Raw genomic sequence first — 72,089 nt, 5'->3', positions numbered from 1 at the left:
ACTTTTACTACTTGCTGATGTATTGCTACTTTTGCCTGATATTCAGTTACTTTAAATTGGAGATTGTTTCTCTTTTACTGATTCATACCTATGCTGCACACTTACTCACCACTGCCATCTACTGCTGCTAACTTACAGGAATCTTATTGCTTGCTATTCCATTTAACAAATTGTGTTATACATATATGTACCAGCTTACTCAATGCTACATTTTGCTCAATATTAGGAATTCCATTCTGGGCCTTTGAATTACTTATTTCCCCTTTTGTATTCCATAGCTATAGTTTAGATTTAGTTAGTGTAGGTATGTCCCCTGTGTATAGGTACTAATAAGTACTGTTCCACTACCTTTGACCTATGTTGGTCACCCTCATGTCTATGAGCAAACCAGGGTTTATTCTTGTAATAAAACCCAAAGTGGGGTGTGAGACTGAGCGGTTATTCATATATATATGTATGCATATAAGGGTGTTGTACTGATTCCTCACATATTACCTAGCCATTAAATTGTTCACCCTCTCTACATATATATATTCTCTTTCACAGAAAATGGATGTAGCAGAATTGACTAACCGTGTTGGAACTCTCGCACAAAATATGGATCTCATGATCCAGGGGTTGAGAGAAATGCAAGCAGAAAATCTGGAGCTGCGTAAATTTATACGCGATCAAGCACAGCAAAAACCTGTTACTGCTGAAGCCCCACCTCCTGAGCCTATACCTTGTCCTCCTGACAAATTCTCTGGTGAAAGATCACAATTTTGTGATTTTAAAAACTCTTGCACACTTTACTTCTCCTTAAAACCACGTAGTTACCCGACTGATCGAATAAAAGTTCTCACAGTCATCTCATATTTGAGGGGTGAACCAAAGAGTTGGGCGAATACTTATTATGAGACTGACGATCCAATACTAGATTCTCTAGAGTCCTTTTTCTCAGCTATGTCTCTTCTATATGAGGATCATGATAAGCAGACAACTGCAGAAACAGCTATTAGGTCCTTGAAACAAGGCCGGCGTCCCGTTGAAGAATATATAGCTGAGTTTAAAAGGTGGGCTCCGGATACTTTGTGGAACACCCCAGCCTTAAAAAAACAATTTCGCATCGGTTTATCCGACTTATTAAAAGATGAACTTGCCTGTATAGACATGCCTGATAACCTTGAGAATTTAATGACTCTCACGATTAATATAGACCGTCGCCTCAGAGAAAGGAAGCATGAAAGGGGCACATCAGACCTATTCCAAAGGAAACCATACAGCTCTAGTTCTATTAGTACTCCTAAAAACCAGGATGAACCTATGGATATAGCTTTTGTTCGTGGGCCTCTTAAGCCAGAGGAAAAGACTAGACGCCGGTTAAACAACTTGTGCCTTTATTGTGCCTCCAAGGACCACACCGTAAAGGAATGCCCAACCCTGCAAAAGTCAAGAAAGGGTAAGCATGAAAGGTTTAATCCTGAGCTTAAGCATAAAAATGTTTCAAATAACACTTCACATTTTAATCATTCTGTTTCTCTGCAGTGGGATCATCAGGTGGTATCCGCGGTAGCGGTGATTGATTCAGGAGCCACAAACAGCTTTATAGATTCCACTTTTGTGCACTTGTATAATATTCCACTAATAAAGAAAACTGTTTCACTCGCAATACGTGTTGTGGATGGGTCTTTAATTAATTCAGGTCCTATATCGCATCACACTCGACCTATGCAGTTAACTTTTCCAAATGGTCATACTGAAGTGCGCACCTTTGATGTTATACACTCACCTCTTTTTCCTCTAATCTTGGGTTTTAATTGGCTGAAACAACACCAGCCCACGATAAACTGGCTTCAAGGCACTCTTACCTTTGATTCTCATTTCTGTAGAACTAACTGCATGCCTGAACCTATTCTGTTACAGTCCTCTACACAAATGATCCCAGATGAGTACTCAGATATTAAAGATGTGTTTGACAAAAAACAAGCTCAAGCTTTGCCACCCCATAGGCCATTTGATTGTCCTATTGATCTCATACCCGGTTCAAAGATTCCTGTAGGTCATGTGTACCCTCTCTCACAACCAGAACTCACTCATTTGAAACAATATCTCAATGAAAATTTAGAAAAAGGTTTCATAAGGCCATCTTCCTCACCGGCAGGGGCCGGCATGTTCTTCGTCCGTAATAAGGATGACACCCTTAGACCAATCATTGACTACAGGGAACTCAATAAGTGCACAATAAAAAATCGATATCCTCTCCCTCTCATCCCGGAGTTGATTGAACGTCTCCAGGGTGCCAAAATATACACTAAGCTTGACTTACGCGGTGCATATAACTTGGTCAGGATGAGAAAGGGAGACGAGTGGCTCACAGCGTTCCGCACCCGATATGGCCTTTATGAATATCTAGTAATGCCATTCGGGTTGTGCAATGCACCTGCCACATTTCAGTATTTCATTAATCATCTCTTTAAAGATCTACTTGACACTTGTGTAGTCATTTATTTGGATGATATCCTCATATATTCAGACACCATCGATAACCACATTAATCATGTTAGGACTGTTCTACTCAGACTTAGAAAGAACCAGCTGTTTGCTAAATTGGAGAAATGTATCTTCCATTCCGAGACTATTTCATTCCTAGGCTACCACATTTCCCCTAGAGGTATTAGGATGGAGTCAAACAAAGTAGAGGCCATTACCAACTGGCCCCCACCAGCTTCCAAAAAGGATGTACAGAGATTCCTAGGCTTCTCGAATTTTTACAGAAAGTTGATCAAGGATTTCTCAGCAATAGTGAAGCCTTTAACAGCACTCACAAGAAAATCAACCAAATTCCTCTGGACTCCAGAAGCTGAATGTTCTTTCCACATGCTCAAGAAAAGGTTTGTCACTGCTCCTGTTCTTCAGTTTCCGGATCCCAAGAAGCAGTTTTTTCTCGAAGTGGATGCTTCGGATTATGCACTAGGCGCAATTCTATCCCAAAGACCAACGGAAGAAGAACCTCTGCATCCAGTAGCGTATTATTCTAGGACTATGAATAATGCCGAACTAAACTATTCTATTGGTGAAAAGGAGCTCTTAGCAATCAAGGCAGCTCTTGAATATTGGAGGCATCTTTTGGAAGGCGCAAGCCATCCCACTATTATCTACACAGACCACAGAAACTTGCAGTATTTAAAGACTAATAAAACGTTATCGGCTCGCCAAGTGCGTTGGAGCCTTTTCTTCACACGTTTTAACTTTATTATCACATATCGTCCAGCCTCTAGAAATCAAAAGGCTGATGCTCTCTCCAGATTCTCACCTAGACCGTTCAAGCAGTATGCACAGGAAACTATAATTCCACCCCATAAATTCATTGGGATCACCATGCATCAGGTTGCTTATTTCCGTAAGCACCAGAAGACTGATCCAAGCATACAAAACTTACAGCTACAAAAAGATTCCCATGGACTTTTCCATTCAAAGGGGAAGATATATGTCCCTCAGACTCTCAGAGATACAGTTATGCGTAATGCACATGAAACTCCTCTGTCTGGACACCCAGGTATTCGGAAAATGCTACACCTTATTCAAAGGGATTTCTGGTGGCCTGGCATTGCAAACAGTGTGAAGCATTATGTTCAAACTTGTCCTGTATGTGCTACCTGTAAACCTTCTCATATCAGACCTTATGGCCATCTTCTATCTCTACCTATAGCAGACAGGCCATGGCGGCATATTGCCATGGATTTTATTGTTGATCTTCCTACTTCCTCCAACCATAACACAATTTTAGTTGTGGTCGACCAGTTCTCTAAAATGGCCCACTTTATTCCTATGCTGGGTCTTCCAACTGCATCGGAAACAGCTGAAACTTTCCTAAAAAATGTGGTACGTCTCCATGGACTCCCTGATTCCATAACAACTGACAGGGGGTCCCAATTCACTTCTAAGTTTTGGATTCATCTCTGTAAATGTTTACATATTGACAGACATCTTACTTCGGCATACCATCCCCAGTCAAATGGTCAGACTGAGAGGACTAACCAGACTCTTGAACAATACCTTAGATGTTTTTGCAACTTCCAACAAGATGACTGGTATGCTCTTATTCCGACTGCTGAATTCTCTTTTAACAACACTGTCAATACTTCAACAAGGCTTACCCCTTTTTATGTAAATTATGGCTATCACCCTACTTACCATCTCCTCCACAGGAATGACAACATTTCTCCTATGGTAACGGATTCTATCAATAGCCTTAAACAAACTTTTAAGTTACTACAGGAAACCCTGACATTAGCCCAAGCTAAGCAGAAGCATTACTATGATCTACGGAGATCTCAGCCACCACCGTATAAACCTGGAGATCTAGTTTGGTTATCCACAAAGAACCTCAAACTACAAATTCCTAGCAAGAAATTGGGCAGTCTTTTCATCGGACCTTACAAAATCCTCAGGGTTCTCAACATTAATGCCGTTACTTTGGAACTACCACCTTCTTTTAAAATACATCCCACCTTCCATGTATCCTTGCTTAAACCTCACAATCCTACGAGGCCTCCTGCCACACTGACTACTCTTCCCATGCCTGATCCGGATATTAAAAGCTATGAAGTTGCCAATATTCTTGATTCCCGTATCTACAGACGTGCTCTACAGTATCTTGTTCGTTGGAAGGACTACGGACCTGAGGAAGATTCCTGGGAACCTGTTTCCAACATCTCAGCTCCGAGGTTGGTCTCCCTCTTCCACCGACGTCATCCTGACTGGCCCCGTCCTTGATTTGGAAGGGGACTCTTGAGGGGGGTATACTGTCAGGAACCACCTAATTGACATACTGTCACTTTAACTTTCTACATCATGTGATCAGCACATCCTATTTAAGCTTACCTGTGTCCATCAATCATTGCTAGGTAATTTGATACTACTGAGAATCTTCACTCTAGCCTCACTTTGGATCAGCACAGACTGAACTCTGAATCCTCATTAATTGTTCCTGGGATCTCAGCTCTCTAATCCCCTCAGCGGTTCACCATTCTGCCAGCACTATTTGGTAACGTGTTATTTTTGATTTTCTCTCACCACCAACTGCAAGTTCTTTTCTCACACAGTACTGCATCTGTACACGTTGGAGTGTGTTACGTCACTCTGCAGAGCGACACAGTGATCTCAAACTCAGACTCAGGACTTCCTGTAGCCACGCAGCCTGTCAGCACTAGCAGCACCAGAGGACAGAATCTATGTACGGTACAGAGTTCATTCAAATAACACATCCTTACATTTCACTGGCATATATAAGACTTTTACTACTTGCTGATGTATTGCTACTTTTGCCTGATATTCAGTTACTTTAAATTGGAGATTGTTTCTCTTTTACTGATTCATACCTATGCTGCACACTTACACACCACTGCCATCTACTGCTGCTAACTTTCAGGAATCTTATTGCTTGCTATTCCATTTAACAAATTGTGTTATACATATATGTACCAGCTTACTCAATGCTACATTTTGCTCAATATTAGGAATTCCATTCTGGGCCTTTGAATTACTTATTTCCCCTTTTGTATTCCATAGCTATAGTTTAGATTTAGTTAGTGTAGGTATGTCCCCTGTGTATAGGTACTAATAAGTACTGTTCCACTACCTTTGACCTATGTTGGTCACCCTCATGTCTATGAGCAAACCAGGGTTTATTCTTGTAATAAAACCCGAAGTGGGGTGTGAGACTGAGCGGTTATTCATATATATATGTATGCATATAAGGGTGTTGTACTGATTCCTCACAACCTTGTACTAGAAGGTCCTGTCTCAAAGGTAGCTTCCATGGTGGAGCCGATGACATATTCACCAGCTCTGCATACCAAGTCCTGCGTGGCCACGCAGGAGCTATCAGAATCACCGAGGCCTTCTCCTGTTTGATCCTGGCTATGAGCCTGGGGAGGAGAGGAAACGGTGGAAACACATATGCTAGGTTGAACGACCAAGGCGCCACTAATGCATCCACTAGAGTCGCCTTGGGATCCCTGTATCTGGACCCGTAGCAAGGAATCTTGAAGTTCTGACGGGACGCCATTAGATCCATGTCTGGAATGCCCCATAATTGGGTTAACTGAGCAAAGACCTCCGGATGGAGTTCCCACTCCCCCGGATGGAAAGTCTGACGACTCAAATAGTCCGCCTCCCAGTTGTCTACTCCTGGGATGTGAATAGCAGATAGATGGCAGGAGTGATTCTCTGCCCATTGGATTATCTTGGTTACTTCCTTCATCGCTAGGGAACTCTTTGTTCCCCCTGATCGTTATGTTGTCCGACTGAAATCTTATGAACCTGGCTTCCGCTAGCTGAGGCCAAGCCAGGAGCGCATTGAATATAGCTCTTAGTTCCAAAATGTTTATCGGGAGAAGCGACTCTTCCCGCGACCATGGGCCCTGAGCTTTCAGAGAGTCCCAGACCACGCCCCACCCAAAAGAGGCTGGCGTCGGTCGTGACGATGACCCACTCTGGTCTGCGGAAACTGATCCTGGGTCAACCACCAGAGAAGTGAGTCCCTGGTTACCTGGTCTACTTGAATTTGGGGAGACAAGTCTGTATAGTCCCCATTCCACTGATTGAGCATGCACAGCTGTAATGGTCTTAGATGAATTCGAGCAAAAGGAACCACATCCATTGCTGCGACCATTAGTCCTATTACTTCCATGCATTGAGCTATGGAGGGTTGAGGAATAGAGTGAAGAACTTGACAAGCTTTTAGAAGCTTTGTCTTTCTGACGTCTGTGAGAAAGATCTTCATTTCAACAGAATCTATTATTGTTCCCAGAAAAGGAACCCTTGTGGACGGTGACAGTGAACTTTTTTCTATGTTCACTTTCCACCCGTGAGATCTGAGAAAAGCCAACACAATGTCTGTATGAGCCCTCGCTTTGGAAAGAGACGACGCTTGGATTAGGATGTCGTCTAGATAAGGTGCTACAGCGATGCCCCTCGGTCTTAGGACCGCTAGAAGGGACCCTAGCACCTTTGTGAAAATTCTGGGAGCGGTGGCTAAACCGAATGGAAGAGCCACAAACTGGTAATGTTTGTCCAGAAAGGCGAACCTCAGGAACTGATGATGAGATTTGTGGATTGGGATATGCAGATACGCATCATTCAGATCCACGGTAGTCAAAAATTGACCCTGCTGGATTGTTGGTAAGATTGTCCGAATGGTTTCCATCTTGAAGGATGGAACTCTGAGGAACTTGTTTAATATCTTTAAATCCAGAATTGGCCTGAAAGTTCCCTCTTTTTTGGGAACCACAAACAGGTTTGAGTAAAACCCTAGACCTTTTTCCCTGGAGGGGACTGGGTTTATCACTCCCATCTTTGATAGGTCTCTTACACAATGTAAGAATGCCTGTTTCTTTATCTGGTCTGAAGATAAGCGAGACAGGTGGAACCTTCCCTTTGGAGGAAGTCCCTTGAATTCTAACAGGTATCCCTTGGAAACTATCTCTAGTGCCCAGGGATCCAGAACATCTCTTGCCCAAGCCTGAGCGAAGAGAGATAGTCTGGCCCCTACCAGATCCGGTCCCGGATCGGGGGCTACCCCTTCATGCTGTCTTGGTAGCAGCAGCAGGTTTCTTGGTTTGTTTACCCTTGTTCCAGCCTTGCATGGGCTTCCAAGCGGGTTTGGGCTGGGCCGCGTTACCTTCTTGTCTAGCGGCAGTGGAGTTATTAGCCGGTCCGTTCCTGAAATTGCGAAAGGAATGAAAATTAGACTTGTTCTTAGCCTTAAAAGGCCTATCCTGTGGGAGGGCATGGCCCTTACCCTCAGTGATGTCTGAAATAATTTCTTTCAATTCCGGCCCAAAAAGGGTCTTACCCTTGAAAGGAATATTCAGTAACTTAGTCTTGGACGACACGTCTGCCGACCAGGATTTTAGCCAAAGCGCCCTCCGCGCCAAAGCGCCCTCACCGCCAATTTCGTTATTTGAAAGGCGGCATCCAATATAAAGGAATTAGCTAACTTTAATGCGTGAATTCTGTCCATGACTTCTTCATAGGAAGTCTCTTTCTGGAGCGACCTTTCTAGTTCTTCGAACCAAAAGGACGCCGCTGAAGTGACAGTAATAACACACGTAGCTGGTTGAAGGATGAACCCTTGCTGAACAAAAACCTTTTTAAGCAATCCTTCCAATTTTTTATCCATAGGATCTTTGAAAGTGCAGCTGTCCTCTATAGGAATAGTTGTGCGCTTCGCTAGTGTTGAAACAGCTCCCTCAACCTTCGGGACCGTTTGCCATGCGTCCCTTCTAGGGTCTACTATGGGAAACATTTTCTTAAATATAGGAGGTGGGGCAAACGGTACACCTGGCTTCTCCCACTCCTTTTCCACTATGTTCGCTACCCTCTTAGGTATTGGAAAAGCGTCGTCGTGCACTGGGACCTCTAAAAATTTGTCCAATTTGCACAACTTCTCTGGTACTACCATGGAATCACAGTCATCCAGAGTAGCTAATACCTCCTTAAGCAAAGCGCGGAGATGTTCTAGCTTAAACTTAAATGCCACTAGATCAGGTTCTGCCTGTTGAGAAATTTTTCCTGAATCTGAAATTTCACCCTCAGACAGCCCTTCCCTCACAGCCAATTCCGATTGATGTGAGGGTAAAATAGATAAGGCATCGTCAGCGTCTGATTGTTCATCCTTTTTATCTGTATTTAAAACTGAACAATCACGCTTTCTCTGAAAAACTGGCAGTTTGGATAAAAGATTTGCTATAGAATTATCCACTACTGCTGATAATTGTTGCATAGAAATAAGCACTGGCGCGCTAGGTGTCGCCTGCGCGGGCAAAGCTGGTGTAGACACAGAAGGAGAGGATGTAGAGCTATCCCCACTACCTTCATTAGATAAATCATCTTGGGCAACATTATGAAAAATAACAGAGCTGTCCTGATTTTGTTTGGACGCTATGGCGCAATTATCACAAACACTCGAAGGGGGAACCACATTTGTCTCTATACACACAGAACATAGGTTATCTGATGGAACAGACATGTTAAACATATTTAGGCAGGCAAACAATGCAATAAAAACGATTTTAAACAAAAACGTTACTGTCTCTTTAAATAATAAAATGACACATTTATTTCTGAATGTTCAAAAAACTATGAAGGCAATATCCGATTTTTCTGAAATTTGGACCCCAGTGTCTTAATGCTTAGAAAGTATTGCACAGCAAATATGGAGACTCTAGCTCTTAAAACAAGCAAACCGGAGCTAATTGTTGGATTTAACCGTTTTTACACACCACAATCCCAGCTACAGCCTTTCTGCAGCTTTTTACCTTCCTTAGGGGTCACCATTCACAGAAAAAAGCCTTTTGGAGTCACTTTCTGAACCACAGGACCCTCTCACATGAATCTGCATGCACTGCCTTGAAATTCAACTGCACAGCTGAAGTGCCAAAATGAGGCTTCCTCCCTCAGCACACTAGAGTGAATGGGCCTTCCTGACTAGATTTAGGTGTCTAAAACAAGCCAGATCAATAAAAAACGTTCCCAAGTGTATGTGAGCTTATAAAATATTTCAAATGGTATAATATTGTAATAAAAACTAATCGATTTAGCCCCTAACAGTGTCTACCAGCATAAAAAACAAAAATGGGAAGCCTGTTATCTTTTTTGCTGAGGTGAAAGAAAAATGGCTTACCGTTTCCCCTGAGGGGAAAAATGACTGTCATCTAGCATTAGCCTGTGTTGTTAGAAGGAGACTAGTCATACCTGAAGCAGATGAGTCTGCAAACTGTTACCCCCAACTGAAGTTCTCTTGTTTCAACAGTCCTGCGTGGTAACAGTAATGGGTTTTAGTTACTTGTGCTAAAATCATAGCCCTCTTAAACAGAAATCTTCATCACTTTTCTGTTATAGAGTAAATAGTACAAGCCAGCACTATTTTAAAATAACAAACTCTTGATAGAAGAATAAAAAACTACAACTAACACCACAAACTCCTCGCCATCCCCGTGGTAGATGCTACTTGTTCAGAGCGGCAAGGAGAATGACAGGGGGGCGGAGCCAGAGGGGGAGCTATATGGACAGCTCTTGCTGTGTGCTCTCCTTGCCTTTCCTTGTGGGGGAGAACATTTCCCACAAGTAATGGATGACGCCGTGGACCGGACACACCAATGTTGGAGAAAGTTAAATTTTAACATTATCTCCTAATTCTCATCCCATGAGAACTTGATGCTCTAAAAATTATTTGGGGAGAGGGAAGTGCTATTTAAATGAATTCTATCTGTGGTCAAAACCCTTTTTGACCCAAATGTTCTACTCATTTACAAATATACGGCTAGATTACGAGTTGTGCGTTAGGGTAAAAAAGCTGGTATTACGAGTCTTGAAGGCAGGTATAGGCACAGACAAAGGCTGTGACGGACATTTTCCAAAGTACAGACCTTAGTGAAGGACACCAAGGTACATTTGAAATTAAAAACATTATTTTATAGTGCTGGGTGTTATTATACTGATGCAGATACCACTGATCCTATAACCAGCCCTCCTCTGGCTATACCCATGTGCCAGTGTCACTACTGTGTCATTATATAGTGCTGAGTGTTATTATACTGATGCAGATACCACTGATTCTATAACCAGCCCTCCTCTGGCTATACCCATGTGCCAGTGTCACTACTGTGTCATTATATAGTGCTGGGTGTTATCATACTGATGCATATACCACTGATCCTATAACCAGCCCTCCTCTGGTTATACACATGAACCAGTGTCACTACTGTGTCATTATATAGTACTGGGTCTTATTATACTGATACAGATACCAATGACCCTATAACCAGCCCTCCTCTGGCTATACCCATGTGCTAGTGTCACTACTGTCACTACTGGCTCCCCATTCACAGCAGAATTAAATTCAAAATTCTCACTTTGACCTACAAAGCCCTTACCAATGCAGCCCCCCCATACCTGTCCTCACTCATCAACAAATATACTCCAGCCCGTCCCCTAAGATCCAACAACGATCTACTCCTTGCCTCTTCTACCATCACCTCCTCTCATGCTAGACTACAGGACTTCTCTCGTGCGGCACCAACCCTCTGGAACACACTTCCTTGTGCTGTCAGACTTTCCCCCAACCTCTCCTCCTTTAAACGCTCCCTAAAGACCTTCTTGTTCAGGGAAGCCTATAACCAAATCAGTAACTAATGAATTCCACTTGCCTAATAGTTGCCCTCATCTAACTTCACACTAACATCACTCCCACCTTTGCAGTCCCCACCTCCTGTTTCTCACCCTCCTACCCATTTAGATTGTAAGTTCCCACGGGAACAGGGCTCCCAATTCCTCCTGTATTTGTTTGTTAAATTTTGTTTGTTGTCTCATATTGTACTGTCCTTTTATCTTTGTTACCTATGAACAGCGCTGCGGAATCTGTTGGCGCTTTATAAATAAAGAATAATAATAATAATACTGTGTCATTATATAGTGCTGGGTGTTAATACACTGATGCAGATACCACTGATCCTATAACAAGCCCTCCTCTGGCTATACCCATGAGCCAGTGTCACTAATGTGTCATTATATAGTGCTGGGTGTTATTATACTGTTGCAGAAACCACTGACCTTATAACCAGCCCTCCTCTGGCTATACCCATGTGCCAGTGTCACTACTGTGTCATTATATAGTGCTGGGTGTTATTATACTGATGCAGATACCACTGACCTTATAACCAGCCCTTGTCTGGCTATAGGCATGTGCCAGTGTCACTACTGTGTCTTTGTATAGAGCTGGGTGTTATTATACAGATGCAGATATACATCCAGTATTTCACTCAAGCTTTATTTATTCCATAACTTATCACCCAATATCGCTAGCAGTCTCTTGACAAGCCACTAACTTGTTTCACACTACATTTTTTTTATAATTCCTATTATTTAATCAGAAAGAAAAGATATACTAAGGTTGTGGCGGACACTGCAAGGGCTAGTCACGGACACCAGTGTCCGTGTACGGACACCTTGCCTATCCCTGCTTAAAGGTTTAGGGTCACCGCACACTTCTTTGGCCTTACTGCAAAACCACTTACGTAAACTTCGTAAATCCTTTTTTCTATAGGACTTCCATAGCGCTGGTATTATGAGTCTGTCCTGGGAGGCCAAAAAGTGAGCGGTACACCCTCTACCTCCAAGATTCCTAACGCATTTAATAGTCAGTAGTTATGAGTTTTACACTACAATGCCGAAGCATAAAACTCATAACTAAAGTGCTAAAAAGCACACTAACACCCATAAACTACCTATTAACCCCTAAACCAAGGCCCTCCCGCATCGCAAACACTATAATAAAATCTTTAACCCCTAATCTGCCGTCCCTAACATCGCCGCCACCTACCTACATTTATTAACCCCTAATCTGCCGCCCCCAACGTCGCCGCCACTATACTAAATGTATTAACCCCTAAATCTAAGTCTAACCCTAACACCCCCCAACTTAAATATAATTACAATTAATCTAAATAAAATTACTATCATTAACTACATTATTCCTATTTAAAACTAAATACTTACCTATAAAATAAACCCTAAGCTAGCTACAATATAACTAATAGTTACATTGTAGCTAGCTTAGGGCTTATTTTTATTTTACAGGCAAGTTTATATTTATTTTAACTAGGTAGAATAGTTATTAAATAGTTATTAACTATTTAATAACTACCTAGCTAAAATAAATACAAAAGTACCTGTAAAATAAAACCGAACCTAAGTTACACTAACACCTAACACTACACTATAATTAAATAAATTAACTACATTAAATACAATTACCTAAATTAAAGGGCCATAATACCCAAATGTTTAAACACTTGAAAGTGATGCAGCATAGCTGTAAAAAGCTGATTAGAAAATATCACCTGAACATCTCTATGTAAAAAAGAAAGATATTTTACCTCAAAAGTTCCTCAGTAGCCACCTCCCATTGTAAAGGATTTCTAAGCAGCATTTTAGTGTGTTTGTCCTGGGACATCTGAAGGGACTAGCATCGTGCACTCTCATATTATTTCACCAATCAGGTAAAGGAAGCTTACTATGAAATCTCATGAGAATTAAGTCAAATCTCATGAGATCACAGTAAGAGTTCATGACCTCAGCACTGCTGATGCTGATTGGCTGCTGTTCATTTCTTCATTTTTTTTAATTTTTTTACCTGCAGCTGGGAGCAGCTGAGTATAACTTTTTACACAGAACTTACTCTGCTGAGCTGAAGAGATTGTGAGGTAAAATATCTTCCTTTTTTACATAGAGATGCTCAGGTGATATTTTCCTGTCAGCTTTTTACACTTATACTGCATCAGTTTCAAGTGATTTAGCATATGAGTATTATGTCCCTTTAAATTAAATTAGCTAAAGTACAAAAAAACAAACACTAAATTACAGAAAATAAAAAATAAATTACAAGATATTTAAACTAATTACACCTAATCTAATGGCCCTATAAAAATAAAAAAAGCCCCCCCAAAATAAAAAAAAAACCCTAGCCTAAACTAAACTACCAATAGCCCTTAAAAGGGCCTTTTGCGGGGCATTGCCCCAAAGTAATCAGTTCTTTTACCTGAAAAAAAATACAAACAACCCCCCCCAACAGTAAAACCCACCACCCACATAACCAACCCCCCAAATAAAATACTATCTAAAAAAACCTAAGCTCCCCATTGCCCTGAAAAGGGCATTTGGATGGGCCCTGCCCTTAAAAGGGCAGTTAGCTCTTTTGCAAGCCCAAACCCTAACCTAAAGATAAAACCCACCCAATACACCCTTAAAAAAACCTAACAATAACCCCCTGAAGATCGACTTACCGGGAGAAGTCTTCATCCAAGCCGGGCCAAAGTCCTCAACGAAGCCGGGAGAAGTCTTCATCCAAGACGGGCGAAGTGGTCCTCCAGACGGGCAGAAGTCTTCATCCAGACGGCATCTTCTATCTTCATCCATCCAGCGCGGAGCGGGTCCATCTTCAAGACATCCGACGCGGAGCATCCTCTTCATCCGACGGCTAAAGATGAATAAAGGTACCTTTAGGTGACGTCATCCAAGATGGCGTCCCTTAGATTCCGATTGGCTGATAGAATTATTATCAGAATTATCAGCCAATCAGAATTAAGGTAGAGAAAATCCTATTGGCTGATGCAATCAGCCAATAGGATTGAAGTTCAATCCTATTGGCTGATCCAATCAGCCAATAGGATTGAGCTTATTCTATTGGCTGATTGGAACCTTAATTCCGCGTCGGATGTCTTGAAGATGGACCCGCTCCGCGCCAGATGGATGAAAATAGAAGATGCCATCTGGATGAAGACTTCTGCCCATCTGGAGGACCACTTCGCCCAGCTTGGATGAAGACTTCTCCCAGCTTCGTTGAGGACTTTGGCCCGGCTTGGATGAAGACTTCTCCCGGTAAGTCGATCTTCAGGGGGTTAGTGTTAGGTTTTTTAAGGGTGTATTGGGTGGGTTTTATTTTTAGGTTAGGGTTTGGGCTTGCAAAAGAGCTAACTGCCCTTTTAAGGGCAATGCCCATCCAAATGCCCTTTTCAGGGCAATGGGGAGCTAAGGTTTTTTTAGATAGTATTTTATTTGGGGGGTTGGTTGTGTGGGTGGTGGGTTTTACTGTTGAGGGTGTTGTTTATATATATTTTTTTCAGGTAAAAGAGCTGATTACTTTGGGGCAATGTCCCGCAAAAAGCCCTTTTAAGGGCTATTGGTAGTTTAGTTTAGGCTAGGGTTTTTTTTTATTTTGGGGGGGCTATTTTTATTTTGATAGGGCTATTAGATTAGGTGTAATTAGTTTAAATATCTTGTTATTTTTTTTATTATTTTCTGTAATTTAGTGTTTTGTTTTTTTGTACTTTAGCTAATTTAATTTAATTGATTTAATTGTTGTTAATTTAGTTAATTTATTTAATTATAGTGTAGTGTTAGGTGTTATTGTAACTTAGGTTAGGTTTTATTTTACAGGTACTTTTGTATTTATTTTAGCTAGGTAGTTATTAAATAGTTAATAACTATTTAATAACTATTCTACCTAGTTAAAATAAATACAAACTTGCCTGTAAAATAAAAATAAACCCTAAGCTAGCTACAATGTAACTATTAGTTATATTGTAGCTAGCTTAGGGTTTATTTTATAGGTAAGTATTTAGATTTAAATAGTAATAATGTAGTTAATGATAGGAATTTTATTTAAGTTAGGGGGTGTTAGGGTTAGACTTAGGTTTAGGGGTTAATACATTTAGTATAGTGGCGACATTGGGGGCGGCAGATTAGGGGTTAATAAATGTAGGTAGGTGGTGTCGATATTAGGGACGGCAGATTAGGGGTTAATAATATTTAACTAGTGTTTGCTATGCGGGAGTGCGGCAGTTTAGGGGTTAATATGTGTATTATAGTGGCGGCGACGTTGGGGGCAGCAGATTAGGGGTTAATAAATGTAGCTAGGTGGCGGCGACATTGGGGGCGGCAGATTAGGGGTTAATAAATATAATGTAGGTGTTGGCGATGTCGGGGGCGGCAGATTAGGGGTTAATAAGTGTAAGATTAGGGGTGTTTAGACTCGGGGTTTATGTTAGGGTGTTAGGTGTAGACATAAATGTTATTTCCCCATAGGATTCAATGGGGCTGCGTTACTGAGTTTTACGCTGCTTTTTTGCAGGTGTTATACTTTTTCTCGGCCGGCTCTCCACGTTGATTCCTATGGGGAAATCGTGCACGAGCACGTATGACCAGCTCACCGCTGACTTAAGCAGCACTGGTATTGGAGTGCGGTAATGAGCAAAATTTTGCTCAACGCTCACTTTTAACGACTGGTTTCTGAAAACTCGTAATACAAGCGCTGCATGTAAGTGAGTGGTGAGAGAAAACTGCTCGTTAGCACCGCACAGCCTCTAACGCAAAACTCGTAATCTGGGCCATAGCTAGTAGTTTCGATCTACCTAAAAATGACTTTTTTGCTTTTCTGAAGATTCGCCATTATAGTAATAATTTACAGACAAAATATAAACCTAACTGGTCTTTGGGAATTCTAGATAATATAATAAAACTATATAAAAGTGGCAAGACTACAATTTCTATAGTTTATAACAAGATCAATTCTTTTCAGAATGAAGAGTATCTTATGGCCATAAAAGATAAATGGCAAAAGGAGTTTCCTGGCCTGACTACAGAAGAAATAAAACAATCCCTTAAAATAAGTAATAAATCTTGGGTCCCTACTAATTGGAGAGAATCACATCTAAAACTGATTAGGAAAACATATATAACTAACGATAACTTAATTAAGTGGTATGGAACCAAACAAACGTCCTAAATGTAGTGCAGAACACGCAGATATTCTTTACTATTTTTGGTCCTGTCCAAAGATTCGGCAGCTATGGACTCAAATTAATTATTCGTTAAAGAGGAAACTCTTAGTAGAATTTGATTTACATATGTTCCATTACTTTTTCTTAGTAAAATATTCAGAAAAACATAAAGAAAATGACTTAATTAACACGATCATTTTTATATTTAGGAATTTAATACTTAAAGACTGGAAAGCAGTCAAGGTTCCCAAGTTTGTGACATGTAAAAATATATTAATCAAACAATGTATGTCTGAGCAGTATATACTAGCAGACCTCTTAAATTTGCAATTAGGGAAATTCTTTAATAAATGGCAAAATTTAATACTCTCAGTACCCGGAATATGTCTTAATCAGGGTAATAACTGGTCAATTCCCTCAAAGTTGGATTGGAATCTAAGCTACTCTGTCTATTGGTTATTTTTCGGCAAACGCTGACTGGAGCGAGCAGGAGTGGGAGTCGGGGGGGGGGGGGGGGGGGTTCTGTAGCTTTTTTGAGTTTTGAATTTTGTTGCATACTGATTAAACGGCTTTAAGATTTATGGATGAATAGTTGGTGCATACATAGAGTAAGAAGGTTCAGTTATCAAGTTATTTTATTTTTCTTTTTGTACAAACTTGCGCCTAGATTTAGAGTTCTGCGTTAGCCGTCCAAACCAGCGTTAGGGGGTCCTAACGCTGGTTTTTACCGCCCGCTGGTATTTAGAGTCAGTCAGGAAAGGGTCTAACGCTCACTTTCCAGCCGCTACTTTTCCATACCGCAGATCCCCTTACGCCAATTGCGTATCCTATCTTTTCAATGGGATCTTTCTAACGCCGGTATTTAGAGTCTTGGCTGAAGTGAGCGTTAGAAATCTAACGACAAGACTCCAGCCGCAGAAAAAAGCCAGGAGTTAAGAGCTTTCTGGGCTAACGCCGGTTCATAAAGCTCTTAACTACTGTGCTCTAAAGTACACTAACACCCATAAACTACCTATGTACCCCTAAACCGAGGCCCCCCCACATCGCCGCCACTCTATTAAATTTTTTTAACCCCTAATCTGCCGACCGCTCACCGCCGCAACCTACATTATCCCTATGTACCCCTAATCTGCTGCCCCTAACATCGCCGACCCCTATATAATATTTATTACCCCCTAATCTGCCCCCCCCCAATGTTGCCGCTACCTACCTACAATTATTAACCCCTAATCTGCCGACCGGACCTCACCGCTACTATAATAAATGTATTAACCCCTAAAGCTAAGTCTAACCCTAACACTAACACCCCCCTAAGTTAAATATAATTTTATTCTAACGAAATAAAATAATTCTTATTAAATAAATTATTCCTATTTAAAGATAAATACTTACCTGTTAAATCAACCCTAATATAGCTTCAATATAAATAATAATTATATTGTAGCTATTTTAGGATTTATATTTATTTTACAGGCAACTTTGTATTTATTTTAACTAGGTACAATAGCTATTAAATAGTTAATAACTATTTAATAGTTACCTAGTTAAAATAATTACAAAATTACCTGTAAAATAAATCCTAACCTAAGTTACAATTAAACCTAACACTACACTATCAATAAATTAATTAAATAAACTATCTACAATTATCTACAATTAAATCAACTAAACTAAATTACAAAAACAAACACTAAATTACAAAAAAAAACCCCACTAAATTACAAAAAATAAAAAAAGATTGCAAGAATTTTAAACTAATTACACCTACTCTAAGCCCCCTAAAAAAATAACAAAGCCCCCCAAAATAAAAAATGCCCTACCCTATTCTAAAATAAATATTTTAAAGCTCTTTTACCTTATCAGCCCTTAAAAGGGCCTTTTGCGGGGCATGCCCCAAAGAAAACAGCTCTTTTGCATTTAAATAAACATACAATACCCCCCAACATTACAACCCACCACCCACATACCCCTAATCTAATCCAAACACCCCTTAAAAAACCTAACACTAAGCTCCTGAATATCTTCCTACCTTATCTTCACCACGCCGGGTATCACCGATCCGTCCAGAAGAGGGTCCGAAGTCTTCATCCTATCCGGCAAGAAGAGGAGATCCAGACCGGCAAACATCTTCATCCAAGTGGCATCTTCTATCTTCTTCCATCCGGCGCGGAGCGGGACCATCTTGAAGCAGCCGACGCGGATCCATCCTCTTCTAACTACGTCCTAAGTCCGAATGAAGGTTCCTTTAAGGGACGTCATCCAAGATGGCGTCCCTCGAATTCCGATTGGCTGATAGGATTCTATCAGCCAATCGGAATTAAGGTAGGAAAAATCTGATTGGCTGATTGAATCAGCCAATTAGATTCAAGTTCAATCGGATTGGCTGATCCAATCAGCCAATCAGATTGAGCTCGCATTCTATTGGCTGATCGGAACAGCCAATAGAATGCAAGCTCAATCTGATTGGCTGATTGGATCAGCCAATCCGATTGAACTTGAGTCTTGGATGACGTCCCTTAAAGGAACCTTCATTCGGACTTAGGACGTCGTTAGAAGAGGATGGATCTGCGTCAGCTGCTTCAAGATGGTCCCGCTCCGCGCCGGATGGAAGAAGATAGAAGATGTTGCTTGGATGAAGATGTTTGCCGGTCTGGATCTCCTCTTCTTGCCGGATAGGATGAAGACTTTGGACCCTCTTCTGGACCTCTTCTTGCCGGATAGGATGAAGACTTCGGACCCTCTTCTGGACGGATCGGTGATACCCGGCGTGGTGAAGATAAGGTAGGAAGATCTTCAGGGGCTTAGTGTTAGGTTTTTTAAGGGGTGTTTGGGTTAGATTAGGGGTATGTGGGTGGTGGGTTGTAATGTTGGGGGGGTATTGTATGTTTATTTAAATGCAAAAGAGCTGTGTTCTTTGGGGCATGCCCCGCAAAAGGCCCTTTTAAGGGCTGGTAAGGTAAAAGAGCTTTAAAATATTTATTTTAGAATAGGGTAGGGCATTTTTTTATTTTGGGGGACTTTGTTATTTTTTTAGGGTGCTTAGAGTAGGTGTAATTAGTTTAAAATTCTTGTAATCTTTTTTTATTTTTTGTAATTTAGTGTTTGTTTGGTTTTGTAATTTAGTGTTTGTTTGGTTTTGTAATTTAGTTTAGTTGATTTAATTGTAGATAATTGTAGATAGTTTATTTAATTAATTTATTGATAGTGTAGTGTTAGGTTTAATTGTAACTTAGGTTAGGATTTATTTTACAGGTAAATTTGTAATTATTTTAACTATTTTAGCTATTAAATAGTTCTTAACTATTTAATAACTATTGTACCTGGTTAAAATAAATAAAAGTTGCCTGTAAAATAAATATAAATCCTAAAATAGCTACAATATAATTATTATTTATTTAATAAGAATTATTTTATTTCGTTAGAATAAAATTATATTTAACTTAGGGGGGTGTTAGTGTTAGGGTTAGACTTAGCTTTAGGGGTTAATACATTTATTATAGTAGCGGTGAGGTCCGGTCGGCAGATTAGGGGTTAATAATTGTAGGTAGGTGGCGGCGACGTTGGGGGCGGCAGATTAGGGGTTAATAAATATAATATAGGGGTCGGCGGTGTTAGGGGCAACAGATTAGGGGTACATAGGTATAATGTAGGTGGCGGCGGTTGTACGGAGCGGCAGATTAGGGGTTAATAATATAATGCAGGGGTCAGCGATAGCGGGGGCGGCAGATTAGGGGTTAATAAGTGTAAGGTTAGGGGTGTTTAGACTCGGGGTACATGTTAGGGTGTTAGGTGCAGACTTAGGAAGTGTTTCCCCATAGGAAACAATGGGGCTGCGTTAGGAGCTGAACGCTGCTTTTTTGCAGGTGTTAGGGTTTTTTCAGCTCAAACTGCCCCATTGTTTCCTATGGGGGAATCGTGCACGAGCACGTTTTTGAAGCTGGCCGCGTTCGTAAGCACCGCTGGTATTGAGAGTTGAAGTGGCGGTAAATTATGCTCTATGCTTCCTTTTTGGAGCCTAACGCAGCCCTTCAGAGAACTCTAAATACCAGCGGTATTTAAAAGGTGCGGGGGAAAAAATACACGCGTAGCTAACGCACCCATTTGGCCGCAGAACTCTAAATCTAGCCGTTGTTTTTTTTTTCTTTCTGTTTGTTTGTTTAGTTTTCTTGAGTTTAAAATATGAAAACCCCAACAATGTATATAAATATTAAATGTGTGATAGTCACTGAATCTTCAGTAGAACGCAGAAGTTAATACATCTGAATAAGCTATGGTCTAGCATTGCTCATATTAACGTGATAAGACACTTTGGCCCTGTGTGGCATATGATATGTAAATTGTATGCCTATACACATTGCTGGATATAAATAAATAATAATAAAAAAATAGCTTAAAAGAGATTATTAATACATATTGAAGTCTAAATATATTTGTGTATTAATGCTACAGACACTACTATGAGCAGGATGTAAATTATACAGATTATGTCCCCAAAACGGGTTTAATAACTGCTAACTAAACAGATGAATACAAAAATAATAAAAATATTTAGTTTATGATTAGGCAGTATTTGCACTTACATTATTTTCCATTTTATGGATTACTCAGTAGCTCTTATTTTTTAGCTCAGAAGTTCAAAACTATTTTAAGAGATATCATTTAGAAATGTGTGCAACACCCAGTATTTATTTTTATTTGCTTACAATACCCTAAATACTAATAATGTGATGTTATATATAATATAGATAGGATAAGCTATGTTATTAAAAGAAAATAATACGACTGGTTAAAAAAATATATACACCTAGATTACGAGTTTTGCGTTAGGAGGGGTGCGGTGCTAACGAGCAGTTTTCCCTCACCGCTCACTTGCAGACAGCGCTGGTATTACGGGTTTTTACAATCCCGGCGTTAACCGCAAGAAAGTGAGCGAAGAGCAAAATTTTGCTCCACATCTCACCTCAATACCAGCGCTGCTTACGTTAGCGGTGAGCAGGTAAAACGTGCTTGTGCACGATTTCCCCATAGGAATCAATGGGGGAGAGCCGGCTGAAAAAACCCCTGCAAAAAAGCAGCGTTCAGCTCCTAACGCAGCCCCATTGATTCCTATGGGGAAATACTTTTTTATGTCTACACCTAAAACCCTAACATGAACCCCGAGTCTAAACACCCCTAATATTACACTTATTAACCCCTAATCTGCCGCCCCAACATCGCCGACACCTACATTATATTATTAGCCCCTAATCTGCCGCTCCGGACACCGCCGCCACCTACATTATACTTATGAACCCCTAATCTGCTGCCCCCAACATCGCCGAACCCTACATTATATTTATTAACCCCTAATCTGCTGCCCCTCAATGTCGCCGCAACCTAACTACATTTATTAACCCATAATCTTCCGCCCACAACGTCGCCACCACTATATTACATGTATTAACCCCTAAACCTAAGTCTAACCCTCACACCCCCTAACTTAAATATAATTACAATAAATCTAAATAAAATTACTTCAATTCCTATTTAAAACTAAATACTTACCTATAAAATAAACCCTAAGCTAGCTACAATATAACTAATAGTTACATTGTAGCTATCTTAGGGTTTATTTTTTATTTTACAGACAACTTTGTATTTATTTTAACTAGGTACAATAGTTATTAAATAGTTATTAACTATTTAATAACTACCTAGTTAAAATAAAGACACATTTACCTGTAAAATAAAACCTAACCTAAGTTACACTAACACCTAACACTAAACTATAATTAATTAAATTCCCTAAACTAAATACAATTAATTACAATTTAAAACAATTATCTAAAGTACGAAACCCCCCACTAAATTACAGAAAATAATAAAATAATTAAAAGATTTTTAAACTAATTACACCAACTCTAATCCCCCTAACAAAATAAAAAAGCCCCCCAAAATAAAAAAGCCCTACCCTACACTAAATTACAAATAGCCCTTAAAAGGTCCTTTTGTGGGGCATTGCCCCAAAGTAATCAGCTCTTTTACCTGTAAAAAAAAAAAGTACAAATACCCCCCCAACATTAAAACCCACCACCCACACAACCAATCCTACTCTAAAACCCACCCAATCCCCCCTTAAAAAAACCTAACACTAACCCCTTGAAGATCACCCTACCGTGAGACGTCTTCACCCAACCGGGCAGATGTGGTCCTCCAGATGGGCAGAAGTCTTCATCCAAGCCGGGCAGAAGAGGTCCTCCAGATTGGCAGAAGTCTTCATCCAGACGTCATCTTCTATCTTCATCCATCCGGCGCGGAGCGGGTCCATCTTCAAGACATCCGACGCGGAGCATCCTCTTCAAACGACGGCCGACTGAAGAATGAAGGTTCCTTTAAATGATGTCATCCAAGATGGCGTCCCTTCAATTCCGATTGGCTGATAGAATTCTAGCAGCCAATTGGAATTAAGGTAGAAAAAATCCTATTGGCTGATGCAATCAGCCAATAGGATTGAACTTGCATTCTATTGGCTGATCCAATTTTCCAATATTGGCTGAATTCTATCAGCCAATCGGAATTGAAGGGACGCCATCTTGGATGACGTCATTTAAAGGAACCTTCATTCTTCAGTCGACCGTCGTTTGAAGAGGATGCTCCTCGTCGGATGTCTTGAAGATGGACCCGCTCCGCGCCGGACGGATGAAGATAGAAGATGCCGTCTGGATGAAGACTTCTGCCCGTCTGGAGAACCTCTTATGCCCGGCTTGGATGAAGACTTTTGCCCGTCTGGAGGACCACTTCTGCCCAGTAGGGTGAGGATGTCTCACAGTAGGGTGATCTTCAAGGGGTTAGTGTTAGTTTTTTTTAAGGGGGGATTGGGTGGGTTTTAGAGTAGGGTTGGTTGTGTGGATGGTGGGTTTTATTGTTGGGGGGGTATTTGTACTTTTTTTTTACAGGTAAAAGAGCTTTTAAAGGCCCTTTTAAGGGCTATTTGTAATTTAGTGTAGGGTAGGGCTTTTTTTATTTTGGGAGGCTTTTTTATTTTGTTAGGGGGATTAGAGTAGGTGTAATTAGTTTAAAAATCTTGTAATTATTTTATTATTTTCTGTAATTTAGTGTTTTTTTTCTTCGTACTTTAGATAATTTTTTAAAATTATAATTAATTGTATTTCGTTTAGGTAATTTATTTAATTATAGTGTAGTGTTAGGTGTTATTGTAACATAGGTTAGGTTTTATTTTAACTAGGTATTTATTAAATAGTTAATAACTATTTAATAACTATTGTACCTAGATAAAATAAATACAAAGTTGCCTGTAAAATAAAAATAAACGCTAAGATAGATACAATGTAACTATTAGTTATATTGTAGCTATCTTACGCCTAGATTTAGAGTTTGGCATTAGCCGTCAAAACCAGCGTTAGAGGCTCCTAACGCTGGTTTTGGGCTACCGCTGGTATTTAGAGTCAGTCAGGAAAGGGTCTAACGCTCACTTTGCAGCCGTGACTTTTCCATACCGCAGATCCCCCTACGCCATTTGCGTATCCTATCTTTTCAATGGGATCTTTCTAACGCTGGTATTTAGAGTCTTGGCTGAAGTGAGCGTTAGAAATCTAACGACAAAACTCCTGCCGCAGAAAAAAGTCAGGAGTTAAGAGCTTTCTGGGCTAACGCCGGTTTATAAAGCTCTTAACTACTGTGCTCTAAAGTACACTAACACCCATAAACTACCTATGTACCCCTAAACCGAGGTCCCCCCACATCGCTGCCACTCTATTAAAATTTTTTAACCCCTAATCTGCCGACCGCACACCGCCACCACCTACGTTATCCCTATGTACCCCTAATCTGCTGCCCCTAACACCGCCGACACCTATATTATATTTATTAACCCCTAATCTGCCGCCCCCAACGTCGCCTCCACCTACCTACAATTATTAACCCCTAATCTGCCGACCGGACCTCACCGCTACAATAATAAAGTTATTAACCCCTAATCCGCCTCACTCCCGCCTCAAAAACCCTATAATAAATACTATTAACCCCTAATCTGCCCTCCCTAACATCACCGAAACCTAACTTCAAGTATTAACCCCTAATCTGCCGACCGGACCTCACCGCTACTCTATTAAATTTATTAACCCCTAAAGCTAAGTCTAACCCTAACCCTAACACCCCCCTAAGTTAAATATAATTTAAATCTAACGAAATAAATGAACTCTTATTAAATAAATTAATCCTATTTAAAGCTAAATACTTACCTGTAAAATAAATCCTAATATAGCTACAATATAAATTATAATTATATTGTAGCTATTTTAGGATTAATATTTATTTTACAGGCAACTTTGTATTTATTTTAACCAGGTACAATAGCTATTAAATAGTTAATAACTATTTAATAGCTACCTAGTTAAAATAATTACAAAATTACCTGTAAAATAAATCCTAACCTAAATTACAATTAAACCTAACACTACACTATCAATAAATTAATTCAATAAAATACCTACAATTATCTACAATTAAACCTAACACTACACTATCAATAAATTAATTAAATACAATACCTACAAATAAATACTATTAAATAAACTAACTAAAGTACAAAAAATAAAAAAGAACTAAGTTACAAAAAATTAAAAAATATTTACAAACATTAGAAAAATATTACAACAATTTTAAGCTAATTACAGCTACTCTAAGCCCCCTAATAAAATAACAAAGCCCCCCAAAATAAAAAAATGCCCTACCCTATTCTAAAATAAAAATAGAAAAGCTCTTTTACCTTACCAGCCCTTAAAAGGGCCTTTTGCGGGGCATGCCCCAAAGAATTCAGCTCTTTTGTCTGGAAAAAAAACATACCCCCCCCAACATTACAACCCACCACCCACATACCCCTAATCTAACCCAAACCCCCCTTAAATAAACCTAACACTAAGCCCCTGAAGATCTCCCTACCTTATCTTCACCACGCCGGGTATCACCGATCCGTCCAGAGGAGCCTCTGAAGTCTTGATCCAAGCCCAAGCGGGGGCTGAAGACGTCCATCCTCCGGCTGAAGTCTTGATCCAAGCGGCGGCTGAAGAGATCCATCATCGGGGCAGAAGTCTTCATCCTATCCGGGCAGAAGAGGAGATACGGACCGGTAGACATCTTCATCCAAGCCGCATCTTCTATCTTCTTCCATCCGACGACGAGCCGCTCCATCTTCAAGACCTCCGGCGCGGATCCATCCTCTTCTTCCAACGTCCTAACACAGAATGAAGGTTCCTTTAAGGGACATCATCCAAGATGGCGTCCCTCGAATTCCAATTGGCTGATAGGATTCTATCAGCCAATCAGAATTAAGGTAGGAAAATTCTGATTGGCTGATGGAATCAGCCAATCAGATTCAAGTTCAATCCGATTGGCTGATCCAATCAGCCAATCAGATTGAGCTCGCATTCTATTGGCTTTTCCGATCAGCCAATAGAATGCAAGCTCAATCTGATTGGCTGATTGGATCAGCCAATTGGATTGAACTTGAATCTGATTGGCTGATTCCATCAGCCAATCAGAATTTTCCTACCTTAATTCCGATTGGCTGATAGAATTCTATCAGCCAATCGGAATTCGAGGGACGCCATCTTGGATGATGTCCCTTAAAGGAACCTTCATTCTGTGTTAGGATGTCGGAAGAAGAGGATGGATCCACGCCGGAGGTCTTGAAGATGGAGCCGCTCGTCGTCGGATGGAAGAAGATGGAAGATGCGGCTTGGATGAAGATGTCTACCGGTCTGTATCTCCTTTTCTGCCCGGATAGGATGAAGACTTCTGCCCCGATGATGGATCTCTTCAGCCGCCGCTTGGATCAAGACTTCAGCCGGAGGATGGACGTCTTCAGCCCCCGCTTGGGCTTGGATCAAGACTTCGGAGGCTCCTCTGGATGGATCGGTGATACCCGGCGTGGTGAAGATAAGGTAGGGAGATCTTCAGGGGCTTAGTGTTAGGTTTATTTAAGGGGGGTTTGGGTTAGATTAGGGGTATGTGGGTGGTGGGTTGTAATGTTGGGGGGGGGGTATTGTATGTTTTTTTTTCCAGGCAAAAGAGCTGAATTCTTTGGGGCATGCTCCGCAAAAGGCCCTTTTAAGGGCTGGTAAGGTAAAAGAGCTTTTCTATTTTTATTTTAGAATAGGGTAGGGCATTTTTTATTTTGGGGGGCTTTGTTATTTTATTAGGGGGCTTAGAGTAGCTGTAATTAGCTTAAAATTGTTGTAATATTTTTCTAATGTTTGTAAATATTTTTTTCTTTTTTGTACTTTAGTTAGTTTATTTAATTGTATTTATTTGTAGGTATTGTATTTAATTAATTTATTGATAGTGTTGTGTTAGGTTTAATTGTAGATAATTGTAGGTATTTTATTTAATTAATGTATTGATAGTGTAGTGTTAGGTTTAATTGTAACTTAGGTTAGGATTTATTTTACAGGTAATTTTGTAATTATTTTAACTAGGTAGCTATTAAATAGTTATTAACTATTTAATAGCTATTGTACCTGGTTAAAATAAATACAAAGTTGCCTGTAAAATAAATATTAATCCTAAAATAGCTACAATATAATTATAATTTATATTGTAGCTATATTAGGATTTATTTTACAGGTAAGTATTTAGCTTTAAATAGGATTAATTTATTTAATAAGAGTTCATTTATTTCGTTAGATTTAAATTATATTTAACTTAGGGGGGTGTTAGGGTTAGGGTTAGACTTAGCTTTAGGGGTTAATAAATTTAATAGAGTAGCGGTGAGGTCCGGTCGGCAGATTAGGGGTTAATACTTGAAGTTAGGTGTCGGTGATGTTAGGGAGGGCAGATTAGGGGTTAATAGTATTTATTATAGGGTTTTTGAGGCGGGAGTGAGGCGGATTAGGGGTTAATAACTTTATTATAGTAGCGGTGAGGTCCGGTCGGCAGATTAGGGGTTAATAATTGTAAGTAGATGGGCTTTGAGATGGGACTGGAGTTCTAATCTGGTGCAATGATAAATGCCTTAATTCCAATTGGCTGATAGAATCCTATCAGCCAATCGGAATTCGAGGGACGCCATCTTGGATGACGTCCCTTAAAGGAACCGTCATTCGTCAGGAAGTCGTCGTCGGAAGAAGATGGGTCCGCGGTGGATGTCTTCAAGATGGAGCCGGTCCTCATCGGATGAAGATAGAAGATGCCGCTTGGAAGAAGATGGTTGCCGGTCCGGATCTACTCTTCATCCCGGATAGGATGAAGACTTTGGAGCCTCTTCTGGACTTCTTCAGCCGTCGGATGATGGATGTCTAGCCCCCGCTTGGGCTTAGATGAAGATATCGGAGCCAGGACGGATCGGTGATACCTGGTGAGGTGAAGACAAGGTAGGAAGATCTTCAGGGGCTTAGTGTTAGGTTTATTTAAGGGGGGTTTGGGTTAGATTAGGGGTATGTGGGTGGTGGGTTGTAATGTTGGTGGGGGGTATTGTATGTGTTTTTTTACAGGAAAAAGAGCTGAATTTTTTGGGGCATGCCCCGCAAAGGGCCCTGTTCAGGGCTGGTAAGGTAAAAGAGCTTTGAACTTTAGTAATTTAGAATAGGGTAGGGCATTTTTTTATTTTGGGGGGCTTTGTTATTTTATTAGGGGGCTTAGAGTAGGTGTAATTAGTTTAAAATTGTTGTAATATTTTTCTTATGTTTGTAAATATTTTTTTATTTTCTGTAACTTAGTTCTTTTTTATTTTTTGTACTTTAGTTAGTTTATTTCATTGTAGTTATTTGTAGATATTTATTGATAGTGTAGTGTTAGGTTTAATTGTAGGTAATTGTAGGTATTTTATTTAATTAATGTAATGATAGTATAGTGTTAGGTTTAATTGTAACTTAGGTTAGGATTTATTTTACGGGTAATTTTGTACTTATTTTAACTAGGTAACTATTAAATAGTTCTTAACTATTTAATAGCTATTGTACCTGGTTAAAATAATTACAAAGTTGCCTGTAAAATAAATATTAATCCTAAAATAGCTACAATGTAATTATAATTTATATTGTAGCTATATTAGGGTTTATTTTACAGGTAAGTATTTAGCTTGAAATAGGAATAATTTATTTAATAAGAGTTAATTTATTTCGTTAGAATAAAATTATATTTAAGTTAGGGGGGTGTTAGGGTTAGAATTAGCTTTAGGGGTTAATAAATTTAATAGAGTAGCGGTGAGGTCCGCTCGGCAGATTAGGGGTTAATAAGTGTAGGCAGGTGGAGGCGACGTTGTGGGGGGCAGATTAGGGGTTAATAAATATAATATAGGGGTCTGCGGTGTTAGGGGCAGCAGATTAGGGGTACATAAGGATAATTTAAGTAGCGGCGCTTTGCGGTCGGCAGATTAGGGGTTAATTATTGTAGGTAGTTGGCGGCAACGTTGTGGGGGGCAGATTAGGGGTTAATAAATATAATATAGGGGTCGGCGGTGTTAGGGGCAGCAGATTAGGGGTACATAAGGATAACGTAGGTGGCGGTCGGCAGATTAGGGGTTAAAAAAATGTAATCGAGTGTCGGCGATGTGGGGGGGCCTCGGTTTAGGGGTACATAGGTAGTTTATGGGTGTTAGTGTACTTTAGAGCACAGTAGTTAAGAGCTTTATGAACCGGCGTTAGCCCAGAAAGCTCTTAACTACTGACTTTTTTCTGCGGCTGGAGAATAGGATTCTATCAGCCAATCGGAATTAAGGTAGGAAAAATCTGATTGGCTGATTGAATCAGCCAATCAGATTGAGCTTGCATTCTATTGGCTGATCGGAACAGCCAATAGAATGCAAGCTCAATCTGATTGGCTGATTGGATCAGCCAATTGGATTGAACTTGAATCTGATTGGCTGATTCAATCAGACAATCAGATTTTTCCTACCTTAATTCCGATTGGCTGAAAGAATCCTATCAGCCAATCGGAATTCGAGGGACGCCATCTTGGATGACGTCATTTAAAGGAACCTTCATTCGTCGTTAGTCCGTCGGTGAAGAAGGATGGCTCCGCGTCGGCTGCTTCAAGATGGTCCCGCTCCACGCCGGATGGAAGAAGATAGAAAATGCCGTCTGGATGAAGATTTCTGCCAGTCCAGATGTCCTCTTCTGCCCGGATAGGATGAAGACTTCAGACCCTCTGGAGGAGCTCTTCTGCCCGGATTGGATGAAGACTTCGGACCCTCTTCTGGACGGATCGGTGATACCCGGCTGGGTGAAGATAAGGTAGGAAGATCTTCAGTGGCTTAGTGTTAGGTTTTTTTAAGGGGGGTTTGGGTGGGTTAGATTAGGGGTATGTGGGTGGTGGGTTGTAATGTTGGGGCGGGGGTATTGTATTTTTTTTTACAGGCAAAAGAGCTGATTTCTTTGGGGCATGCCCCGCAAAGGCCCTTTTAAGGGCTGGTAAGGTAATAGAGCTGTTAACTTTTTATTTTAGAATAGGGTAGGGCATTTTTTTATTTTGGGGGGCTTTGTTATTTTTTTAGGGGGCTTAGAGTAGGTGTAATTAGTTTAAAATTCTTGTATTCTTTTTTTATTTTTTGTAATTTAATGTTTTTTTTTGTAATTTAGTTTAGTTGATTTAATTGTAGGTACTTGTAGGTAGTTTAGTTAATTTATTTATTGATAGTGAAGTGTTAGGTTTAATTGTAACTTAGGTTAGGATTTATTTTACAGGTAATTTTGGTAATTTTACAGGTAATTTTGAAATAATTTTAACTAGGTAGCTATTAAATAGTTAATAACTATTATTAATAATTAATTAATTAATAACTATTTAATAGCTATTGTACCTAGTTAAAATAAATACAAAGTTGCCTGTAAAATAAATATAAATCCTAAAATAGCTACAATATAATTATTCGTTATATTGTAGCTATATTAGGGTTTATTTTACAGGTAAGTGTTTAGTTTTAAATAGGAATAATTTATTTAATAAGAGTTAATTTATTTCGTTAGATAAAAATTATATTTAACTTAGGGGGGTGTTAGTGTTAGGGTTAGACTTAGCTTTAGGGGTTAATACATTTATTAGAGTAGCGGCGAGGTCCGGTCGGCAGATTAGGGTTAATAAGTGTAGGTAGGTAGCGGCGACATTGGGAGGGGCAGATTAGGGGTTAATAAATATTATGTAGGTGTCGGCGATATTAGGGGCAGCAGAATAGGGGTACATAGGGATAATGTAGGTGGCGGCGGTGTGCGGTTGGCAGGTTAGGGGTTAAAAAAATGTATTATAGTGGTGGCGATGTGGGGGGACCTCGGTTTAGGGGTACATAGGTAGTTTATGGGTGTTATTAGAGCACAGTAGTTAAGAGCTTTATGAACCGGCGTTAGCCCATAACTCCTGACTTTTTTCTGCGGCTGGAGTTTTGTCGTTAGAGTTCTAACGCTCACTACAGCCAAGACTCTAAATACCGGCGTTAGGAAGATCCCATTGAAAAGATAGGATACGCAATTGGTGTAAGGGGTCTGCGGTATTGAAAAGTCGCGGCTGGAAAGTGAGCGTTAGACCCTTTCCTGGCTGACTCTAAATACCAGCGGGCGGCCAAAACCAGCGTTAGGACCCCTTAACGCTGGTTTTGACGGCTAACGCAGAACTCTAAATCTAGGCGTTAGTTTACAGTAACTGCCAAGTCTTCCTATGGGACTTACATACTAACTGCAGTGAGAACTGATATAAAGCCTTTTTACTTAACAAATGCTCTATAAAATATGAGTAAAAAACACAATATTCTTCTAATGTTTATGCCTAATTTAAACTTAATAATGTTATTATAAGTAATTAAAATAACTTCATATGATGAGGTACATATTATAATTAAAAAAAGTTGACCCTGATAAGTAACAGGTTAATAATGCAGCTTTAATATACATCTTTATTCAGAGGCACACAATTTTTTTTATCATAGTTCTTTTCAAGTCCAGAAAAATTAAAGGGACTCTCAAGTCAAAATTAAACTTTCATGATTCAGACAGAGCATGCAATTTTAAACAACTTTCTAATTTACTTCCATTAACAAAACATGCATAGTATTTTTATATTTAAACTTTTTGAGTCACCCGTTTCTACTGAGCATGTGCAAGAATTCCCAGAATAAACATTTATGCATATGTGATTGGCTGATGGCTATCACTAGATACAGGGGGAGTGGAAATAGACATAACTTTAACATTTGTCAGAAAAAAAATCTACTAATCATTTGAAGTTCAGACAAGGGCCCCAATTTATCAAAGGTCTTGCGGACCTGATCCGACAGTGTGGATCAGGTCCGCAAGACCAATCGGCCACCAGCAGGGAGGTGTCAATCAACCCGATCGTATTCGATCGGGTTGATTTCCGGCGATTCCTGTCCGCCTGCTCAGTGCAGGCGGACAGGGTTATGGAGCAGCGGTCTTTAGACCGCTGCTTCATAACTTGTGTTTCTGGCGAGTCTGAAGACTCGCCAGAAACACGGCCCTTCAAGCTCCGTACGGAGCTTGATAAATATGAGCCTAAGTGTGCAATTTATCAATGTCTGTTTGATATGATACATTGTAGTGTATCATGTCCGACAGACATTGCTGAATGCCTACAGCATACACTGTCTTCATTTAACATTGCACAAGCAGTTCTGTGAACTGCTTGTGCAATACCGCCCCCTGCAGATTTGCAGCCTATCAGCCGCTAGCAGGGGGTGTCAATCAACCCAATCGCATAGGATCGGGCGATTGATGTCCGCAGCCTCAGTCTTAAGACTGCTGCTTCATAACTGCTGTTTCCGGGAAGCCTGAAGGCTTGCGTGGAAACAGAGGCATCAGGGGCCATTCAGCCCTTAATAAATCGGTCCCTAAGTGCTATTGCATTGTCTTTTTACCGTGCATTTATTGATTATGCAAATCTACTGTATTTACTGGTTCTTTAAGCATTTTTATATTTCTTTCTCTCTTTATGTCATCATTTATAAATTGGTCACACTAATATTTAGGGTTGTGATTGTCCAGCCATGGTGCTAAAATTAATTATTCCCTTAGTAAGTCAGATGCAAAACTAACAAGAATGTTGCAATATGTAGTGATCTATTTTGAGTTTACGCTCCTCATCTGGTCTGAAGTAAAATTTGGTGTAATAATTTAAATAGATAACAACATTATGTACATGGTCAACAATGTAAGTTTAAAAAAGATACCAAAAGCAGCCTCATACTTAAAGGGACAGTCAAAATTGTTATTGTTTAAAAAGATAGATCTTCCCTTTATTACCCATCCCCCAGTTTTGCACAGCCAACATGGTTATAGTAATATACTTTTAACCTCTGTGATTACCTTGGATCTGAGCCTCTTTTGACAGCCCCTGATCGCATGGCTATTTATTTATCATCTATTGACTTGCATTTTAGCCAATTAGTGCAGTGTCAGCCACAACTCCCCGGAGAGAGCACAATGTTATCTATATGACCCACATGAACTTGCCTTGTCTTGTTGTGAAAAGCTAATAAAAAAACATGTGATAAGAGGCTGTCTGTAGTGGCTTAGAAACAGGCAGAAATGTAAAGTTTTAAATGTTATAAAGTCTATTAATATAACTAAGTTGGTTATGCAAAGCTGGGTAATGGGTAGTAAAGGTGTAATCTATCTTTTTAAACAATAACAATTTTGGTGTTGACTGTCCCTTTAATTGTGTGTGACAACCTTAACTGAGATCTGTCCCATTACTGATGTCCTGACCCTCTAGCTGAGAATCACTGCTTAAAGGAATATTAAATAGAGTAAAACTTCATAGTTTGACAATGCAGTAGCACTTATTCTGAATTTCAAATGTTTTTCAGTCAAATTTCAAAGTTTCTTTTATTTCCCTGCCGCTTGTATTATATGACAGCCTTCAGCCAATCACAGACTCATTTGTGTATAGAATGTGAACGCTTGCACATGCTCAGAAGTAGATGGTGCCTCAGAAAGTGTGCACTTTAAAAGACTGCACAATTTGATAATGTAATTAAATTAGAAATATTTTTGGTTTGTTTATATAGTAGTTTTGACTTTAGTGTCCCTTTAAGTAAACAAATATATATTGTTATACAGATGTTACTTGTCTTTACAAGCATAAGGAAAAAAAGACTTTATTTACATGACAGCGTCGATTTTGCAAACTTCATAGGAACTTTGCATAGTGAATCCTTTAATTACCTTTAAAGGTAATGCTTTCTTGGTGTAATTATAGCAGCAATCAGGTGGAAATGCTGTGAAAACAAAACAAGAGTTTTGCGGTAAGAGCGGCTCGGTGCTAACTTGCAAGTTATTGCCACCGCTCACATAACACCCCTAACTTAAATATAATTAAAATAAATCTAAATAAAAATTACTATTATTACCTAAATAATTCCTATTTAAAACTAAATACTTACCTGTAAAATAAACCCTAAGATAGCTACAATATAACTAATAGTTACATTGTAGCTATCTTAGGTTTTATTTTTATTTCACAGCTAAGTTTGTATTTATTTTAACTAGGTAAACTAGTTAGTAAATAGTTATTAACTATTTACTAACTACCTAGCTAAAATAAATACAAATTTACTTGTAAAATAAAACCTTACCTGTCTTACACCAACACCTAACATTACACAACAATTAAATAAATTACATTAATTAAATACAATTAACTAAATTAAAAAAAACAAAAAACACAAAATTACACAAAATAAAAAAGAAATGATCAAATATTTAAACTAGATAGAATTCTATCAGCCAATTGGAATTCAAGGGATGCCATCTTTGATGACGTCCCTTAAAAGAACCTTCATTCTTCAGTTGCCATGGAAAGAAGAGGATGTTCCGCGCCATATGTCTTGAAGATGGAGCTGCTCCGCGCCGGATGGATGAAGATAGAAGATGCCATCTGGATGAAGACTTCTGCCGGCTTGGATGGAGACTTCGGCCCGCTTGGATGAAGACTTCTGCCGCTTCATTGAGGATGGATGCCCGGTCTTCAAAAACTGTAAGTGGATCTTCGGGGGTTAGTGTTAGGTTTTTTTAAGGGTTTATTGGGTGGGTTTTATTTTTAGATTAGGGTTTGGGCTAAAAAATAGCTAAATGCCCTTTTCAGGGCAATGAGGAGCTTAGTTTTTTTTTAGATAGGTTTATATTTGGGGGGTTTGAACTTGAAAAAAAAACAACTATTGTAAATGAAAAACAAATTTGCCGCAAGAGGCTACCAGAAGGGATTGTTGAAAGAATGTAAAGAACAGATTCTACACTTCACACAAGAGGAAGCGTTAAAATCAAGGGAATACACAAAGGATGATGATAGAATTACTTTTACTACCACCTTTACCTTGGAAAAAAAATGATCTCATTAAGACCATGAGAGACAATTGGACTTTGTTAACTACTGATAAAGAATTACCCTTGCAGAATACTGATCCACCTAGAGTGGGATACCGTAGAGCACATTCCTTGAGAGATAAATTAATTAAAACTGACCCTAGGAATTGCTATACTAAAGACACTTGGTTACAAAACAAACCGGGATGTTACAGATGCCTGGGCTGTACCACATGTGGTGGACTAACAACAGGGAACAGCTTCAATCATCCATATGGCACAAAGAAATTTCCTATAAAATATAGGGTTACATGTACAACCAAATTCATCGTATATCTGCTCCACTGCATGTGTGGTCTATTTTATGTAGGTAAGACTGTTGATGATCTCAGGACGAGGATGGCAAATCACCGATCTGCAATTAGAAAAGCAATAGACAAGGTTGACTCTGACCAGCCAGTGGCGAGGCACTTTGCCCAAGCAAAACATAGTACACGAGAGCTCAAGTACATAATTGTAGACCACATACCTCCTCTAACATGAGTAGGGGACAGAGGAAAGCTTCTATTGCAGCGAGAAGCTAGATGGACATACACTCTGGGGACCATGACACCACAGGGACTGAACGTGCATTTAGATTGGCACTGTTTTTTGTAACCAATTTCTCTTTGAGTAATTCAAATAATTCATTTGTTCTCTATATAGTATATGTAGCGCTCTTTCTATCTGGTTAACCTTAGAGTATCATTTATATTATTATCAATGCAGCACTACAGGGCATATTTGTATCCTGACTAAGACAGCATAAAGTAGTTCCCATAAATACTGTGTAGAAAGCATAGATGCTAGAAATCTTTGTATATGCACAATAATAGTGCTTTGCCGTAACCATAGATTACTATGACCCTTACACATAGGCTGCATATTGAATTTCCTGCAGGGAATTGTATAGATCTTGTTTTGTATATATCTACTTATTATATAAATTGTGATATCTTGCCATATTGTTGTCACTTGTTACCGTTTTTTCTAGGCACTGCTAACTAGCGTCCGGTTGCTATAGTTACGGACATTACGTAACGCAACCTTCAGGGTGAGGATATACTTCCGGGAACGCCGTCAGCAGCGCCGACTTGGGATTTGAAGGGTTTCTATATATTGGGTGAGTACACTGTTTGGTTATGTATGTGTGTTTGAAAACGGGGGTAATCCCGAAACGTCACAAATTAAAAGTATTATGGACGGATAAGACCCAGTGAGTGCCTTCTTTCTTCGATACTGTATTACAATTTGGAGTGCACCCTGGGCACTACAGGCGGAACAAACCTTGCAATTTTTTACCTGGAGTGCTTTACCCTTTGCTGTAGCTATATATATATATATATATATATATATATATATATATATACTGTATATATATATTTATATATATATATATATATATATATAATTACCTAACATATTTCATCAGGTGAGAAACGTGTTGCATACAGGGGGCTATATGTCTATGCCCCCTCCACTTATTGCTTGATGTTTTTAATGTGATTTTCAAATAAACCATTTTTAACAAAAGCTAAGTGCAAGCACCTTATTATCCGTTGGAACTGCATCCTGAGGCCTACTGTTCTTGGAACTCGCATCCTGTTTTTCAGTCTGAAGTCAGGACAAGGGTTAGCTGATACACCCTGAGTTATCAGCCTGCAACTGCCAGCACATAAGGGTGCTATTGCTACATATGAGTACCCATTTGGCATCTATGGATGTTTTTTTGCTGGTGGCATTTTTGATCTACACATGAGGCGCCCCTGTGTTTTGTGTTTATTTCTAGCGCCTGATCTGGATTGATCTGAGAGGAGGAGAGCAGCCGTCCATCCTGTGCCTTCTGTTTGGATACCACACACTTTTGTGGACAGTGCATAGCACTACCCCTCCTTTTTGGGACTTTTTATTGCTCTACTATTATTATCAATTTTGTATCTGATTGAATTATATATGATATTGTGATGCTGTATACCTAATTGTTGTATCTTTATTGCAGCTTGTTTGTTTTATGGGCTTCAGTCCACTGTTCTGTTTTTTGTTACAAAGCGCCCCCTCTCATTTCTGGTTATATTTGTTTTTACAAAGGAATTCTTTTATGTCATCCGATAAACATATGGCTGATAATTAACTATGTACCAGACAATATTTCCCATCTAAAGAAATGTTAGTCTATGTCTTATTAACCTAAAACTTGCTAATATTCTATCACTGTATTTAAGGTTTTGCATAAAGGTTCCAAGGGGAACTGTGTTTTACCAACTAAGGTTATATACACAACATAATCAGCGTTTAAAGGGACATGAAACCCAAAATGTTTCTTTCAAAATTCAGATAGAGAATACAATTTTAAAATAAGATTTCAATTTATTTCTATATCTAGTCTCATGTTATTTTTTGTTTAAGAGGTACCTTGCTAGTTAGAACTAAATGACAGGAAATAGTGCAGCCATCTAGTAATCTTGCTAATGTATAACATTGTTGCAAAACTGCTGCCATATAGTGCGGCAGACATGCACTCTCCTGAGCTTACCTTCCTGATTTTCAACAAAGGATAACAAAAGAAAAGAAGACAATTTGTTAATCTTTAATAGTAAATTGGAACGTTGTTTCAAATTGTATGTTCTATCTGAAACATAAAAGAAAAAAAATGGGTTTATGTCCCTTTAAGGATACAAAAAAAATTGTTAAACATTCTACTTATATATCTTATTTTCACAATAAAAACATTTACAAGTTAGATATCTAGATTAGATTTGTTTTGAGAACAAAAGTAACAAATGTGAATTTTCAGAGAGTTGTCTAAAGGGACATGAACTCTAACATTTTTCTTTCATGATTCAGATAGAGCATAAACGTTTAAACAACTTTCTAATTTATTTCTATTATCAAATTTCCTTAGTTCTCTTTTTTTGAAAGCAGTGAAGGTAAGCTCAGGAGCGTGCACGTGTCTGGAGCACTATAAGGAAGCAGTTTATCCATCTGCAAGAGCACTAGTGGGCAGCACTATTTCCTGTCATGTAGTGCTCCTGGTGACTACTTAGGTATCTCTTCAACAAAGAATATGGTGGTAATGAAGCAAATTTGATAATAGAAGTAAACTGGAAACTAAACAGTGTATGCTCTGTCTGAATCACACAAAACAATGTTTGAGTTTCATATCCCAATTAAGCTGACTTTCGGCTAGACTACGAGTTTTTGTCGGTAAGGCTTGCGGGGCTAACAAGCCTTTTGTTCCCACCGCTCCTTTAAGACAACGCTGGTATTACAGGTTTTTTTAAACCTGGCATTAGCCGCAAAAAGGTGAGCGTAGAGCAGAATTTAGCTCCACATCTCACCTCAATACCAGCGTTGCTTAAGTCAGCCGTGAGCTGTCTAAACGTGCTCGTGCACAATTTCCCCATAGGAAACAATGGGGCTGAGCTGGCTGAAAAAAAAAACCTAACACCTGCAAAAAAAGCAGCGTTCAGCTTCTAAAGCAGTCCCAGTACACAGTACAGATGTCTGAATGAATAACATAATTTTTATGGATAATATTCATGCAAATAGACAACTTAATTGACAAGCAAATTGTGTTCAAATATATGTTCAATATAGATATCAAGTTCTATTTTTAACCTAACTAACTTACTCATTAAACTAATATTAAACTTGAAACCTTTGAAAACAAAAATGTATCGTAGGCTGTGTTCTAATAAGTCTGTAGTAACAGAAAAGCAAGAGCTAAAATAAATTCAGACTGTCAATAAACATTAGGTCATTGCTGCAACGTCCGCTATGGGAAAGCACTATTTCCTCTTCATTTGCTCTTCCGGAATATAAGTGGCTGAAGCAAATAAGGCCACCACCTGAGCCTTTATGCAAATGGACAATGTAAAAATAAATGTCTCCCATTTCTTGAAAAAAATTAATATGGCGTGGTACATTAAAAAATTTGATGAGGAACAAGCAAGTAGGAAAGGAAATAAATTTAATAGAGACAAAGTGGATTATGAGAATGATTGTGTCTATAATTGGGCTGCAGTGAGAAAACAACAAATTAAGACAAGGCAACAATAAACATAAGAACCAAAATGTGAAAAAAAGCAGATCAGCCTACACCATAGTCTATAGTAAAGAAAAAAGGCAAGAGAAAAGATGGGTTTGATACATCTGAGGAGGAGTCAACTGATGAAGACAGCCTAGCATCAGCCAGCTTCTTCTCTTCCTGTTCCTCTGCATCTTCCTCTGTACTTTCCTCTCCTTCTTCCTGTGTTTTTTTACAGGACACGTCTATCGATGAACTAGAGGAGCCGATAGTCCGTCTGAAGAATAGCAGAAGAAAAAATGACCGACAATCACAAGAGTCAAGAAAGGGATACACAAATTCCCCAAATAAACCATCAAGTTTGACTGAATATCTATATCATTAACTTGTCAAAATATACTCTGTCAGAGAATAAATATATTGTTCTTAGTAAAGGGTGGGTGTTTGCCCCTACTAACAAATTTTCTCCCTTTAAAACATTAATAGATGTAAATAAATTTGTTTGCAAGTTGACATTAAAGAGGTTTTTTTACATTAAATGATAACAGTAATGATAACAGTAATAATGAACAAACTGAACCGGTTACAAGCAATCAGGCACCAGATGCAGCAATTTCTTCTCTAAATTTTGAAGATGCATGTATAGCAGCCTCATTAATAGATATCTATAGTGAAGAAATAGAATATACTACGGCAACAGATCTTGTGAGGCCACAGAAATCTCACTCCAATTTCTATCCAAAACAATACCGTGGCCCTTTAATTAATGCTTATCAAAAGGCTGTACAGGATGAAATCCTTTCCTTATGCAATGACCATACAAGATATACTGACAACGTTAATCTGAGTTATTAGGAAGATATCGCTATACAATCTCTCAAAAATAATAAAGATAAAGTGATACGCAACTCTGATAAAGGGATCTACATAGTGATATTGAATAAGGTTGATTATTTTCAAGAGGCTTTTGGACAATTATTTGATGAATCAGATTATACCAAGTTTGATTGAAATTCCACATCCAGATTTAGGAAGAAACTGATACATTTGGTGAAAGATGGTATTGCATTGTTTTTTTTTTATTGTACAAGACATTAATACATTGGTCCCTGAAAATCACACTACCCCTATTTTCTATCATGTACCTAAACTACATAAAGACAATTGGTCCCCACCAGGGAGGCTGATTGTCTCAGGCATAGGTTCATTATTTGAACTGCTAGCTGAATGGTTAGATACAGTATTACAGCCATTGGCACAGAAACAATTTAGTTACCTTAAAGACATAGGTCATCTATTACAAATAATAGATAAAAATAAGTGGCATGATGGGAATTCATGGATGGTGGTAGATATCACCTCTTTATACATGTGCATCCCACAACAGTTAGGTGTTCAGGCGGTAGATTTTTTCTACAACGTGAGTTAAACATGGAACCAGCAGTCAGGTGTTTCATTTGTGACATAATTTTTTTATGTTTGATGATGATTATTTTTTACAAACATGTGGCACGGCAATGGGGACAAAATGTGCCCCCCCCCTTATGCAAATGTATTTGTGGCATGGTGGGAACTGGAGTACATCTACAAAGATACTACATAAAAAAACATCTCTGTATGTACGTTACATAGATGATTTATTATTTATTATCACTGAACCCCTAGACAACCACAGCTTTGCAAGTTATTTAGAATATCTAAACAATAGCAGGTTTGGGTTAAAATTTACAGGTGTATATTGTAGAGCTCATGTCAATTATCTGGATTTAACCCTTGAAGGCCATATGGAACAGATTACAAAAACATATAGAAAACCTACTGCAGGTAACACTATACTTCATGCCACCTCACAACATCCTAGACATCTTGTTAAAAGTATCCCCAAAAATCAGTTTATTCGTCTTAGAAGAAATACCAAATCTGACAACATTTATGAAAATCAATCACTAGAACTAAGGGATGGGTTGACCAATAGAGGTTATAACTTGGAAGAGTTAGAACACAACAGGATAGAAATTAAATCACATTATAAACAAAGTAATGTAAAAAATAAAGATACATTTACTGAGGATTCAATAATTTTCACTACTGAGTACACTGAACAATTTGACTCTATAGTCAAGATCCTGTAGAAACAACTTTTATATCCTGAAAGGGGTTGAGGTATTAAAAAGGAAAATAGATTAATGTAAATTTGTTCCAAAAAAGCCATATACACTTGTACAAGCATTATCACCAAGTCTAGTTACTAGAAAAAATACTCACAGACAAACTAATTGGTTATCTAAAAAGGGTAACTTAGATGTGGCGGTAGAGGGTACAAATCATGTAACAATATAACAATAGGGGCTTCCTTTAATTCTTCTGCCAATGGCAGTTCCCACATTATAAATTTCTATGCATATTGCATTACCAAGTATGTAGTATACTGTACCTACTAACTTATAAATACTGTAATTTTCAATATGTGGGAAAATACTCAAGGGAGGCTAGGACCAAATACAGTGAGCATGTAAGGGACATTAAATATTACAATCCAAATTATTGATATAGCAACAGTACCGATCAAGGGAGGTAATAGGGGTCATTCATTGGAGAAAAAGGAATTATATTGGATCCTAAAATTAGACAACAGGGGAATGAATAGAGAGGGGGATATCAGCTATCTGTGTCAGTAATTAGAAATTTCCTTGTTAATCTCCTTAAAATAAAAAGCAGCATTGGTTACATCAAATTAAGTAATAGTATAAGTAAATGGTGTGTTCGAGGGAGCTCACTACTTAAATAATGAATTTGTGTGATTTTCATCCTTACCTGTATAATGTGCCATCAATACTTTATTGCAAACATTTATGTAATTGATTTTCAAACATTTATGTAATTGATTTTATCATGATTTTTAACATGTGAAGGGTTAAATTAATTGGTATAAATAAGAGCATACTCCTTAGGGAGACATGTCTATGATTAAATGCCTGTAGGGGGTGCGAAACGTGTGAGACATCATTGTTTACTTTTTTCCATGTCTGCCTAGCATCATGTATGCAGCGTTTTAATATGTGAAATAAAAGCTTCAAGTTTTAATTTTTCAACTAGCACCTTGATTCACAACTTAAGGGTGTAACTCTTATGTGTGTACTTCTGACTATTGGCAAGCTTGATCCCTTGCCCTGTAGCAACTCCCTGCCAGTTTCAGCACACCAGATGCACGCTTACTCAGTGACTCAATGTGTGCAGTCCTAGAGCCGCAGTCTATTAGCAGTTGTTTTTTCTGTTTGAGCTTAAACATTTGTAAGGTGGGGGAAGACTCCGTCATCCATAAGGTTAAAATGAGCCTTTGTGTGAATATTATTATATTATTAATCAATTTGCTCTTACTCAGTCCCCCATCCACCAACCAGCAAGAGGACCCTCTCTTAAGTAGAGCGAATATGTTGGTTTGCTATCAGACGGATCCAATACTCCGTCTTTTTCCAAAAGCGCACCAACTTGGGGTAATTTCATAACAGGTGAGCAAAGGAAGGATCAGGGAATAGACATTTTCAACAAATATTCGTAGCCGAGTTTGTCCGCTTAGACCATTGCCTTGGGGTAATATACGCCCTATGCATTAGTTTATATTGTGTCTCTTGAAGGCCAGCCAAGATAGTTTCAGACCTCAATCTCTCAAAATTATGAATGATGGCTTTCCCTGTTAGATCTAATTGTTCCCCCCTATTACAGATTTTTCCTCCACCAGGAATTCATACATTAAAGATATAGAACATATATAGAACAATATCTTTGTCTACCCAGCGTATATAAAGTATCCCAATAGGATGTATCCCAAATGGTTTTGTCTTGTCTAATTAGCTTATTTATGTAGTATTGAGTTTGAAAGTAGACAAAACAATGTCTTTGTGAAACATTAAAATTCTCATTTAATTAGTTAAAAATCAGTATGCATTCATGACTTATATCTAACAACTGCCCTACTGTAACTAAACCCAATGTCTCCCATTGATTATAAGGGCCAGACATCAAGCCAGGTATAAAGTTGGGGTTGCCTTGTAAGCGAGTACGTTTTATGCTTGAACCCAGATTTCCCCACAACTTTTATATTTTTTGTTATGCAACAATAGGCCCTCTAAATATAATGCTACTCTTAATCTTATTTTGGATTTTGTTATATTAAGAATGCCAAAGGTGCCGTAAGGCCCCCTTTAAGGATTGCTAATGTAACATTTCAGTGCCTGTCACCCAATCTAGCTCAATCTTCGACAGAGCTGCCCAGTTATGCCACCGTATGTTAGGTAGTTTAAATCCTCCCCAATTCTTTTCTTTTTATTTTGCCATAGAAAGCTTGAATAGGCAGTTTGGATTCGTTGAATGTCGGTATTAATAGTGGAATTGCTTGCATTACTTATAATAGTTGTGGAAATACTATGACCTTAATAAGTCCCACCCGGCCTGATAGAGATAGGAAAAGATTTTTTTTGCTTTTTTTTGTTTAGTGCCTCTTCAGTCTTTAAGAGAATAGGGAAAGATATTAAGATTATACCAGAGGGATGGGTTTTGTTTTGAGCAGTATGGATACTTAAGTAAGTAAAAGAATGTGTGACTCTTTGAAATTGCGAATCAAGGACTGAACTTACTCCCAAATTGCTCAATTTCTTCCATTACGTCTAGGATAACAGATTCAGGATTATTGATAAATTATAGCATTTCATCTGCATATAGGGAAAGCTTTACGTTAGAATACTGTATTGGGATACCTTCCATAATAGATTGCAGTTGCTCAGCTAACCGTTCAATAGCCAAGTCAAACAACAAAGGCAATATTTTTTTCCAAGATAATATTACTGAGATATACAGTATATCATTCATATGGAGATGCACCATATGCTAGTGATTGGAAACAATTGTACTGTCATCATATACAGTTGATATTGATACTACAATTTAAAAACAGTTTTAATAAACTTAAAACTAACAAAGATTATTTCTTAAAAATAAAATCAAAGAGGTAAAGGAAATTATAAGAATATCTTAGTTCTGATTATTTAGTAATACAAATGCAAATTTGATTATTTACAGAGAATTTTATTTTAGATATAAATTTATTTATATAAAATGAGGAAAAACAGAAATTCTTATGCAAATGTATTATACAGCAAAATATATAGTACAAAAGTCAATAACGTAGAAAATATGTCTGCTCTATCAAGCAAATGTAGTAGTGACACAATATGATCAAAAAAGTATATTAAAACGTTTCTGAAAAAAAAAACACATATATTGCTTCTTACAATTTTAGCAAAAAGTAATTTTACAAAGCTTAGTTTTTTGTGATGTTGGTTTTATCCGTTAGGTATTTTTCAACGTATTTTCTTCTTCTCAAACTGAAATAAATAAAAATAATGAGAAATAGTTAATAAATATATTATGCTTGAATTTTTTATATATATGAAATATTTTATTGCCTAATAAAATATATTCATATTATAAATAATATTTTAGTATGCTTATTACTATGCTCTGTGTCTGCCATAAAAAAAAAAAAATATTTCCTACCTAAAGTCCTTAACAGCTTTAATGACCCATGGATCATCTGGATTTGCGCAAACTCTAAATTTTCTGGTTATGAATCTGTGATAAAAAAAAAAAAAAAATGTTTAAAAAGGACAATTATTATTTTATTATTTATTAAGCAACATCATTTACACTCCAAGTTGTGAAATAAATTATAAAACAGTTACTGATTAATTTATTTGCTTAAAAGAGATTCCATAATAAATATTGAAGTCTAAATATATTTGTGTATTAATGCTACAGACACTACCATGAGCAGGATGAAAATTATACAGATTATGTCCCCTATAAAGGGTTTAATAATTACTAACTAAACAGATGAATACTAAAATAATAAAATATTTAGTTTATGATTAGCCAGTCTTTGCATTTACATTATTTTCCATGTTATGGATTACTCATTAGCTCATAATTTTTTAGCTCAGAAGTTCCAAGCTATTTTAAGAGATATACTTTTGAAATTTTTGCAACACCCAGTATTTATACTTATATGCTTACAATACTCAAAATACTAATAATGTAATGTTATATATAATGTAGATAGGATGAGCAATGTTATTACAAGAAAAGAATACCACTGGTTAAAAAATATAGTTTGCAAAAAAGTAAAATACATAAATAAAAAATAAACATTCAGCTAGTTTACAGTAACTGCCAAAAACCCCCACAATATTCTTCTAATGTTTATGCCAAATTTAAACTCAATAATGTTATTATAAGTAATTAAAAAAAACTTCATATGATGATGCACATATTATAATTAAAAAAGATGACCCTGATAAGTAACAGGTTAATAATGCAGCTGTAATATACATCTTTATTCAGAGGCACACCAATTTTGTATCATATTTCTTTTCAAGTCCAGAGTAATAAAGCTTTTTTTCTTTTTCTTTCTCTCTTTATATCATTTTATAAATGTGTCCAGTCATGGTGTTAAAATTAATTATTCCCTCAGTGTCCAGAGAAAGATCATACATTTAACTATATAACTGCTACAGAATTCATTTTAATTTAACAAGTTCATATTCATGTTCAGTGACAAAACTTGTTGTTAGAATAGTAGTTCATTTTAATAACTTTCTTGTGAGGTTGTTCTTATGTTAACTCAAATGCAAAACTAGCAAGAATATTGCAATATGTAGTGATCTATTTTTATTTGACTAACAAGTTATCATGAAAGACACAATTTTGAGTTTACGCTCTTCATCTGGTCTGTGATAAGAGGCTGTATGTAGTGGCTTAGAAATAGACAGAAATGTAGAGGTTTAAATGTTATAAAGTGTATTAATATAACAATGTTGGATGTGCAAAGCTGGGGAATGGGTAGTAAAGACATTATCTTTTTAAACAATAACAATTTTGGTGTTGACTTTCCCTTTAATTGTGTGTGACAAAGAGATCTGTCCCATTACTGGTGTCCTGACCCTCTAGCTGAGAACTTCATAGTTACTTTGCGTAATAAAATGACAATGCAGTAGTACTTACACTACTGTATCATATGACAGCCATCAGCCAATCACAGACTCATTTGTGTATAGAATGTGAATGCTTGAATGTACTCAGTAGTAGATGGTGCCTCAGAAAGTGTGCACATTAAAAGACTGCACAATTTGATAATGGAATTAAATTGGAAAGATAATTATTTTTTAATAGTAGTTTTGACTTTAGTGTCCCTTTAAGTAAACAAATATATATTGTTATAAAGATGTTACTTGTCTTTACAAGCATCAGAAAAAAGGCTTTACTTACATGACAGCGTCGATATCGCAAACTTCATAGGACCTTTGCATGGTGAATCCTTTAATTACCTTTAAAGGTAATGGTTTCTTGGTGTAACTATAGCAGCAATCAGGTGGAAATGCTGTGAAAACAAAACAAAAAAGAGTGTGTGAGGCAATGTCTTCTATTCACATCAGTCTAACTGCTTTATAATAGAGAAGTTAAATAACTCAGCTTCCCATATTATTCTAAATATCATACTTAGCAATGTATCTAACATTTATATTACCAAAGATATGACAATGAATTTTCTTACAGCGACATGAAACCAATTTTTTTTTTCATGATTCAGATAGATCATACAATTTTGAACAACTTTCCAAGTTACTTTAATTATCTAATTTGCTTCATTCTCTTGGTATCCTTTGTTGAAGGAGCAGCACTGCACTACTGGTAGCTAGCTTAAAGCCAAAGGCAAGATGCATATATGTGCAGCCACCAATCAGCTGTGTCTGAGTCTACCTAGGTATACTTTTCAACAAGGGACACAAGAAGAAGAAAATAAATTAGATAGAAATAAATTGGAAAGTTATTTAAAATGACATGCTCTATCTGAATCATGAAAGAAAAAAGGGTTTCATGTCCCTTTAACTCCACTTCCTTTGATAGTAAACACTTTGCTGTATTTGTAAAGTTATCTGGGCACTACATTTAATGCCTAACATCTTATTGTTAACTTATCTTGTCTTTTTTTTGTTGACAATCTGTGTCAAGACAAGAGACATACAAATGTTTAGTTAAAAAATGGCCAGTATATATATATATATATATATATATATATATATATATATATATATATATATATATATATATATATATATATATATATATATATACTGTATATATAATTACCTAACGTAGCTTAATATCTGTAGGAAAAAAGTGACCTGATATCCGAAGAGACAAGGCAATTTCACAATTATATACATAAACTAAACAACAAATGTTTTGAGGTATTGAAGTTCTAGAGATGCCTATTCATAAGTAGAAAATATGTGTATTTTTTGGTTGCAATACTTTCTATCTGCTCTGTTTTCCTTCTCTACAATGAATTGATTTAAGGTAATCGATGTAGTGCCACCTTATCTATTATATTCTGATTATCCTATTTGGTGTACATGGCGCACATTTCAGCATGATATTATCTGCAGCCCCCGTTAATGTGTTGTTTGAACAAAATATTAGTTTACAAAAGTTTGAAGTAAAAAAAACAAAAAACAAATACATAAATGCAAATATTACTGTGATTTATTATTTGCCTATTTTACTATTAATCATTTAAGTTTAACCCCTTAACGACCAACGACGTATGGGGTACGTCCTGCAAAAAAATGCAGTTAATGACCAAGGACGTACCCCGTACGTCGTTGGTCTTTGAAAGCAGTGGAAGCGATCCTGATCACTTCCAACTGCTTTCATGTTATAGCAGTGATGCCTCGATATTGAGGCATCCTGCTATAACATTTTTTAGCCGTCCGATGCAGAGAGAGCCACCCTGTGGCCCTCTCTGCATCGGCCATTGATGGCCATGTTCGTTGGTGGGTGGGGGCGGGATCGAGTGCGGGCGGGTGCGCGCGCGTGAACTGGAGCGGGTGCGCGTGCGTGCACGAGAGCGGGCGCGAGCCCTACACTATGGAACAATGATGGTACTCGGTGGGAGTGAGGGTGGGCATCTCAAAACTGTTTAGCGATCTGGCAGGGGTTGGGGGTTGAGGGAGGGCAGCTACACTACAGAAAATAGTATTTTTTTTAAAAAAAATAAAAAAAAACATATTTGATTGCAAACTGGGCACTGGCAGACAGCTGCCAGTACCCAATATGGCGCAATAAGGCAGAGAGAGGGGGGTTAGAGAGCTGTTTGGGGGGGGGGATCAGGGAGGTTGGGGGCTAAGGGAGGATACTACAGAACATAATTATTATTTTTAAAAAAAAAAAACCCCAAAAAACTCTTATTTTAGTACTGGCAGACTTACTGCCAGTACTTAAGATGGCGGGGGACAATTGTGGGGTGGGGGAGGGAAGAGAGCTGTTTGGGAGGGATCTGGGGGTGTGATGTGTCATGTGGGAGGTTGATACCTACACTAAAGCTAAAATTAACCCTGCAAGCTCCCTAAAAGCTCCCTAATTAACCCCTTCACTGCTGGGCATTATACACGTATGGTGCGCAGCGGCATTTAGCTGCCTTCTAATTACCAAAAAGCAAAGCCAAAGCCATATATGTCTGCTATTTCTGAACAAAGGGGATCCCAGAGAAGCTTTTACAACCATTTATGCCATAATTGCACAAGCTGTTTGTAAATAATTTTAGTGAGAAACCTAAAATTGGGAAAATTTTACGTTTTATTTTTATTTGTTCGCATTTGGCGGTGAAATGGTAGCATGAAATATACCAAAATGGGCCTAGATCAATACTTTGGGTTGTCTACTACACTACACTAAAGCTAAAATTAAAACTACAAGCTCCCTACATGCTCCCTAATTAACCCCTTCACTGCTGGGCATAATACACGTGTGGTGCGCAGCGGCATTTAGCGGCCTTCTAAATACCAAAAAGCGATGCCAAAGCCATATATGTCTGCTATTTTTGAACAAAGGGGATCCCAGAGAAACATTTACAACCATGTATGCCATAATTGCACAAGTTGTTTGTAAATAATTTCAATGAGAAACCTAAAGTTTGTGAAAACATTTGTGAAAAAGTGAACATTTTTTTTTATTTGATCGCATTTTGTAGTGAAATGGTGGCATGAAATATACCAAAATGGGCCTAGATCAATACTTTGGGATGTCTTCTAAAAAAATATATATACATGTCAAGGGATATTCAGGGATTCCAGACAGATATCAGTGTCCCAATGTAACTAGCGCTAATTTTGAAAAAAAGTGGTTTGGAAATAGCAAAGTGCTACTTGTATTTATTGCCCTATAACTTGCAAAAAAAGCAAAGAACATGTAAACATTGGGTATTTCTAAACTCAGGACAATATAGAAACTATTTAGCATGGGTGTTTTTTAGTGGTTGTAGATGTGTAACAGATTTTGGGGGTCAAATTTCGAAAAACTGCGTTTTTTTCCATTTTTTCCTCATATTTTATAATTTTTTTTATAGTAAATTATAAGATATGATGAAAATAATGGTATCTTTAGAAAGCCCATTTAATGGCGAGAAAAACGGTATATAATATGCGTGGGTACAGTAAATGAGTATGAGGAAAATTACAGCTAAACACAAACACCGCAGAAATGTAAAAATAGCCTTGGTCCCAAACGGACAGAAAATGGAAAAGTGCTGTGGTCATTAAGGGGTTAATCACAGTCTAACTTTTTAAAGACTAAATGCTTCTGTTATATTTAAAGGTAAATATAACTGGAGATGTGAGAAATTACTTTAAAACAGCTCATTATATAACACATGCTTTTGTAATTCTTTATCACAAATGATTGCTGTAAAAGAATAAATGTTTAAGATGTCAAATGAATGGTCCTTGGATGTTTCCTATCTATACATTTTAATTCTCTTAGTGCTGAACTGATGTTGACAATAAACCAGAATGAAACACACAAGACAAACGCTTACCTCCCACAGTGTTGGTGAGATACAGTGCCAGCACACACAGCAAGGGAAGGATGTAGATGCCAGACATATTGCACAGTAGGCAGGTGATGAGCTTTATTACTTGAAAGGGAATTGAGTATATTTATACTTACAGCCAGGTGAGCTCCTCCTTCAGCTTAAACGTACTCATTTGGGGACTTCCCTGTTACTTTATTCTTTCCACTATGGTCACAATGAACACCCACAATGGCAAGAATGTCAGTGTGGAAAATATTCTTGATGTTTTACAGTTCAATAAACATTAACAGAACTGAAGTATTATGGAGAAGTTACATCATTTTTATATATGCAGAGTAAAGCACACTTCAGCAATTAAAGGGACGGTCTACTTGAACATTTTTATTGTTTAAAAAGATAGATAATGCCTTTATTTCCCTTTTCCCTTTAGTTCCCTGATTACCTTGTATCTAAGCCTCTGCAAACTGACCTATCTCAGTTCTTTTGATAGACATTTATCCCCTTCACTACTGGGACTTTCAGAGAAAAACTTGCCAATTTTTTTTAGCATTTTTGCTATATTACTCCATTTAAATAGAAATAGAGCCTTGATTTACTTACCTCTCAAAAATATATTTTTTAGACATCCGAAGGTATTGATCTATGCCCATTTTGGTATATTTTCACTGCCAAATACGATCAAATAAAAAAAAATTGTTAACATTTTCTCAAACTTTGGGTTTCTTACTGAAATTATTCACTTTTATTATTCCCACCCCCTGATCCCTACCTGATCTCTCCCAAACAGCTCTCTTCCCTCCCTCACCCCCTACTGGTCACACCAAATCTTAGGTACTGGCAGACAGTCTGCAGGGTAGGATACTCCCTTAACCTCCAACCTCCCTGATCCCTCCCAAACACTAGGCGCTAGAGACAAATCCGAACGATTATCTGATTGGTTGTGCATCCGGTTACCTCACGGAGACCCAGACCAATCAGATCATGTATTAACAGCCGAGGGCAGATATGCTCCAGAGAGTTCTGTTCTAATCAGAGCCTCTGGTGCTGCAACTGCCTCTGGGATCCTAACCATGGGTCCCCCCCCCCACGTGCTTTTAAAAGTACCCGGACAGACCGGACTGTTATCCGATGGTCATTTGTCTGTCAGATAACAGTTCGGTCTGTCCGAGAACCTTTAAAAGCACATGAGGGGGGGTTGGACCCATGGTTAGGTTCCCAGAGGCAGTTGCAGCACCCAAGACTCTGATTAGAACAGAACTCTCTGAAGCGTATCTGCCCTCGGCCGTTAATACATGATCTGATTGGTCCGTGTCTCTGTGAGGTCACCAGATGCACAACTAATCGGATAATGGTTAGGATTTGTCACTAGCGTCTCGTTCTCAAACAGCTCTCTAACCCTCCCCCCTCTAACTAGTGCCATATTAGATACTGACAGCTGTCTGCCAGTACCTATAAAACCCCTTTTTATGTAATTTTTTTTTTAAATTCTGTAGTGTAGTGGTCCCACCACCTCCCTCCTCCCGCAGTCGCAAGTTAGAGAGTCGGGACCCCCCTTTATTTTCATTTTCTGTAGCTTAGGGTAGGGCCCTCCACCTCCCTCCCCCTCCCTCTCCCTCCCCCCCTCTCCTCTGCTGGGCTGCCCACCCGCTTCCCACCCTTCCACCCACACCTCCCGCCGTCACCAGCAATGATCGTTACACTGTATGTGTCACCGTCTATAAAGATCAGGCATCTACCCTCATATGGAACCGGAGCTCCATATATAACTCTACGGAAGTGAGCACAATGTTATCTATATGACACACATAAACTAACTGTGAAAAACTATCAAAATGCACAAAGATAAGAGGCGGCTTCAAAGGCTTAGAAATTAGCATATAAGCCTATATAGGGTTAACTTTCAAAAAAGAATACTAAGAGAACACAGCAAATTTGATGATAAAAGTAAAATGAAAAGTTGTTTAAAATTGCATTCCCTATCTAAATCATGAAAGTTTAATTTTTAATTGACTGTCCCTTTAAGCACTGCATACAATATAAATGTCTTAGCATTCAAACTGGCATTCCTCACACAAATTTGCATTGTTTTGCAGTCTAGGGATATACCCCTTGATTTTTCTTTTTTTAAATAATATTTTTTTTTTCTCCTTTGCTGTGGCTAGTTATGGACAGGTATACATCAGCCTGCACTAATCAAACAATCACTGTGTAGATGGGTGCAAGATCACTGAGGGGGAAATACAAAGCCACAATTTCCATAGTTTAATTACAGGAAAAATTGGCTAAGTAAACTGGCAAGGTAAATTGCAAGGTTTGTATGCTATACTTACTTAGCAATTATATGGGGAATTACATTTTGAGTTTAATAAAGCTAAAAATAAGTTAATTACCATATTATAATTACTAGACTGATACTAGGCTGAAATAGCCTATATGTCTACATTGTCATATAGGCTATATCATGTTAAAATAACCACATTAACATTTGCTTGGTAGTTTCCTTAAAGAGACATGAAAACCAATTTTTTTCTTTCATGAGTCAGATAGAGAATACATTTTTAAGCAACTTTCCAATTTACTTCTATTATTTAATTTGCTTCCTTCTCTTGTTATCATTTGCTGAAAGGTTTATCTAGGAAAGCTCAGGAGGTGGCTGCATATATATATATATATATATATATATACACCAATTGTCATTGGCTTACAGTTGTGCATTGCTGCTCATTCAACAAAGCATACCAAGAGAACGAAGAAAATTTTCTAATAGGAGTAAATTAGAAATTGGGTTTCATATCCCTTTAATGAAGACACTGGGCGCGATCCGATATACGGCGCAGGTTTCGGCGCAAGCGTGGAAACCTGCGCCGCCCGTAGTTTCAGCTCGCACAGCGAGCTATCACATATACGGCGCCAGCAGTTGCTAAAGTGCCGTAAGTCTGACCAACTAGCGATGTCTAGAAATCTGCATAATTACACATTTCTGGAGTCGCCAGTGACTTACGGCACTTTAGAAACTGCCGCCTCTTAAAAAAACTGACTAAATTATAAAATTTCCCGTAACTGTCTAACACACCTCCCAAACATAGCCCGACACGTATACCCCTCTATCCGCATTCCCCCTCTCACTCCTAACAATAAATGTATTAACCCCTAAATCCCCGCTCCCGGACCCCGCCGCCACCTATATTAACTGTTTTACCCCCTAATGTGAGCCCCCTACACCGCCGCCACCTCTATTATATATCTAACCCCCTAATGTGAGCCCTCTACACCGCCGCCACCTATATTATATATCTAACCCTCTAATGTGAGCCCTCTACACCGCCACCACCTATATTATATATCTAACCCCCTAATGTGAGCCCTCTACACCGCCACCACCTCTATTATATATCTAACCCCCTAATGTGAGCCCTCTACACCGCCACCACCTATATTATATATCTAACCCCCTAATGTGAGCCCTCTACACCGCCGCCACCTATATTATATATCTAACCCCCTAATGTGAGCCCCCTACACCGCCGCCACCTATATTATATATCTAACCCTCTAATGTGAGCCCTCTACACCGCCACCACCTATATTATATATCTAACCCCCTAATGTGAGCCCTCTACACCGCCGCCACTTCTATTATATATCTAACCCCCTAATGTGAGCCTCTACACCGCCGCCACCTCTATTATATATTTAACCCCCTAATGTGAGCCCCCTACACCGCCTCCACCTCTATAATATATCTAACCCCTAATGTGAGCCCTCTACACCGCCGCCACCTCTATTATATATCTAACCCCCTAATGTGAGCCCCCTACACCGCCGCCACCTATATTATATATCTAACCCCCTAATGTGAGCCCCCTACACCGCCGCCTCCTATATTATATATCTAACCCCCTAATGTGAGCCCTCTACACCGCCGCCACCTCTATTATATATCTAACCCCCTAATGTGAGCCCCCTACACCGCCGCCACCTATATTATATATCTAACCCCCTAATGTGAGCCCCCTACACCGCCGCCACCTATATTATATATCTAACCCCCTAATGTGAGCCCTCTACACCGCCGCCACCTCTATTACAATTATTAACCCCTAATGTGAGCCCCCTACACCGCCGCCACCTCTATTAAAATTATTAACCACTAAACCTAAGTCTAACCCTAACACCCCCTAATGTAATTATTATTAAAATAAATCTAAATAATATTAATAATATTAACTAAATTATTCCTATTTAAATCTAAATACTTACCTATAAAATAAACCCTAAGATAGCTACAATATAATTAATAATTACATTGTAGCTATTTTAGGGTTTATATTTATTTTACAGGTAACAAACGCCTAGATTTAGAGTTCTGCGTTAGCCGTCCAAACCAGCGTTAGGGGGTCCTAACGCTGGTTTTGGCCGCCTGCTGGTATTTAGAGTCAGTCAGGAAAGGGTCTAACGCTCACTTTCCAGCCGCGACTTTTCCATACCGCAGATCCCCTTACGTCAATTGCGTATCCTATCTTTTCAATGGGATCTTTCTAACGCTGGTATTTAGAGTCTTGGCTGAAGTGAGCGTTAGAACTCTAATGACAAAACTCCAGCCGCAGAAAAAAGTCAGGAGTTAAGAGCTTTATGGGCTAACGCCGGTTCATAAAGCTCTTAACTACTTTGCTCTAAAGTACACTAACACCCATAAACTACCTATGTACCCCTAAACCGAGGTCCCCCCACATCGCCGCCACTCTAATAAAAATTTGTAACCCCTAATCTGCCGACCGCACACCGCCGCAACCTACATTATCCCTTTGTACCCCTAATGTGCTGCTCCTAACGCCAACCCCTATATTATATTTATTACCCCCTAATCTGCCCCCCCCCGAACGTCGCCGCTACCTACCTACACTTATTAACCCCTAATCTGCCGACCGGACCTCGCCGCCACTATAATAAATGTATTAACCCTTAAACCGCCTCACTCCCGCCTCAAAAACCCTATAATAAATAGTATTAACCCCTAATCTGCCCTCCCTAACATCGCTGACACCTAACTTCAAGTATTAACCCCTAATCTGCCGACCGGACCTCGCCGCTACTATAATAAATGTATTAACCCCTAAAGCTAAGTCTAACCCTAACACTAACACCCCCCTAAGTTAAATATAATTTTTATCTAACAAAATACATTAACTCTTATTAAATACATTAATCCTATTTAAAGCTAAATACTTACCTGTAAAATAAACCCCAATATAGCTACAATATACATAATAATTATATTGTAGCTATTTTAGGATTTATATTTATTTTACAGGCAACTTTGTATTATTTTAACTAGGTACAATAGCTATTAAATAGTTAATAACTATTTAATAGCTACCTTTGTTATTTTTTTAGGGGGCTTAGAGTAGGTGTAATTAGTTTAAAATTCTTGTAATCTTTTTTTATTTTTTGTAATTTAGTTGATTTAATTGTAGATAATTGTAGATAGTTTAGTTAATTAATTTATTGATAGTGTAGTGTTAGGTTTAATTGTAACTTAGGTTAGGATTTATTTTACAGGTAATTTTGTACTTATTTTAACTAGGTAGCTATTAAATAGTTATTAACTATTTAATAGCTATTGTACCTAGTTAAAATAAATACAAAGTTGCCTGTAAAATAAATATAAATCCTAAAATAGCTACAATATAATTATTATTTATATTGTAGCTATATTGGGGTTTATTTTACAGGTAAGTATTAAGCTTTAAATAGGATTAATTTATTTAATAAGAGTTAATTTATTTCGTTAGATAAAAATTAAATTTAACTTAGGTTGGTGTTAGTGTTAGGGTTAGACCTAGCTTTAGGGGTTAATACATTTATTATAGTAGCGGCGAGGTCCGGTTGGCAGATTAGGGGTTAATACTATTTATTATAGGGTTTTTGAGGCGGTTTAGGGGTTAATACATTTATTATAGTGGCGACGAGGTCCGGTCGGCAGATTAGGGGTTAATAAGTTTAGTTAGGTAGCGGCGACGTGGGGGGGGCAGATTAGGGGGTAATAAATATAATATAGGGGTCGGCGATGTTAGGGGCAGCAGATTAGGGGTACATAGGGATAATGTAGGTTGCGGCGGTGTACGGAGCGGCAGATTAGGGGTTAATAATAAAATGCAGGGGTCAGCGATAGCGGGGGCGGCAGATTAGGGGTTAATAAGTGTAAGGTTAGGGGTGTTTAGACTCGGGGTACATGTTAGGGTGTTAGGTGCAGACTTAGGAAGTGTTTCCCCATAGGAAACAATGGGGCTGCGTTAGGAGCTGAACGCTGCTTTTTTGCAGGTGTTAGGTTTTTTTCAGCTCAAACTGCCCCATTGTTTCCTATGGGGATATCATGCACAAGCACATTTTTGAAGCTGGCCGCGTCCGTAAGCAACGCTGGTATTGAGAGTTGAAGTGGTGGTAAATATGCCTGTACGCTCCCTTTTTGGAGCCTAACGCAGCCCTTCAGAGAACTTTAAATACCAGCGTTGTTTAAAAGGGCCTTTGCCCCAAAGTAATCAGCTCTTTTACCTGTGAAAAAAAGAACCACCGCCCCATTACAACCCACACACCCCTACTCTAAAACCCACCCTATCCCCCCTTAAAAAAACCTAAGTCTACCCCCCAAGTAGTCCTTACCTGTCCTGAAGACCGGCGGAGAAGGTCCTATTCCAGGTGGAGAAGTCTTCTTCCAGGCGGCGACCTCTTCTTCCAGGAGCCAGACGGCGCGGAGCGGAGAAGTTGAAGACCGATGGACCGCGGAGCTGAAGACCGTCCTCTCTGGAACTGAAGACCGGCGATGCAGGAACTGAAGAACGGCGACTCTGGAATTGAAGACCAGAGCCATGAAGCGTGGAGGATCCTCTTCATACGATCGCCCCCGTACACTGAATAGGAATTCAAGGTACGCGATTAAAAATGGCGTCCCTTGAATTCCTATTGGCTGATTTGAGCCTTCAAATTCAAATCAGCCAATCGGATGAAAGCTACTTTAATTCTATTGGCTGATTTGAATAGCCAATAGAATAAGAGCTACTGTAATTCTATTGGCTATAGGAATTCAAGGGATGCCATTTTTAATCGCGTACCTTGAATTCCTATTAAGTGTACGGCGGCGATCGTATGAAGAGGGTCCTCCACGCTCCATGGCTCCGGTCTTCAGTTCCAGCGTCGCCGATCTTCAGTTCCTGCATCGCCGGTCTTCAGTTCCAGAGAGGGCGGTCTTCAGCTCCGCGGTCATCGGTCTTCAACTTCTCCGCTCCGCGCCAGCTGGTTCCTGGAAGAAGAGGTCGCCGCCTGGAAGAAGACCTTCTCAGCCGGTCTTCAGGACAGGTAAGGACCACTTGGGGGTTAGACTTAGGTTTTTTTAAGGGGGGATAGGGTGGGTTTTAGAGTAGGGGTGTGTGGGTGGTGGGTTGTAATGGGGGGGTTGTTCTTTTTTTCACAGGTAAAAGAGCTGATTACTTTGGGGCAATGCCCCACAAAAGGCCCTTTTAAGGGCTGGTAATAGAGCTGATTACTTTTTGTAATTTAGTTTAGGGTAGGGACATTTTTTTATTTTGGGGGGCTTTGTTATTTTATTAGGGGGCTTAGATTAGGTGTAATTAGCTTAAAATACTTGTAATCTTTTTTTATTTTTTGTAATTTAGTGTTTGTTTTTTTGTTATTTAGTTTAGTGTATTTAATTATATTTTAGTTTAGATAATTGTAGTTTATTTAATTAATTTATTGATAGTGTAGGTGTATTTGTAACTTAGGTTAGGATTTATTTTACAGGTAATTTGGTAATTATTTTAACTAGGTAGCTATTAAATAGTTATTAACTATTTAATAGATATTGTACCTAGTTAAAATAAATACCAAGTTACTTGTAAAATAAATATAAACCCTAAAATAGCTACAATGTAATTATTAATTATATTGTAGCTATCTTAGGGTTTATTTTATAGGTAAGTATTTAGATTTAAATAGGAATAATTTAGTTACTATTATTAATATTATTTAGATTTATTTTAATAATAATTACGTTAGGGGGTGTTAGGGTTAGACTTAGGTTTAGAGGTTAATAATTTTAATAGAGGTGGCGGCGGTGTAGCGGGATAACATTAGGGGTTAATAATTGTAATAGAAGTGGCGGTGTAGGGGGATTACATTAGGGGTTAATAATTTTAATAAAGGTGGCGGCGGTGTAGGGGGATTACATTAGGGGTTAATAATTTTAATTGAGGTGGCGGCGGTGTAGAGGGCTCACATTAGGGGGTTAGATATATAATAGAGGTGGCGGTGTAGGGGGCTCACATTAGGGGGTTAGAAATATAATAGAGGTGGCGGCAGTGTAGAGGGCTCACATTAGGGGGTTAGATATATAATAGAGGTGGCGGCGGTGTAGGGGGATCACATTAGGGGTTAATAATTTTAATAGAGGTGGCGGCGGTAAAAGGGGGATTACATTAGGGGTTAATAATTTTAATAGAGGTCGCGGCAGTGTAGAGGGCTCACATTAGGGGGCTAGATATATAATATAAGTGGCGGCGGTGTAGGGGGCTCACATTAGGGGGTTAGATATATAATAGAGGTGGCGGCGGTATAGGGGGCTCACATTAGAGGGTTAGATATATAATATAAGTGGCGGCGGTGTAGAGGGCTCACATTAGGGGGTTTGATATATAATATAGGTGGCGGCGGTGTAGGGGGATCACATTAGGGGTTAATAATTTTAATAGAGGTGGCGGCGGTAAAAGGGGGATTACATTAGGGGTTAATAATTTTAATAGAGGTCGCGGCAGTGTAGAGGGCTCACATTAGGGGGTTAGATATTTAATATAGGTGGCGGCGGTGTAGAGGGCTCACATTAGGGGTTAGATATATAATATAGGTGGCGGCGGTGTAGAGGGCTCACATTAGGGGGTTTGATATATAATATAGGTGGCGGCGGTGTAGGGGGCTCACATTAGGGGTTAGATATATAATAGAGGTGGTGGCGGTGTAGAGGGCTCACATTAGGGGGTTAGATATATAATAGAGGTGGCGGCAGTGTAGAGGGCTCACATTAGGGGGTTAGATATATAATATAGGTGGCGGCAGTGTAGGGGGCTCACATTAGGGGGTTATCATTTTAATGTAGGTGGTGGCAGGGTCTGGGAGCGGCGGTTTAGGGGTTAAGCACTTTATTAGGGATTGCGGCGGGGGATTGCGGTTGACAGGTAGATAGACATTGCGCATGCGTTAGGTGTTAGGTTTTATTTTGCAGGTAGTTTAGGGAGTTACGGGGATCAAATACTCAGCGTAAGGCTTACTACGCCTGCATTTTGTGGCGAGGTGAAAATGGAGTAAGATTTCTTCATTTTCGCCACGTAAGTCCTTACGCTGTATATTGGATACCAAACTGCGCGGGTTTGGTATACCTGTCTATGGGCCAAAAAACTACGGCCGAAGGCAGAAATATATGAGCGTAACTTCTAGGTTACGCCGTATATAGGATACCAAACCAGCGCAAAATTTGGCGTCGCCGGCTTTTGCGGGCGACGCTGCATATCGGATCGGGCCCACTGTATTATGTCTGCTGGGAGGTGACTGCAGATTAGTGAATTAGTGCTTTTATGTCATCCGATAAACATATGGCTGATAATTAACTATGTACCAGACAATATTTCCCATCTAAAGAAATGTTAGTCTATGTCATATTAACCTAAAACTTACTAATATGCTATCACTGTGTTTGAGGTTTTGCATAAAAGTTCCAAGGGGAACTGTGTTTTACCAACTAAGGTTATATACACAACATAATCAGCGTTTAAAGGGACATGAAACCCAAAATGTTTCTTTCATAATTCAGATAGAGAATAACATTTTTTAAAAAAAAAAATCCAATTTTTTATCTATTCTCATATTTTTTTTTGTTTAAGAAGTACCTTGCTAGTTAGAACTAAATGACAGGAAATAGTGCAGCTATCTTGAGATCTTGCTAATGTATAACATTGTTGCAAAACTGCTGCCATATAGTACGGCAGATGTGCACACTCCTGAGCTTACCTTCCTGGTTTTCAACAAAAGATAACAAGAAAATGAAGACAATTTGTTAATAGAAATAAATTGTAACTTTGTTTAAAATGTTATGTTCTATCTGAAACGTGAAAGAAAAAAATGGATTTATGTCCCTTTAACCCCTTAGTGACCAGACCATTTTTCAATTTTCTTACCGTTAAGGACCAGGGCTATTTTTACATTTCTGCGGTGTTTGTGTTTAGCTGTAAATTTCCTCTTAGTCATTTACTGTACCCACACATATTATTTCTCGCCAATAAAAGGACTTTCTAAAGATACCAGTATTTTCATCATATCTTATTATTTAATATATATATATATTTTTTTTTAAATATGAGGGAAAATGTTTACATGTTCTTTGCTTTTTTTGTAAGTTATAGGGCCATAAATACAAGTAGCACTTTGCTATTTCCAAACCATTTTTTTTTTTTTCAAAATTAGCGATAGTTACATTGTAACACTGATATCTGTCAGGAATCCCTGAATAACCCTTCACATGTATAGATTTTTTTAGTAGACAACCCAAAGTATTAATCTAGGCCCATTTTGGTATATTTCATGCCACCATTTCACCACCAAATGCGATCAAATAATAAAAATCGTTAACTTTTTAACAAACTTTAGGTTTCTCACTGACATTATTTACAAACAACTTGTGCAATTATGGTACAAATGGTTGTAAATGCTTCTCTAGGATCCCCTTTGTTCAGAAATAGCAGACACCTGGCACCTCCTCGGTCGTTAAGGATGCAGAAAATTAGTTAAACATTCTACTTATATATCTTATTTTCACAATAAAAACATTTACAAGTTAAATATTTAGATTAGATTTGTTTTGAGAACAATAGTAACAAATGTGAATTTTCAGAGAGTTGTCTAAAGGGACATGAACTCTAACATTTTTCTTTCATGATTCAGATAGAGCAGATACGTTTAAACAACTTTCTAATTTATTTCTATTATCAAATTTCCTTAGTTCTCTTTTTTTGAAAGCATGGAGGTAAGCTCAGGAGCGTGCACATGTCTGGAGCACTATAAGGAAGCAGTTTAGCAAGAATGTTATCCATCTGCAAGAGCACTAGGGGGCAGCACTATTTCCTGCCATGTAGTGCTCCTGGTGACTACTTAGGTATCTCTTCAACACAGAATATGGTGGTAATGAAGCAAATTTGATAATAGAAGTAAACTGGACACTAAACAGTGTATGCTCTGTCTGAATCACACAAAACAATGTGAGTTTCATATCCCATTAAGCTGACTTTGTGTTTAGCCCCTTTGCAGACATTCAAGCCATAGTGCAATAATAGCATTCAGATCAGAGCATTTTGTTTTCACACTTTTATGTCTGCTATATATTTGACATTAATAAATGAGCACACTGTCAAATACAACATTGCTGCCGCACAGTGCTCCAGACACGTGCAGGCTCCTGAGCTTACTTCCCTGATTTTTAACAAAAGATACCAAAAGAACAGATTACATTTGATATTAGAAGTTAATGTATAGAGGGATAGATATGATTGGGAGGTCTGTTACAACTTTCTAATTAAGGACTCATTAGCTTATTTATCTGTATTAACACAATGGTTAGTACTTAGAAAGAGCAATTTAAAAGAAACATTTTGTTACCTATCTCTTCCAACCCTTCACCCACCACTGGGAACTTGATGGCTGCTTGCTGCCTTTTGCTTGCATAGCTTTTCTATAGAGAATACTAAAGTATTCATATTTTCAATTTGATACACTCCAACATGTAAAGCAGATCATTGAGAACATATTAAAAAAACAAATAAAAATGTACAGTGTCTCTTCAATTTTGACTTTCATGTCACTTTAAATGTAAAAAAAAAAAAATTGATAATGAGGAAATAAAAAAATCCAATACTTTAGAGTCTGGTGTGCGAAAAGTTTCAAATTTAACTAAGGTGGTTTTTGGCTTCCTGTTATGACATTTCAGTGCATTAAATGTGCCACTTTTTTTTTAATTACTTTATTGCAAGAAAATTGTAAATTGAACAATACAGATGTCTAATTTTCATCAGGTAACAATAAGTGGGCTTTAATGAATAACATAATTATCATAGATATTACTCATGCAAATAGACAACTTAATTGACAAGCAAATTGTGTTAAGATATAGATTCAATATAGATATCCAGTTTTTTTTTGTAACCTAACTGTAACTTAGTCATTAAACTAATATTAAACTTAAAACCTTTGAAAACAAAAATATATCATAGGCTGTGTTTTAATAAGTCTGTATTAACAGAAAAGCAAGAGCTAAAATAAATTCAGACTGTCAATAAAATTAGGTTATTGGTTAACGTCCGCTACAGGAAAGCACCATTTCCATCTCATTTGCTCTTCCAGAATATAAGTGGATGAAGCAAATGGGGCCACCACTTGAGCCTTTATGCAAATGGGCAAAGTAAAGATAAATGTTTCCCATTTCTTGAAAAAAAACTTTGAATGCGGTGTGGTATATCCCCCTTTACGTCAGTTTGTTCTATTAGCAGTTGTTTTTTCTATTTGAGCTAAAGCATTTGTAAGGTGGGGGAGACTCTGTCAACCACAAGGTTAAAATGAGCCTTCGTGCCAATAATATTATATTATTAATCAATTTGCTCTTACTCACTTCCCCCTCTCCACCAACCAGCAAGAGGAGCCTCTCCCAATTCAAGCGAATATGTTGGTTTGTTATCAAACAGATCCAAAAGTGCAACATAATGGGGTAATTTCATAACAGGTGAGCAAAGAAAGTATCGGGGAATAGACATTTTTAACAAATATTTGTAGCTGAGTTTGTCCACTTAGACCATTGCCTTGGGGTAATATATGCCCTATGCATTAGTTTATATTGGGTCTCTTGAAGGTCAACCGAGATAGTTTCAGACCTCAATCTCTCAAAACTATGAATGATGTTCCCCCCTATTCCAGATTTTGCCTCCATCATGAAGTCATACATTAAAGATATAAAACTATATCCTTGTCTACACAGCGAATATAAAGTATCCCAATGGGATGTATCCCAAATGGTTATGTCTTGTCTAATTAGCTTATTCATGTAGTGTCGAGTTTGAAAGTAGACAAAGCAATGTCTTGGTGAAATATTAAAATTCTCCTTTAATTGGTTAAAAGTCAGTATGCATTCATGTTTTGTATCTAACAACTCCCCTACTGTAACTAAACCCAATGTCTCCCATTGATTATAAGGGCCAGCCATCACGCCAGGTATAAAGTCGAGGCTGCCTCGTAAGGGAGTAAGTTTTATGCTTAAACCCAGATTTCCCCACAACTTTGACATTTTCTGCCATGCAACAATAGGCCCTCTAAATATAATGATATTCTTAATTTTATCTTGGTATCTTGTAAGATTAAGAAAAGGGAGGGATACTAATGCCAAAGGTGTTGTAAGGCCCCCTTCAAGGATTCCTAACATAAAATCTTCAGTGTCTGTCAAAAATCTAGCTCAATCTTCGACAGAGCTGCCAAGTTATACCACCATATTTTAGGTAGTTGTAATCCTCCCCAATGAGAAAAATCAAATAATTTGTACAAGCCAATTATTTTATTTTTATTTTGCCATAGAAGGCTTGAATAGGCAGTTTGGATTCTTTGAATGTCGGTATTAATAGTGGGATTGCTTGTCACATATAATAGTTGTGGAAATACTATCATCTTAATAAGTTCCTCCTGGCCTGATAGAGATATTAAAAGATGTAACCATTTGTTTAGTGTCTCTTCAGTCTATTAGATAATGGGGAAAGATATTAAGATTATACCAGAGGGATGGGTTTTGAGCAGTATGGATACTTAAGTAAGTAAAAGAATATGTGACTATTTGAAATTGTGAATCAAGGACTGAACATACTCCCAAATTGCAAATTTTTTTCAATTATTTCCAGAATAAAAGATTCAGGAGTATAGATGAATAACAGCATTTAATTTGCATATAGGGAAAACTTTACGTTAGAAGACTGTATTGGATTACCCTTCATAATAGATCGCAGTCGCTCAGCTAACGGTTCAATAGCCAAGGGGATAGTGGACAGCCCTGTCTGCTGCCACATTCTAGTTGGAAAGAAAGAGATATCAGACCATTCATTGCAAGGGAGGCATGAGGTTGATTGTGTAATTTACTTAATAGTTTCAGAAACCCTCCTTGAAATCCAAACCTCTCCAGTGTCTGGAAGGTAAAGATAAGACCATTCAACTCTGTGGAATGCCTTTTCGATGTCTAATGACAAGAAGCAGGCATGTGACAGAGCCACCCCAGTCCCAGTGTAGGGGCAAGTTCAACACGTAGCAATTTATAATATTCAATAGGCAGCCCATCGGGGCCTGGTGATTTACCTGAGGGGGAGGTTTTTATGGCTTGCTGTACGTCATGTATGGTATTAGCAACTCCAAAAAGAACATGCAAAAAGTAGCGTTACCTAATAAAGATATAGCCAGTGATTAAAGGTATAAAAAACAAGGGGATATAAAAATCACCCAAAATAATAATAAAAAAAAAAACTAATACCACAATACATTTTCCTGTGAAAGTAACACACAATACACCGTGGTGTTATAATGAATAGTCTCAAGAGTTCACACTGTGATAGTGGAAAATATATTAAAATGTTACAAAGTTCAATTCTTCAATCTTTGCAGACAGTATTAAAACTCCAAAGTTGTAGCCAGGCTGATCCTTTGCATAAAGTCATCGATGCACTTGTAAAAACACTATAAAAAACACTATGAAGTGCTCCTACAACTCACGGTAAAGGTACATGATTTATTAAATAAGTTCCCCTAAAATAGACAGACACTCACGGGATAAAAATACAACACACCAGGCAATTTATCAAGCTCCATATGCCCCGTGTTTCCATCGAGCCTTCAGAAACAGAAGTTATGAAGCAGCGGTCTAAAGACTGCTGCTCCATAACCTGTCCATCTGCTCTGAGGAGGCGGACAGAAATCAACCCGATCAAATACGATCGGGTTGATTCACACCCCCGTAGCGGCCGTATTGCACCAGCAGTTCACAAGAACTGCTGGTGCAATGATAAATGCCGACAGTATATGCTGTCGGCATTTATCGATGTGCAGCAGACATGATCCGCAATATTGGATCATGTCCGCTCGCACCATAATAAATATGCCCCACCATGTAAGATGTGGATTCAGGAGTGTAACTCCATAGTACTGTGTATGCCCTGGGATAGCAGCATTCATATTGTAAACTTGTTCTGATAAAATATGGGGCAAGCATACCATTTCCCAAAATGTAGCCTGGTTAGAGACATCTACATTCTGTTTTGTTTGCTAATATTCCTGAAACCCCTTAGCTATCTCAGTAGTAATCAGTCTTCAAACCCCTTTTATTTTTAAGACCTGAATGTAAGATCTAGGAGAGTAAGCTCCAACTACATTTGCTAACAACTTTTCTGCTTTATTGCCCATGCAATAAAATATGCCTTGTTTATGGGTATGATATATGTCTCCACTGAAGCTAAAAAACAGTCTCTTTCTGATTTCTTGATATAGTAAGCAGATGTAGTTGTTTTGTTGGGGTTCGCTAAATATTTGCTATAAGCACTAGTGACTTTATTGGACAGAAGCCGAGATGTCTGTTTCTTTGTCCTACAGTAATTTGCTATATAAGCTGTATTTCACCTCTCATGACTGCTTTGGAGGTATGCCAAAATAAATCACATCTGGATTGAGCATCTACTATATGAGAGGAATATTCATTCCATTTAATTTGTAAATGACATTTGAATGCTTGACTATGAGTAGGAAATCTTCAGGGTTTTTTAGATCGTCATTCTTATCAAGTGTTAGCCATATTGGGGCGTGGTCTGAAATAACTATATTGGAGATTCCCACATCTAACTTATTGGTGTTGACTAGAGGGGAAATTTGAAAATAGTCTATCCTTGATAATGTTTGGTAAGTTTTTGATAGACATGTGTTTTGGTCTGTCTGTGTTCCCTTAATCTTGCCCTTTTGTTTTACTTTTTTGGCAGGGTCATGGAAGGGGTCTAGTGGCATTCTTTGGGCAATATTAAAATCTCCCCCTATGATCAGTGGTGCCTCTGCCTACGATACTAGTTTGGATTGAAAGCAGATCCAAAACTATTTTTTCCTACTGTTTGGACTATAAACATTACATAAACAGTATGGGGTGCCCAATAGGTTGATATCTAAAATAATTAATCTACCCTCCCTATCATTCATGGTATTAATAACTTAATTAATATCACTACACCTTTTTTATTCCCAGTATCTGGTGCATAAATCACAGTACCCACCCAACCTTTTTCAAATTTTCATGCTCACTATCAGTGAGGTAAGTTTCTTGGAGGAGGGCAATGTCAGCATTCATAACTTTTAGATAGGTAAGAATCATAGGAGAGGATATCCCATCTACATTCCATGAGATGTTTCAGGTTATGGTTAACACTCATCAATCAAAACATTATGGATGCAATACATGAGTGAGCAATAACAGGCAATCTATAGAACAACCCATGTTAAATAAACTAGACAATCTGTAAAGCTCAAAGGTATGCTCAACCCCACCAAGGGTCCCACAGGTTTGACCCAGTTCAGAGGTGTCCTGTAGTCTATATAATAGGACATGTACATTTCACAAGGGGATCATCCTTATTGCCCCTTGCCATTGCCAGAGTAGGGGAGCAAAGCCATAGAGGCCTATTTATCAAGCCGTCAACTGTGCGGCATTCGCTGGCACCAATACGCTCGCCTGACATCGCCTAACATCGCGGCCTTGGACCTGAATATGCTCTCCAAATTTAACCAAAAAGCTGTCAAAAAGCCGCACACCAAGTACGGGGTGATGAGCAGCAGACTGTTGTTAACTGACAGTCATCGATCTCACTGCTCTTTGGCTTTTTTACAGCTTTATTTGTATACTGTCACTAAGCACCGCCACTATACTAAACTGTTTAACCCCTATCCCGCCACTCCCAGACCCCGCCGCAACTAAATAAAGTTATTAACCCCTATCCTGCTGCTCCCGGAGCCCACCGCAACTCTAATAAACTTATTAACCTCAATCCCGCTGCTCCCGGACCCCGCCGCCACCTACATTATGTTATTAACCCCTAAACCGCCAGCCCCCCACATCACCATAAACTAAATTAACCTATTAACCCCTAAACCTAACAACCCGCTAACTTTATATTAAATATTAACTCATCCCTATCTTATAATAAATTTAAATGTAACTTTAGATTTAAATTAAACTATATTAAACTACAAATTAAATTAACTATATTATATATTTAAACACCTAACCCTACTCAAATAATTTAAATCTACAATAAAAAATTACAAAGTTACAAAAAACTAAAAAATAAACACTATGTTACAAAAACAAACACTAAATTACACAAAATAAAAAATAAATTATCAAAGATTTAAACTAATTACACCTAATCGAAGAGCCCTATGAAAATAAGAAAGCCCCCCCAAAATAAAAAAACCCTAGCCTACAATAAACTACAAATAGCCATTGCAAGGGCCTTTTGCGGGGCATTGCCCCAAAGAAATCAGCTCTTTAACCTGTAAATACAAATACAAACACCCCCCCAACAGTAAAACCCACCACCCACACAACCAACCCCCCCCAAATAAAAACCTAACTAAAAAAACCTAAGCTCCCCATTGCCCTGAAAAGGGCATTTGGATGGGCACTGCCCTTAAAAGGCCATTTAGCTCTATTGCAGCCCAAACCCCTAATCTAAAAATAAAACCCACCCATACACCCTTAAAAAATCCTAACACTAACCCCTGAAGATTCACTTACAGTTTTGAAGATCCGACATCCATCCTCCAAGAAGCCGGGAGAAGTCCTCATCGAAGCCGGCAGAAGTCTTCATCCAGCTCTATTGCAGCCCAAACCCTAATCTAAAAATAAAACCCACCCAATACACCCTTAAAAAATCCTAGCACTAACCCATGAAGATTCACTTACAGTTTTGAAGATCTGATATCCATCCTCCAAGAAGCCGGCAGAAGTCTTCATCGAAGCTGGGAGAAGTCTTCATCCAAGTGGCCGAAGTCTTCATCCAAGCCCACAGAAGTCTTCACCCAGACGGCATCTTCTATCTTCATCCAAAAATTATGTCATCTTGGATGACGTCACTTAAAGGAACCTTCATTCGTCGGGAGTCGTCGGAAGTAGAGGATGCTCCGCGCGGGATGTCTTGAAGATGGACCCGCTCCTCGCCGGATGGATAAAGATAGAACATGAAGACTTCTGCGGGCTTGGATGAAGACTTCGGCCGCTTGGATGAAGACTTCTGCCAGCTTCTTGGAGGATGGATGTCAGATCTTCAAAACGGTAAGTGAATCTTCATGGGTTAGTGTTAGGATTTTTTAAGGGTGCATTGGGTGGGTTTTATTTTTAGATTAGGGTTTGGGCTGCAATAGAGCTAAATGCCCTTTTAAGGGCAATGCCCATCCAAATGCCCTTTTCAGGGCAATGGGGAGATTAGTTTTTTTTTTAAGATAGGTTTTTATTTGGGGGGGGTTGGTTGTGTGGGTGGTGGGTTTTACTGCTGGGGGGGTATTTGTATTTTTTATACACAGGTAAAAGAGCTGATTTCTTTGGGGCAATGCCCTGCAAAAGGCCCTTTCAAGGGCTATTTGTAGTTTATTGTAGGCTAGGGTTTTTTTTTTATTTTTGGGGGGCTTATTTATTTTCATTGGGCCCTTAGATTAGGTGTAATTAGTTTAAATCTTTGATCATTTCTTTTTTATTTTGTGTAACTTAGTGTTTATTTTTTTTTGTAACAGTGTTTATTTTTTTTGTAACAGTGTTTATTTTTTTTTGTAACTTAGTTGTTAGTTTTTTGTAACTTAGTTGTTAGTTTTTTGTAACTTAGTAATTTTTGCTAGTAGATTTAAATAATTTGAGTAGGGTTAGGTTTATAAATATATAATACAGTTAACTTAATTTGTAGTTTAATGTATTTTAGTCTAATAGTTATGGTAGATTAATTATTAGTTTAATATAGTTTAATGCAATTTATTATAATAGGGTAGATTAATTATTAGTTTAATATAGTTTAACGTAATTTAGTATAATAGTTAGGGTAGATTAATTAATAGATTAATATAGTTTAATTTAATTCTAAAGGTAAGTTTAAATTTATTATAAGATAGGGATGAGTTAATATTTAAAGGGACACTAAACCCAATTTGTTTCTTTCATGATTCAGATAGAGCATGCAAATGTAATCAACTTTTTAATTTACTCCTATTATCAAATTTTCTTTGTTATCTTGCTATCTTTATTTTAAAAGCAGGAATGTGATGCATAGGAGCCGGCCCATTTTTGGTTGAGAACCTGGGTTATGCTTGCTTATTGGTGGGTAAATGTAATCCTCCAATAAGCAAGCGCTATCCATGGTGTTGAATCTAAAATGGGCTGGCTGCTAAGATTTACATTCCTGCTTTTAAAATAAAGATAGCAAGAGAACGAAGAAAAAATAATAAGAGGAGTAAATTAGAAAGTTGATTAAAATGCCATCCTCTATCTGAATCATGAAAGAAAAAAAATTGGGTTCAGTGTCCCTTTAACCCCTTAATGACCACAGCACTTTTCCATTTTCTGTCCGTTTGGGACCAAGGCTATTTTTACATTTTTGCGGTGTTTGTGTTTAGCTGTAATTTTCTTCTTACTCATTTACTGTACCCACACATATTATATACCATTTTTCTCACCACTAAATGGACTTTCTAAAGATACCATTATTTTCATCATATCTTATAATTTACTATAAAAAAAAATTATAAAATATCTGTTACACATCTACAACCACCAAAAAACACCCATGCTAAATAGTTTCTAAATGTTGTCCCGAGTTTAGAAATACCCAATGTTTACATGTTCTTTGCTTTTTTTGCAAGTTATAGGGCCATAAATACAAGTAGCACTTTGCTATTTCCAAACCACTTTTTTCCAAAATTAGCGCTAGTTACATGAGAACACTAATATCTTTCAGGAATCCCTGAATATCCCTTGACATGTATATATTTTTTTTTAGTAGACATCCCAAAGTATTGATCTAGGCCAATTTTGGTATATTTCATACCACCATTTCACCGCCAAATGCGATCAAATACAAAAAATCGTTCACTTTTTCACAAACTTTCAGTTTCTCACTGAAATTATTTACAAACAACTTGTGCAATTATGGCATAAATGGTTGTAAATTCTTCTCTGGGATCCCCTTTGTTCTGAAATAGCAGACATATATGGCTTTTGGCGTTGCTTTTTGGTAATTAGAAGGCCGCTAAATGCCACTGCGCACCACAAGTGTATTATGCCCAGCAGTTAAGGGGTTACTTAGGGAGCTTTTAGGGAGCTTGTAGGGTTAATTTTAGCTTTAGTGTAGTGTAGTAGACAACCCCAAGTATTGATCTAGGCACATTTTGGTATATTTCATGCCACCATTTCACAGCCAAATGCGATCAAATTGAAAAAAAAAGTTAAATTTTTCACAATTTTAGGTTTCTCACTGAAATAATTTACAAACAGCTTGTGCAATTATGGCACAAATGGTTGTAAATACTTGTCTGGGATCCCCTTTGTTCAGAAATAGCAGACATATATGACTTTGGCGTTGCTTTCTGGTAATTAGAAGGCCGCTAAATCCTGCTGCGCCTCACACGTGTATTATGGCTAGCAGTGAAGGGGTTAATTAGGGAGTTTATAGGGAGCTTGCAGGGTTAATTTTAGCTTTAGTGTAGAGATCAGCCTCCCACCTGACACATCCCACCCCCTGATCCCTCCCAAACAGCTCCCTTCCCTCCCCCACCCCACAATTGTCCCCGCCATTTTAAGTACTGGCAGAAAGTGTCTGCCAGTACTAAAATAAAAGGTTTTTTTTTAAAAAAAAATTTTTTTAGCATACTTACATATGCTACTGTGTAGGATCCCCCCCTTAGCCCCCAACCTCCCTGATCCCCCCCAAAACCGCTCTCTAACCCTCCCCTCTGCCTTATTGGGGGCCATCTTGGGTACTGGCAGCTGTCTGCCAGTACCCAGTTTGCAATAAAAAGTGCTTTTTTGTTTGTTTGTTTTTTCTGTAGTGTAGCTTCCCCCCCCCCCCACAGACAAACCCCCACCACCTTGCTGATCGTATTTTTTGTTGTTGACATTTTTGATATTTTTTATTTTCAGCATTTTCTGTAGTGTATCGGTTCCCACCCGCTCCCTCCCCGTGCACGCGCCCGCCCCCACCCTCCCGTGCGTGCACGCGCGCCCCCAGCCACCCCCGCCCACGATCCCGCCCCCCTTCACATAACCAGGGCCATCGATGGCCGCCACCCGTCTCCCGGTCCGGCTCCCACCCACCAACAAAGTAAGCCACCGATCTCCGGTGCAGAGAGGGCCACAGAGTGGCTCTCTCTGCACTGGATGGCTTAAAAAGGTTATTGCAGGATGCCTCCATATCAAGGCATCACTGCAATAACCGGAAAGCATCTGGAAGCGAGCAGGATCGCTTCCAGCTGCTTTCCACACTGAGGACGTGCAGGGTACGTTCTCAGGCGTTAACTGCCTTTTTTCTGAGGACGTACGCTGCACATCCTCAGTCGTTAAGGGGTTAATATAAAGTTAGCGGGTTGTTAGGTTTAGGCGTTAATAGTTTAATTTAGTTTATGGCGATGTGGGGGCTGGCGGTTTAGGGGTTAATAGGTTTAGTAAGTGCTAGTGATGTGGGAGGCCAGGGGTTTAGGGGTTAATACATTTATTTAGTTGCGGTGGGCTCCGGGAGCAGCGGGATAGGGGTTAATAACTTTATGTAGGTGGCGGCGGTGTCGGGAGCGGCAAATTAGGGGTTAATAACTTTTATTTAGGTGTCGGCGGTGTCGGGATGGCAGATTAGGGGTTAATAAGTATAATGTAGGTGGCGGCGGTGTAAGGGGGGCAGATTAGGGGTGTTATGTTAGCGTTTTAGGTGTAAACATAACTTTTATTCTACCATAGGAATCAATGGGATATCGGGCAGCAGCGATCATAAGCTTTCGCTGCTTTCAGACTCCCATTGATCATATGGCATCTGCTGCCTCCAGGGCGGCGGATTGAAAACCAGGTACGCTGGGCTGAAATAGTGGCAAGCGTACCTGGTAGACATTTGTTAACTAGGAAAAGTAGAATTCGGAACATCTGCAGCACCGTAAGCATCAATCTGTGTTGGACTGAGACTGGCGGATCGTATGTTACGTCACATATTTCTACTTTTGCCGGTCTCTAGGTTTTGATAAATAAGGGGAATCAGGCTTGCCACAATTACGCTATGGAATTCCAGCGTATTTGCGGTTGACGGCTTGATAAATAGGCCTCATAGTCAGAGCCTACTAAAGATAATAAAAAAGCAAAACAA

At 38.5% G+C, this 72,089-nt stretch overlaps 1 protein-coding gene across 1 annotated transcript; it reads right to left on the bottom strand.

The window, feature by feature from the left end:
- Positions 1-43,751: 43,751 nt before the first annotated feature.
- LOC128655305 (C-C motif chemokine 20) lies at positions 43,752-49,697 on the bottom strand. The gene is made up of 4 exons (XM_053708955.1): positions 49,618-49,697; positions 46,011-46,122; positions 44,244-44,318; positions 43,752-44,071 (listed from the first exon to the last, which is right to left on the bottom strand). Exons 1-4 carry the CDS (start codon positions 49,682-49,684, stop codon positions 44,008-44,010), a joined length of 318 nt encoding a protein of 105 aa, XP_053564930.1. The 5' UTR covers positions 49,685-49,697; the 3' UTR covers positions 43,752-44,007.
- Positions 49,698-72,089: the final 22,392 nt, after the last annotated feature.

The sequence above is a fragment of the Bombina bombina genome, chromosome 4 (genome assembly GCF_027579735.1).
Source record: "Bombina bombina isolate aBomBom1 chromosome 4, aBomBom1.pri, whole genome shotgun sequence".
NCBI lineage: Eukaryota > Metazoa > Chordata > Amphibia > Anura > Bombinatoridae > Bombina > Bombina bombina.
This window is presented reverse-complemented; position numbering and strand designations above follow the sequence as displayed.

Coding starts and splice junctions, on each gene's coding strand:
- LOC128655305 (XM_053708955.1), bottom strand. CDS start 49,684: ATGTCTGGCATCTACATCCTTCCCTTGCTGTGTGTGCTGGCACTGTAT. Junction 44,319..46,010: donor TGCGATATCGACGCTGTCAT/GTAAGTAAAGCC, acceptor TTTTTATCACAG/ATTCATAACCAGAAAATTTA. Junction 44,072..44,243: donor AAAGCTGTTAAGGACTTTAG/GTAGGAAATATT, acceptor TATTTATTTCAG/TTTGAGAAGAAGAAAATACG.